This window comes from Pezoporus occidentalis, unplaced genomic scaffold (genome assembly GCF_034315485.1).
Source record: "Pezoporus occidentalis ecotype Australia unplaced genomic scaffold, CSIRO_AGI_Poc_V1 ctg57, whole genome shotgun sequence".
Classification (NCBI taxonomy): domain Eukaryota; kingdom Metazoa; phylum Chordata; class Aves; order Psittaciformes; family Psittacidae; genus Pezoporus; species Pezoporus occidentalis.
In genome coordinates, this window is record NW_026915910.1 from 5,434,010 (window position 1) to 5,494,957 (window position 60,948).

The 60,948-nt window shown below is 50.8% G+C and overlaps 4 protein-coding genes across 4 annotated transcripts; 2 read left to right on the top strand and 2 right to left on the bottom strand.

Moving 5' to 3' along the window:
* The first annotated feature begins 3,194 nt into the window (after positions 1 to 3,194).
* Positions 3,195 to 5,117, top strand: LOC134173986 (gallinacin-13-like). The gene is made up of 2 exons (XM_062638547.1): positions 3,195 to 3,529; positions 4,859 to 5,117. Exons 1-2 carry the CDS (start codon positions 3,469 to 3,471, stop codon positions 4,978 to 4,980), a joined length of 183 nt encoding a protein of 60 aa, XP_062494531.1. The 5' UTR covers positions 3,195 to 3,468; the 3' UTR covers positions 4,981 to 5,117.
* Positions 5,118 to 26,550: 21,433 nt separating this feature from the next.
* Positions 26,551 to 38,648, top strand: CTSB (cathepsin B). Its single transcript, XM_062638542.1, has 10 exons — positions 26,551 to 26,625; positions 32,195 to 32,346; positions 32,853 to 32,938; positions 33,317 to 33,431; positions 33,679 to 33,797; positions 34,586 to 34,671; positions 35,377 to 35,523; positions 36,214 to 36,330; positions 37,097 to 37,225; positions 37,317 to 38,648. The coding sequence occupies exons 2-10, from the start codon at positions 32,221 to 32,223 to the stop codon at positions 37,412 to 37,414; spliced, it is 1,023 nt and encodes a 340-aa protein (XP_062494526.1). The 5' UTR covers positions 26,551 to 26,625; positions 32,195 to 32,220; the 3' UTR covers positions 37,415 to 38,648.
* Positions 38,649 to 39,518: 870 nt separating this feature from the next.
* Positions 39,519 to 51,820, bottom strand: FDFT1 (farnesyl-diphosphate farnesyltransferase 1). Its single transcript, XM_062638540.1, has 8 exons — positions 51,664 to 51,820; positions 50,566 to 50,663; positions 45,941 to 46,124; positions 44,050 to 44,178; positions 43,421 to 43,612; positions 42,634 to 42,810; positions 42,234 to 42,386; positions 39,519 to 41,221 (listed from the first exon to the last, which is right to left on the bottom strand). The coding sequence occupies exons 1-8, from the start codon at positions 51,763 to 51,765 to the stop codon at positions 41,000 to 41,002; spliced, it is 1,257 nt and encodes a 418-aa protein (XP_062494524.1). The 5' UTR covers positions 51,766 to 51,820; the 3' UTR covers positions 39,519 to 40,999.
* A 1,644-nt stretch (positions 51,821 to 53,464) lies between these two features.
* On the bottom strand, positions 53,465 to 58,557 carry NEIL2 (nei like DNA glycosylase 2). The gene is made up of 4 exons (XM_062638550.1): positions 57,930 to 58,557; positions 56,544 to 56,875; positions 55,104 to 55,300; positions 53,465 to 54,630 (listed from the first exon to the last, which is right to left on the bottom strand). The coding sequence occupies exons 1-4, from the start codon at positions 58,065 to 58,067 to the stop codon at positions 54,314 to 54,316; spliced, it is 984 nt and encodes a 327-aa protein (XP_062494534.1). The 5' UTR covers positions 58,068 to 58,557; the 3' UTR covers positions 53,465 to 54,313.
* Between the last annotated feature and the right edge of the window lie 2,391 nt (positions 58,558 to 60,948).

Consider the following 60,948-nt stretch of genomic DNA (forward strand, 5'->3'; position numbering starts at 1 on the left):
GGGGTTCATATCCAGCCCACTCATGTGGCTTCTTTAACCTCCTGTGGAGTGGAGGATACCATCACCCTACCACGCCAGCTCCAGGGGCACAATGGGAAGATAAAATGTGTCTGGATTCAGAGTAAGTCAAACTGTATGAGGCTCAAGGTCAGACATGAACAGATACCCATACAGGCTATCATCATAGAACAGTTAGGGTTGGAAAGGACCATAAGATCATCAAGTTCCAATCCCCTTGCCATGGGCAGGGACACCTCACACTAAACAAACATCAAACTAATCACACTAACATCAAACTAGTACTTTGCCAGACTGTTCCTTGGCACACTTTGGAGCTGGGCAAATGCCAGGGACCATCTCTAACAGATGTCCAGATGTGGCCATGCAGCTGGTGGCAAGATGCCTATTTAGGTGGCTGACGTGAGTACTATATCTCCATGAACTTCAGTGAGGCATCTTATGGGCCTGAAGACCTGTGCTCTCGGGGATAGGCATGACACCAGATGTGGTAGGCCTGAACACAGGGGTTTGGGCTTATCTCCAGTCATCTCCCCTGGATGCAGGGGGACCTGGGGAGCAGGCAGGAGGCACGGCAAAGCCTGCTGGGCAGAGGTTGAGACCAGAAGCATCTCTTGCAAAGCAGGACTGGCATTGGGTGGTTTAGGGGGACATGGTAGAAGTCTAGAGGATTGGGAAAATCTGACAAAATGTCCTAAGGGTTAATGGGGTCTGAGTACTCATGGCCTCGTCATGCACAGGAACCAGGTGGACACATATTTAAAACAAGCAAACAAATTGTTCCTTTATGCAACCAGCTGCAGACCTATGAAACTCCGTGCTGAAGGATATTGCCATGTAAGACTTCACTCTTCAGGCTAAAAAATAGCCTGAAAGCAGGAGGCAAACTGAGAAAATACCACAGTTGTGCTGTGCTTACTTTCATTTAGACCTCCCCATAAAATCATAGAATCAACTAGGCTGGAAAAGACCTTTAAGATCATCAAGCCCATGTGGCCACTGTTATAGGCGGGAGGTGGATGGTCCCTTTGAGTGGGTGAGGACAGCTGCATGGTGGTTTGTAACAAAAGCCCACCCAAGGCCATGAGGGGTTTCTGTGCCAGGGCTGAGCCCAGAGCTAAGCCCATGATCACTTCTTCATGAGCTGAACTGCAGGGCTGTATCAGTGCTTGCTTGGCTCAGGCACTGGTAAGAAGCCACTGGTGGGATGGGGAAGCAGAAGTGGCATTGCAAGCTGGCAAGGGTTCAGTCATCAAAGGACTTGCTCATGTTGGCATACACTTATCCCAGGCTGCATTTAAATATCGGGCTGCTCAGCTCATGGCACAAAAAGAGATGAAGTCAGTGGAGACATCCTTCCTGTCTGGGGCCATGGGGTGGGTGCAGATTGACTTGACTCCTCCCCTGCCTCAAAACCTCTAAGGTACACAGGCACTGGTTTCTGTGTATCACTGAGCACAGATCATCCTTTGTGCATGGTGGACTCCAAAAAGAAACCATCTGGTGGCAGGTTGGAAAGCAGGGAAGGGTGGGATGCTGCTGGACCAGCCCCAGTAGGCTGACCAGAGGCTGAGGCCAGCACAGCATAGGGACCACGCGGGAAGAAGCAAGCCCAGCTGCTGTTCAAGCAGTTGCCCGGGGGACAGATACTTCCTGCCCCTGATTTCTGGGGGAAATCTGGTTTATGTTGGTATTGTCTGGTTTTGGCTTTCTTTCCCAAGACATGTTCTGCAACTCGACCCACGCACTACAGCTGTAGAGCAGGGGCTTGTAGTGATGTAGAGGATGCATCCTGGCCACTTTTGTGCCTGTCCCTGTGGAGCACTCAAACAGCCCCAGACACAGCTCATCCTCAGAGATGGTGTTGCTCCCACTAAGGGAAAGCAGCTGAGCTAGTGATAAATCATGGCATTTTGCCATCCACTGTCAGGAACGCCACGGCCATGTGGTACTCTGGCTCTGTGCTAAGCCTCCTCTCTCTAGAGTGCACCAAGCCACCTGCACACACGTGTTGAGACACATACTCAGAGCAGGGTACTTATATGAGCATCCACACGCTCCTCCCTTCTTGGGCTGTAGCTCAAGGCCTGTAATCTTGTTTCTGCTAGAGAAACTCTACCCCAGCCCCACTGCACCATCTGTCACATTGGAGATGCCAATCCTTAGAGGAACATGGTGGGTTATGGTCTTCCACTCACTGCACCAAGCGGTACCACTAGATATGCAAAGCATCAACACTCATAGAGAGGATTTACACACATCCTTACAAACCATCTTCTTGTCCCAGGTTTTGTGTGGCCAGTCTGTATAACACCCTGTTTAAATGCTCAGTGTCCCATGATGCAAAGTCCAGCTGGTGAAGGGCCCCTTATCTGCTCTGTTTGATGAAGGTGATCCTTGTTCTGTTCAAGCAGTCTGAAGGCCATCACTTTCCCATTTTCCATCACTACCTGGCACCCAGCCTGCAAATAAAAAGCCATCAAGATGACTTACTAAAGGAAAATGGGAGACTTGGTGATGCCTTTTGCTTTTCCTCTATTTGTTGTTGGTTGGGGAGATTTCTGCTGGGTATGTACCTTGTGTTGTTTTCCAAAGCTGAAACTCTGGTCCCACCTCTATTGCATTCCAGGAACTAACCTGGAGAGTTAGTACAGACCAGAGACCCTGCCATCCTTCTTGGAAGAGTTGTAATATACAAGCTTTCCTAATGCTCCTGTTCCTGATAATTATGAGGAGGTATCCCAGATTTCCCATGTAATAAATACATAATAAGATGCTAAATTGCCATTTTTCTTGACACTTGTAAACAAAGCTTTGGCAAGCTTTGCCTTTGCAGCCCAGAAGTTGTGAAACACAGACAGACCTTTGATTTGTAAGGATCCCATGATTTTCAAGCCAATGTTGTGTGCTGGGGAGTGCTGATGAGGAGACTGCATTTTTTCACTCTTGGCTGTCAGTGCTATACACAGAGACTGGAAGCTGGAAATGAACAACTTTGATACTGCAAACACTTGGATGGGATTTTAACATCACATGCTCAAGCGTAAGAATACAAGAAGAGCCAGATTGGGTCAGCCCCAACATCCTGTCTCCAGCAGCAAGCAGTAGCAGACTCCCCAGTGCTCAGTGCAGTTTGTTGACAAAACCTTGTTGCTCTTTTTTTACTTTTTTTTTTTACTTTTTTTCCTTTATTTTTCTTTCTCTTTTCTTTTTTCTTTTTCTTTTTTTTTTCCTTCTGTAACAAGGTGTGTCTGAGAGTGGGAACATCCCAATGCAAATGTTTGCTGTCATGTTGAAACTCATCTGAGATTGACAAAGTCCCCTGGGCTTCAGGAGCGTTACACAACCCGTCCAGCACTATAAATCCAGGATCTCCCATTTCTCCCTCTTCTCCGCCTCTTTACAGCCCTTCACTCCTCCTCATGGTGGGACCTCCCCTGATGTCCAGCCATGCGGATCCTCCAGCTGCTCTTTGCAGTCGTTATCATTCTCCTCCTCCAGGATGCTCCGGGTAAGGACAAGATACAGGGGTTTCATCAGGACTGTGGGGAGAGAAAAGACAGGTTCCTACCCTAAGGTAGAGAAGGACAAAACAAGGCCCTCAAGGCAAACCAAGTCAAGGCTAACCTAACTTTTGCTCCCAGGGAACAAATACCTTCTGAAACAGTGTCCATGAAGCTTCTGGATGCAGGCATCCCAGGTTCATAGACTGTACATCCCCTCTTCTCCATCCCCTCAAAACCTACTCAGGAACGCTGAGTCTAAGCTCTGCTCCTGAACAGGATGCAAGCCTCAACCCTCCACAAGACAAGGAGAACCCCATTAAATCAAATTAATCTTTCAGGGGAAAACAGTAGGGGGAAAGACTGCTAGCTTCTTTCTGTGTCTGTCTGTTTTCTTCTGGGATTCTGTTCTCTTCCTTGGCTTGGCTTTGTCACTGCTTGCTTGTGTGTATATGTTAGAAATTCAGTTTTCATTCACCTGCAAGGTCACTACGATGTTACTAGGACTATGGTGGTATAAATTTCATAGAAAACAAGCCTCATAACAAAGAATAGGAGATTTACTTGCTCAGCTTGTTTATACTCTCATTTAGTTACTTAAATCCTAGAGATAAAGAGGGGAGAGAGAAAGGTTTGTCTGCTCCACCAGTGGTGGATACGCACCTGTGTATCACAGAGTCATAGCATGGTTTGGGTTGGAAGGGACCTTAAAGATCCCTGCCATGGGCAGGGACACCTTCCACTAGATCAGGTTGCTCCAAGACCCGTCCAGCCTGGCCTTGAACACTACCAGGGATGGGGCAGACACAGCTTCTCTGGGCAAGCTCTTCAATGTCTCACCACCCTCCAGAAACCCCAGACTTGGTTCCTGCTGTGTGTAAAGAGAAGCAGCACATACCTTTTAGATCAAAATAAGAAGATTTTTAAAAAACAAACAAAGAAAAATGCCCAAAACACCAAGAGAACAACAATCATACAAAACCTCCCAAACCAACAGATAAAACACCTGTTCCAAAAAGACATTTCTCTGACTTGTGATATTGCCCAAGGGATCCACTCCACCTAAGTCATCTAACTCAACTTAGCCAAGCTGAAACTTCACTTAACTCATGGAGCCTAACTTTGCCAACCCAAAGCAGCCATCCCACCTAGGCTAGGCTAGTTGTTAAAAGAGTCCCAGTGCTCGCTGGAGGCAGATGCTCCGCAGAGCACATCAAACCTTCATCACGAAGCCAGTTGAATGTCCCCATCTCATCACTCAGTCACCAGCACTAGCAGAGTTCCGAGTGGGTTTGCAGGTGCCCTAAATGGGTCTCCCATCACCTTTCCCCCTGCAGCAAGTGGCCTGTCGGACAGCCAGCAGTGCAGAAGCAACCACGGCCGCTGCCGGAGGCTTTGCTTCCACACAGAGCGCTGGGAAGGGACCTGCGGAAATGGCCACGTGCGTTGCTGCCGATGAGAACAACCATGCTGTGATGGACCCTGGCACACCAAGGTGATCCTGAAACCACAGCTGTACATAGGACCTGCTCCATGCCTACACCTGCAGCTCAGTTTGTTCATCACCAATAAAGCTGTTGGGTTTTGAAGTACTGCTTGCAGAGTGCAGCTGTGTTTCCCTCTGAGATGGATCATCCTGCCTGATCCTTGTGGTTTGATGATGCTCAAGATGCACTGGGGTGTCCAAAAGATCTGTACAAGGCTGGCAGATGTGGCACAAAACCAAGGAGATACCTGTGCCCTTCCAGAGAGCAGAAACAGAAGGGTCTGTTGAGCTTGTCCAGTGAAGCCCCTCTTCTAGCCCATATTTCTGTCTCCATCACAGCCTTTAACATCTATCTCTTGCTCTGTCTACGGAAGAGACTACAGCAGGATCCATCCTCTTCAAGGAGATGGATCCAAGAGAGAGGTATGATTTTCCCTCCCAGAAATGCTTCCTTCTCCCCAATAGCAACAACCATGTGAACCTGGGTGGATGGCTCAGGTTATCTTCCTGTGAGACGAGGTAAACGTGGTGGGTGGAGAAATCCCACTTCCATGGGCAAAGCAATTCACCTGGTGGTCACACAGTGGGTGCAGTGGGTTCTGCATCTGTCCTGCTGCTTCATGGAGTGATTCTTGTGTGAAATCTTACTTGCATAGTGAGAGGTTTAAATAAAAAGAGACACTGCCCATCAGGCTGGTGATAAAAGCAAAAGGAGCTTTCCTGGCTTCACTGCTATTTTCTGGTCAGGGATACCCCAGGGTGAGTGTCATTGTGAGCTTGGGGGAAGAAAAGGACTGAAGAAGCAGTCAGTCTGACTTTAGATGGCCCCTGATTGCTGACATGTACAAAAGCATTGTATCCTGAATGCTTTTTGGGGTGGAGGTAAAAGAGCTGGAAAAATGATGTTTGCTTAGGGGGAGAAAAGGGAAAAACCCTTGCTAGAGAGGAAATGATGAATGCATGTGAAGGAGAAGGAGGTACCAGAGCCAGCAACACACTGCCCTGGCTGGGGACCATCCCTCCAAACCCTGCTACCCCGGGCACCTGCAGCAAAGGGGAGGCTTGGGACACGTCATGGAAATGGAAATGGGAAGGGGGGGGGGTGAAGAGGAAGGGAAAGGGAAAAGGGAAGGAAAAAGGAAAAAGGAAAGGGAAAATGGAAAAAAGAAAAGGGAAAAGGGAAAGGCAAGGCAAGGAAAGGAAAGGAAGCTGCACACCTGACTTTAACCAAAAGCCACTCCTCTATCTACCCCAAAAGGACCAGTCTTGTCCTGGAGGGAACAGAGGGAAACCAGTAAAACCGGCATCTCAGTTGTGCCAGTTGACAGTCAGTGGAGATCTTTCCCATCTCTGTGATCTGAGCAGGGAGAGATTCCCCGGTTCCTCCTACCACCATAAACCAAACCAGTAAGGGGCTGGGCTCCCATGTGCTGGGGATACCCTATTCCATGCTCCCCTTGCTCTGCAGGCTGCAAACACAGCTATGTCTTCACACAATCCCTTCTCCTCGAGGCTTCTCCTCCCTGCTGAGTGACAGTCCGGCTCCTCCAGGGCCTCAGAAAGCTCAGCCAGAGGTTAGCAGCCACTCCGGCTCTCATGAGCCATCAGTCCCATCGAGCAGATACGGCTCCCCTTGATAACAAGACCTGCCAGAAGCAAGCCTCTAGTTTTTCCACCTTTTTGAAGTCCGGCCAGTGAAGTTTTGCAGAACTTTGTCTTTCTGCCAAAGTAACCAACTTCCAGCTCCAGCCTTCATCTTCCCTCCTTTTCCCTGACCTCCTTCCCCCCCTCCACCTTCCCTCTTCCTCCTTGCTCCTCCATGGGGCTCCATGATAGAGAAGCTTGGGGGGGGGGACACACAGGGATGAGGGAGTGATGTCATGTGTTTTTGGCCCTGCAGAGGAGGAGGCAAGGGTTAGATACGTCTGCCCCTGCCCAGCCTGGCGCCGGGAGCAACTGGGAGCCTTCCTTTCGCAGCCGCCTCTGTGCCTTATCAGGAGCAGGATGACATCTCAGGGACGGGTGCCGGGTTGCAAGGGGAAGGAGGTGGGGAGCCCCTGAATGGTGCCTTGTGAGGAGCATGCACTGCTGGGTGTGCACATGGCTATGTGTGCTCACTGGCAGGAGCTGCAGGGGGAAATAGCTCCCAGCAGGATGGAGCCGGCTATCAGCCGCCACGCAGAAGAAAGTGGCTCTGTGTGGAAGCCCAGTCAAGCAAGGGCAATGCTCTTGCCCAGCTCCACTCCATTAGGAGAGTTTAACCTCTCACATCCCAGGCAGGCAACATGGAAAACCCTGCAAAGGGTTAAAAGATCCCCTTTGCCATCAAAGTCAATGGCCAGGGCAGAGGGAGGAAGGTGAATCCATCTGCCCCATACCGACATCTTGGGGCCAGGAGTGATCTCCAGCAGGGCTGGGTACAAATGTGCCATCGAAATCATTTTGAGATGGAGCATCAGGGCCTCCTCTAAATGTTTTTGGCCATTTTTTCCCAGCTTGGAATGGAAAAACATCATTCTCCATAAACCAGCAATAGCCTCTAACGCCCTAATGTCAGCCCCTCTTTTCTTCTCTCCCCAGAAACACGGTTTGATCAGAAGAGCATAAAATATTTTTAGTTAACCCCAAAATAAACTGTTCTTCCTATCTTCTACATCACAGCCTTCAGGAGGGAAAAGCTTTGTGGGACATGGGAACTGCAGCCCAAGAAGAGAGATGGCTCCCTGTAGCAGTGGTGCTTTAATGTATTTTATATTATTTATTCATATTACAAAGAATATTTTTTCCCCACTCTGATGGATCATCTTCCTTACACCCCACTTTGGAGAGCAGTGCTCTAGAGGAAAATGGAGATTTTGGGGAGAGGAACTACAGCCTCCAAGGCATGGGGCAGAAATGTAAACAATGACTGGCTCTCTTTCCAGCCAGAAAGTTTGTAAAACTACTAATGTTTTGCTTGGAATAAACAAGATTTTCTGCAAAAATCATTCTCACTTGTGATTACAGTGAGAAAAAAGATACTGAAACACTAGGAGTGCTATAAAATCAGGGTCACCTTCAGTGTCTCTCTCACACCTAAGCCCTGTTTCAGAAGAGCCAAGCCCTTGCATTGGGTAAGCGATTTGAACATCTACAGAGCAAAAGCCCCCATCTCCTTGGCCTCCACAGTGACCTTGAGAGCCAGAGGAACAGGTCCTGTGCAGCAAGAACTCACATCTTACAAGGGTTTTCTTATCTCTGTGGATGGGGAAGGGAGCCCAGGGTGACCCGCCACCATGGAGACACTTCTGTCAGTCCAATGAACCTCTGCCAGTGAAACCTTGGCACCTTTTCTACATTAATAAATCGATGTCCTGTTCGTACATCCCTATAAGGGGACTAGGAAGACATGCAGCCCCTGGGACTGCCCTGTGCTGACCTTGTCTGTTCACATCAGAGGGGATGGCAGTCAGTCAGCCCTAACATCTATGTAATAAAGTACATCTTTTTTTAGGCATTAATAAGTGACTTCACCCTTCTGGTAAGGTGCTCTGGGCTCTTTCATCAGCCCCATGTGGAAGAACAGCAGTGCTGGACCAATGCAGCCCCCATCTCCCCAAGGAGGGAGCATTGGCTGGTGGGGATGTTCCAAAACAAACATCATGATGGGCACTGGTGGGCTGTTCCCCAGGACACCAGTAAAGCCACCTGCAGCCAAGAGCTTGCGGCTTTTGATTTAGAGACACCCCAGGGATGAGAGGCAATGGTGAAAAGCAGGGGAAAGGCTTTTCACCCAGATGAGGGAGGGTGAATGAGCCCTGTCCCCTCTCCATCCTCCTCCCCAGGGCCACCTCCTGTAGGACCTTTCCTCTAAGAGCAGGTCTCTGTGGCTGGGATGGAGACGAAAGCTGTCAGGAGGCTTTATTGTCCAGATCTTCGTGCCGCTATCAGTGACTCCCACACACTGGAAGTGAGATATGTGTGACAACATGTTTTCCATCAGCAAGCTTATCATGGCTGAGAAGAGGGGAAGGGGCTGGGGAGGATGATGTAGAGGATGGGGGAAGGAGGAGAGGTGTATGAGCAAAAACACCCGTCCACTCCATCCTACACCCGCCCCATGTTCCCCAAATCTATGAAAGAAGAGGGGAAAATGGGGTTTTGGAGGAACGTGTGGGCAAAGTAATGGTATCAGACCTACAGCCTCCTGGCCCAGTAGAGACAAGCCTAAATTCCTTGGGTAAGAGCCGAAAACACTCAGCCTGAAAACACATCTCTTAATTCATATGGGCGTACATACAAATGGAGAGACCTTCTGCACGGATGTTGGCTGGGCTCGCAAGACCCCAAGGGGTATGACCCCTCCTTGGCGTCAGGCTGATCCTTCCCAGCACTGGGGGAAGCTCCAGCCAGCAGTAAAGACACTAATACAGCAAAACCCTCAGCTGTATCAGACACAGACAGAGCAACTGGGACCCCATCACTGTGGCTGCAGTTGGGAGCCATGCATCCCATCTCGCTGGGGTTTTGCAGTGGTCGCTTTAATCAGTTTGCAGCACATGCAATGGCAACACATTTCAGGGAGGTCTGTAGGACAAGGAGCAGAGGATACAGGTGTGATTTCAAGGGAATTCCCTCTGGAAACCTCTAGATTTATTCCAGGGTGGGCAAGTTCAAGTATATCCCAAGTTTGACATTAGTCCCTTTCCTTCCAAGTGCTGGGTTTCTGCTTGGCCCATAGCAGCCCTGTGAAGCAGCCACCTCAAATAAACCATGGTTCCCAGGATGAAAATAAAATAGGTTAAATAGCTTCCCTCACCAAGCTGCTGCTTGCAAGGAAAGCCCAAGACAGCACTGCCCTGGTTTTGCTTCAGGGTGAGAAGCTTGGCAATGCTATCTTGGGATCATGAAGAGGTAACTGACCAAAGGAAACACCTCTGAAAGCAGAGGTGAAGATGAGGTCCCCCTTGCTTGGCATGTAAATGGGTTTATCTCCCCAAAGAGAACAGTTATGGATTTACCCATTAAGCACATTATGGACTCTTTAGGCTGGTGCTTCCAAGGATGGGGCCAGGAGACAACACAATCTTATAACGTATGGCCAGAGGCAAGGGGAGGCCTATCTGAGCACCAGACAATCTGACACTGAGCACATGGGAGAGAAAACACATGGGAGCACATGAGAGGGGGAAAATGTGCATGATGTGTCTGCTCAGTGATGTGATTGCTTCTGGTAGCTGGTGTGTGGAGGTGGTGGCTGTGATTAATGGGAGGCTTCACCATCAGCATGGTCACTCCCATGCTGCCTGCTCCCCCAGGGAGCTGCTATCTGCAGCAAGATGATGGTCTTCAAGCACAGTTCGTTAGCAGAGTCCCCTGGGGGTGGCTGACTGGGGTGGGTTAAGCACAGGCTGAAAAGGGTCTCACATTCTGTGAGCTGACATGGTGGGGATGAACCAAGGTCCTGCTCAGTGTAGGCAGAAGCAATTTTGGCTGGAGCTAATCCAGTTATCAGCACCCACAGCAGCCCCGTCACTCACCAGAGTGGTGAAACCAAAGTGGTTTCACATGATGAAAGCCTTCAGAGTTCTTTCAGAAGCAGGCAGAGTCATTCATTCCACAGCCACTGCCAGCCCCCAAGCCACCAACTGGACTGTCCTTAGATAGACCTGAGTGATGAAGGATGTGTGGAGACCCCTGTGACCTGAGCATGAGACAGAGACAAGCAGATTTCTCATAGATGAGTCTACAGCAGTAACACTCTGATGAGGGCAGCGGCCATCCTTAGACTAATCAATGAGCTCTGTGAAGGGAAGCGGTGTTATAAGGCCAACAAATATCCTCCAGTAGAGTGGGCAAGGAGAAGGGGCCTTGTGTTCTTTTGTAGAAATTCTCTCTTATCTGTACATATGCAGAATGAATCCATGTCAACGTTCTGCTGCTCTTGAGAACAGAAGACCAGACTGCCACCATCCAGGCAATTGAGAGAGTGAAGAGTTTCCCCTAGATTCCTGAGAGGTCTTCCAGACCTGACCCATCCATCAGACAGGCAGACCGGCAAAGCTCAGAGACACCTCCAGTTGTTTCCTTGCCCATCTCTTTGCTGTTCTCTGTCTTCACAGTGTGTAGGTCACCAAAGTGGGGAGAACCTGCTCTGGAGGGGTGGTACCTGCACCAGGGAAGGAAGGTGCTGGAGGCAAGGGCCCCATTGCTGGAGTCATGGGCTAGATAACACAGGTGAAGCATGGACCAGGTTGCATGGACCAAGACACAACAGCACAAGGAACTAGGAAGCAGATGGGAATATACTGGGCAAGTGTCAGAGGACAAACCACCACACGCAGTCAGGAACAGAAAGATGCCAGCTCTCGTGTATAGCAATACCATTTCCTGGAAAAGATCCTGTTTTTCACCCTGCCATGTTCATGTGTCTATGTGAGCTGTCCCCAGGGGTCATATTACCTGAGCTGGCAGCTCTGCCCCTTCTGCCTGGGACTGTCCCTTGAGCTCAAGAGGTATCTGTGGACACGCAGAAGGCACTTAAAGTGATGGAGGGAGGACTTGGCAGACCTTTCCTTACTCTTTTCCTCTCCTTTCCTTTCCCCACAGGATAGATATGCTTATTTTGAGAGATACGGGGAAGGTCCTCCGTGGGGGAAAACCTCATGTAATAGATGGCAAAGCCAAGACATCCATGCACCACAAAGCCTTTTGGGAACCCATCCTAGTGGGCCTGTCCTGGGTTCAGCATTAGCAGTCATGTTTCTCCTTCTTGGTAGCTGGTGCAGTGCAGTGTTTTGACTTTCGGCCTGGGAACAGAGCTGATAACAAGGATGTTTTGGTTTGGCCAAGGACTTTGTGAGCCTCATGCTCTGCCAGGGAGGAGGGAAGCTGGGAGGAAGCAGAGACAGGACACCTGACCCAAACTGACCAAAGAGGTATTCCATACCACAGCACATCATGCCTGGGGAGGGTAACTGGGAGTTAGCCGGAAGGGCTGGGAGACTGCAGGGTTGGAGGAGGTATGGGTCGGTGCTTGGTCAGGCCTGGGGGGCGAGTTATCGGTCGGCTGGTGGTGAGATGATGTATTCTCTTCCCTTGTTATTTCCTTTATCATTATTATCATTGGTGGTAGCAGTAGTGATTTGTGTTATACCTTAGTTACTAAACTGTTCTTACCTCAACCCGTGGGAGTTGCATTCTTTTTGATTCTCCTCTCCGTCCCTCTGGGAGTAGGGGGAGGGAAAGAAGGGGGGGAGTGAGTGAACAAGTTACCTGACTGGGTTTAAACCATGACAGGGCCCATCTTGGCTTGGATCAGGCAAGCACCCAGCAAGAGGTTATAAGGCTGCAGACCTAATTCCATGACAGGGGCTTGGAACTAGACGAGCTTTACGGTCCCTTCCAACCCAAACCATTCTGTGATTCTGATAGTCCATGATTTAGCCCCACTATAAATAGACAGGCATAGCAAAGCAAAATGTCTGCTTTCAAGGAGGTCTGGATGAGTGCATGCCCTGCACCAGAAACATGTCTTGTGCCGGATGCTGATCACAGACAGCGACAGAACTGCTGAATCAAAACCTTCAGTGTTTCTTTTCTGGGCTGAGCCTGCCCGAGCCAGCGGCCCAGCACACAAGAGGTCAGTGAAGGTTTGCTGTGGGAAACAACCCCTACTGGCGCTTGTTCAGCTTAAGGATAGAGTTCTTCCTACAGCATGTGACCAGAAACATGGAGAACTGGTCCTGAACAAGAGCCTCTGAGCAGCTTTGCAAGCACTCCTGCCTCAGTTTACCCATCTGTAACATGGGGGCAAAGATAACTCTTCTCTCCCAAAGGTGAATACTGGAGAGCAGCTCATGAAAATAAGAAGTAACTGAGGCTGGATGGGACCTGTTCCAGCCGGGAAACCTAGATCAGCTGCTTTTGGGAAGGCTGAAGGAGGAGTCTCAGGGTGTCAAAACCCATTTATTAGATGTTTAAGAAATATCTTAGAATCATATCTTTATAATATCTTACAATAGTAAAGGCTATCTTGGGACAAGGGGCATTAGAGACATCCATCCTGAAGGAAATGAAATCTCCCACACAAATATCCTGTGACTTTGTGTGGGTTTTTTTTTTAAACTTGTGCAAAAGCATCCAGAAAAAAAAACAAAATAAAACCAAAACCCCCTCTATATACTGTAAAATAAAAGTCTAAAGAAGTGATTTCCAGCTCTTAACATGAGCTTCTTGGGGATGTTGTGGGGGTGAACCTGTTTCCCTCCCCACCCTCCATCCCTGCAGAAGATGTATTAATGGAAGGTCAAGGAGCACCCAGGACCAAGGCAGCTCAGATCCATCCACAGGGATGGATCAGCCTGGGATCAGCCTCCCTCTGCCCATCCCCAGGATATCCAGCCATGCCTGAAGAGACCGTGGGAGTTTGGCTGCTGCTTCCCGGCCCTTATCAGCACTCATGTGCACCCTGTCACCAAGCCCACTCAGCTCAGCCTCCGTGCACCCACCCTGGGGCCATTCTTGTCTCCGGGACCCCCACTATCTCCAGCCCCAGCTGAGATGCTGGCAGGGGATCACAGCTGTATGACAGCAGAGGAGCTGCCCTGGTCCCCACCCTCTCCTATCACCCTGCATCCCTGTGGCTCACGCTTGGCTGTTTCTTGCAGCAGAGAGAACTGACCCAGGCAGGGACCCCGTGACAAGTTTCCATTCAGAATAAAGTCCTCCCCGCCCCTTCAGGGAGGACAACCCTGACACCACCACCTCATGTGGACCCTGTTCTTCCTCTTCTAGGCAGGGGAGAGGGATGTGGTGACAGGACCGAGCTCTCAGAGACTGCTGATGGCAGAGCTGATGGATCACCAAGTGCTCTCCCAAACCCAATGCTGCTCATCACAGTGCTGCTGCTGGAGTTCAGTTGTGTTTTACATATGTACGGAAGAACCAAAGCTACTGCAAGAAGACCATGTCTTGCAGGCTGGCTTCTGCACTCACTTGTTTCCTTCTCTCTTACAGTGATGCTGGACTGTCTCTAGAGGTTTGTGGCCAAGCTCTTCCTTTGTCACCTGTTCTCAAGGCTGCCCAAGCCATGCCTGGAAATGCCTTGGAAGTTTGGCTACTATTACATAGCTCTTACTACCAGAGAGATGAAGAGCCCAGGGGAAACATGAAGAGAGGAATGGAAGATGACCTTGTGACACAGATGGAGGGATTCAGCTCACAGATACTTTCCTTTTGGCCCATGTACCACTTCCCATGTGCTGGAGGTTCTTGCCATGATGGACACTGGCCACATCAACCTGTGTGCTCATGGTTGTTGCTGTCAGGCCAGGATTTTGGTTTCCATCACCAGCACCATCAGTGATGGATCCTGGATCCAGGTTACTGAGATGATCATGTTTGGGCCCACATTTGCTGCCTGGCAGCACAGGCAGGTGTGCTGCATCCCATCTCATAATGGGGAACAAGGTCACCGTGTAGGTCTCTTTAACCTCTGATGTATCTGAAAGATGGACTTCTTTCTGGGGTTATCATCTACTAGACTCTTACTGTTGGCAGGTTAACTTGGCAGGACATGAATGATCCCTCCTATTAAGGAGGGAATTAAATAAGTGTCCTTGCCTACACTTTTAAATTGCTAGGACCTTGTTTTTAACACTGTCTAGTGAGCACTAAGCTAAACAAGCCCTGGCACAGCTTGGCCATCAGTACATTCCCAACAAGCTGTCCTGCAGTGAAGAGGTCTCCCACATGGCATGCTCCCAGGAGCCTGTGGGTAGAGAAATGATTCTGAAGGGCCACTGGGTTAGGTGTCCCTCCATCGCACCCATCTGTGCTCTGGGGAGAGTTACACCAAAATAGTCAAGGATGATGGTAAGCATCTGGACTGGGGATTTACCCATGCAGGCACAGGACAGAGGCTGCATCTTCAATAAACTATGCAAAAGGACAAGATTTCCATGTGTGAAATGGAAAATATGTAAAAGTGAGACCTGCTCAGAGGTGATACCAAGAGCATACATCTGAGAGATCAGCAGGAAGGTGGTGGTGTCTGCAGAAATCACAGCACCAGAGAACCATAGAATACCAGATTAGAAGGGACCTCAAGGGCCGTCTGGTCCAATCTTTCTTGGCAAAGCATGACCTAGGCTAAAAGTCCCCATCAGGAAATCAGTCAGGAAACACAGTTGTTATGTTCTACCACAGTAAGATTAAACATCAGACACCCTGAGACAGGACAGACCTAGGACATGGACACAAAACCTGTCTCTGATATGGTTCATCTCAGCAGGATAGCAAGGTATTGGGTTCACATCAAGTACTGCCCCCAGGACACTCCCTCTCTAGGGCTGTCTGTGCACAAGGCAGTGACTGGCTCTCACCACGATGGGAAGCGTGTCACTGACAGATTAATTAGCAGGGCTTCACAAGAGCCTAATTAGCAACTTCCCACAGGGCTGTGCTTGGAGTTTCCCAGTCAGGTACAACCCCATAGGTATGTGACAACGCCTTGCACACACACCTGATGGAGAATCCCCAGCTCCCACCTTGCTGTGAGGCTGAGACCTGTTTCCTAACACAACAAGAAGGGTTTTTCTGGGCTGCCTTTGTCTTGGCAGCTTCCTTTGCTGTAGGAGAAGCCATGATCTTCATTTCCCTCCTACCCTCCATTACTCCTCTATATTTCTCTTCCAGGGTCTTTTCCTTATCTGCCACCACCTTCCTGTTTTTCTTCCTCGCCAAGCACCCTCCAGCCTCCCTGGCTCCTGGGCCATCGGCTCCTGTCGAAATGCTTCCTCCTCCTCTGGCTGATGTCCTATCCTGGTGATAGCCCCAAGCATCCCAGGGGACAGCGGGCATCCCGTCCAGCCCCAGGGGAGGGAGGTGGTGCTGACCCCACACTAAAGGAAACGGTCCTGGGAGGAAACAAGGGCACCGGGCTCCCAAAATATCTCCACAAAGAGTTAACCCAGGGGTGCAGAGATAAGCAGAAAAAGCCTTGGGGGGGGGAGGGGGAAGAGGAGGTCAGGGCTGTTCATCGAAAATGTTTGCGCATCTTCTGGCATAAACATCAGTCTGGGCTTTCCCAGCATCCTTTTTGGAGTGGTGGCAACTGTTTATTCAGCCTCTGCTCACCTTGGGACGTGCAGCTCAGCACCGCAACGGCAAGGAAGATGTTCAAAGCTACGGGGACACAATGGGGGAGCAACTGCTGACACAGCAGCTCCCAGGAGGGAGCCCCCACTTGTTTGGTGTTTGTTGCCTTGGGTGAGGGCCAGTTCAGGGTTAGGACCAACAGTACCTGATGCTGGAAAGACCTGGGGCTATCCTTTGCCCCTCAAGCAAGACATACAGGCACTTGGTGCATGCTTGGGGCCTTGGTGACACAGCCCATCCTGTGGGACAGCTGTTGGCCTCGTAAGGACTACCACAGATGATGTCCAGCTTAGACAGAGGTCCATCACAGATGATGACCACTGCCCCACTTCAGTGAGCCAGTCTCAGGAGCCCACGGCTCTTGCAAACACCAGCCCATAGTATTTGTTGGCTACAAGTATTCAGAGAGGCTGCAGGCACTTGAAGCATGCAGTAAGACCCCATGGTGTTTTGTCAGACCTCAAGTGCTGAGGTCCATCCCCTGCTAGGTGACTGGGTACCTCAGCATGGTGGAGGCTGTAGCCAGCATCATCACCACCTCTTTCCCCATCCCAGAGGCTCTCCATCCCAGGAAGCTCCTGCAGTCAAGTGATGCAGGAACAGGAGCAAGGACGTGGGGGACAGCTTCTTGGCCCCCACTGCATAGACATAGCTGGAGATACCAACAGGACTGTGAAGAAGGGCTGTTGTTGGGACATCTGCCTCCCTTACCCAGGGGAAGGGGAACCTCATAGCTAAAAAAGGTTTGTTTCAACCTAACTGACCTTCTGCCTCATCAGCTGGGGAAAGACACCAGCTGCCAACTTCCTCTTCAAAACTCAAGACTTCTCTGAAGTCCCAGAATAGCATAATTTTACACTTAAGTCTCAGTTTAAGTACACACATGTGACTCTGTTGTAATAAGAACGAAGCACGCTTGCTGTCTCAGAGCCAGCTCCATCCGCTGTTCCCAAGCCAAACCTGCTGCCTTCTTCCTGCTATATTTATCAGAATGATTGAGATGGTTGGAAAGTGCTTGGGGAGGCAGCAAGGGTGGAGGGACTTTGGAAATCAGCCATGGGAGAAAACCTGCAGCCGCCTCCATTCCAATGTGGCTGTTGAGAGATGCTCTCACATGTCCCTCCGGGTAATTCCAGTGTAAAGCTGGGAGCCTGTTCATCATGTGTTGGATTATTCATGCTCTACAGATGATTTTAAAGCCTTTAGCATCCTTGTGCATGGCCAGCTGAGCTCATCGTCCCTGTGCTGGAGACCCACTTGCCTTACAAACCTCCACAATCCTCATCTCCCTCCAGGATGAGCTGGTGCCACTTCTACCCAGGTGATGCTCCAAAGCAATTTGTTATCCCCATGCCCCTCAGTGCTGTTCCTTTGAACCCACATGGATAGTTAGCCTTAAATGGGAATTCTTACTGATGCAAGTGAGATCAGCGCATGTAAGCACCTAAAAAAAAAGATTTTAACACCTCCAAGCTATCCTTTGGCAGTGATACCAGAGAAGAATGACATGCAAAACCTCTCCAAAACCCCCACAGTGAGAAAGGACAACATGTAGCTGCCTTCACCTCCCTTTTTGCATCCTTTGGTGGGATCTGTTCCCAGCTGGAAGCCCGTGCCAGCCAGGAGCTGCTCAAATCTGTGCAGCTGCAGATGTTGAGCAAGCTTTGCAGGCGGTTTCTGCTGCACACCACAGCACATGGACTCCTGTTGGGCAACCGGGCTTGCAGCAACAGAGGTTGTCCTCTCTGCATGGAGATTTTGCGGTGCTCAGCTTCCTGTTCTTTCCTGTAGTACACACCCCTTGCATTTTGGTCTCTGATGTGGCTTTTCTTTCTGTGCTGTGATGAAGCAGGGCTCTGCAGTTGCTTTATTTAGCTGACAGCAAGCACTTTAAACACTCCCACCAGTCAATATTTGCTAAGTGCTGTGCAAGGAGGCCGTTTCCAGCCTAAGCAGCTGACAATGGTGTCATCGGGCTAGGACTTGATTCAATCTCTCCTGAAGTCACAGATAAGGATGCTGCAGCTCCAGTATCTTATCACGTCTTGATTCTCCTCACCTTTGAAGTGGATCTGCCTTCGGGGGGGGGGGGGGGGGGGCAGAAAGAGGAGGGGATCACCCGAGCCTGCTCCCTATGGACAAAGGGCATTGACCACATCTGGAGAGGGTTAGGGCTGACGGTGAGGTGAAGCCTCCCTGATCATCAATCCCCACTCCCTTGGACAGATGATGCGGTGAGGGATTTTCCCTATAGGAGCTTAGAATGAGATGGGATAACCCATCTCCCTAGAGGTATTCAGGATGGCAATTCCCAAACAGACGTGGGATGAGGTGATGGAAATCTTCCTCCAGGAACGAGACCTCTTCAAAGTGATGGAGCCAGGGCCAGCTTACACGATGCCTAGAACAGCAAGCTGCAGGAGCTGCTTGACTGCCTGTTTCCTAGCCAAGGAAATATGCTCCACACATCCCTTTGCAAAGCCTTCCCGGACCACGAGATGGCATCAAAAAACAGAGCAGCCCCAACCAGACCGGTTTCCTTTCCTTTCATCCCGCTAACCCAGATGTCCTGAGCTGGGATCCTGTGGGGATGGATGGTGCAGTTGAGACTCCTTACAGGGACGTCCCTTCTGTCCGTGGGAAACTCACCATTATCTTCCTCGTCCTGCACATTTTCCCTAAATATATTGAAATAAAATGTGCTTCCAGTTTCCCCCATGTCCTCAATAGCTCCATCTCAATAGGATGGCTTTTAGGTACCCGTCTCACCAGATCCATAGTCCCCTGCTACTGACCCTCAGAAAACCTTCCCAGCACTTTGCCCTTCCTGACCCAGGTCCTTAAGAATGACCCTGATTTCCAGTCCCACCAGTCCTCCTATTTCTATTTCTCCCCTGAGGCTCATGTATAAACAAAGCAAAGAACAGGGAAAAACAAGGTTACCAGGAGAAAATGGGTCCCAGATGGCCACTGGCCAAAGACCCTCTCACGTCACTGCATACCTGGCACAGTGCCTGAGGAGATAAACTTTCTCTGCAGCACCAAAACCACCCATTTCCAAAGGATCCTGGGAGGTTTCCTTCCTGCTAGGAGTCAGCAAGCCTTCTAGCTCTGCAGGCAGGCAAAGGGTGCAGGCAGTGTGGCCAGGTGGTTGCAGCAGGAATCTCCATGGGACAGGGCTGCTGCTTTCTCCATCTGGGCTCACCATGAGACAGAGCCTTTATGGCTCAGTTTCCCTTCTGAAAAGTGGACACTGATAATGGCTATGAAGAGAAACTGGTATATCCCTGAACCTGAATTGTGCATGTACAAGATGCAGCATCCATCCCTATATCATCATAAGGAGGACATGGAGCTGTTGGAGTGAGTCCAGGGGAGGCCACAATGATGCTCCAAGGGTTGGAGCACCTCTGCTATGAAGGCAGGCTGAAAGAGCTGGGCTGGTTCAGACTGGAGAAGAGAAGGCTCCTTAAGGGGAGACCTTAGAGCAGCTTCCAGTGCCTAAAGGGGCTGACAAGAAACCTGGAGAGGGGCTTTTGGCAAGGGCCTGTAGGGACAGGACAAGGGGGAATGGCTTTAACCTGACAGAGGGGAGATTAGAATGAGATCTTAGGCAGAAGTTCTTCCCTGTGAGGGTGGTGAGGCCCTGGCACAGGGTGCCCAGAGAAGCTGTGGCTGCCTCATCCCTGGCAGTGTTCAAGGCCAGGTTGAATGGGGCTCAGAGCAACCTGGTCTAGTGGAAGGTGTCCCTGCCTGTGGTTTGGGATAGGGGGTTGGAACTGGATGAGGTTTAAGGTCCCTTCTATCAAACCCAACTACAACACAGAACAAGTATTTTGGTCTAAGGAACCCCCCACAATGTGTATTTCATGCCATGAAGGGGAGAGATCAAGAGATGGAGATAAATTCAGTGACACAGATCAGAGTCAGATCAGACAATGATAAGCACAGCCCTGTTCTTTGGTCAGATGCTTGGGAAAAGTATCTTTCCAGCCCTGTACCAGGAAGGAAAGCTCAGGTGAGTGTAGCCCCATCAGCCAAGAGCCTAGGTGGCCACCTTGCTTGCATTCTTGTCTGGGCCCCATCAACTGCAGAGCTTGCAGAGAAAGGCAAAACCATTAAATACTCGCCCAAAAAATCTGTGCCTGGAGCTCTCCCTGTGAAGTCAGGCTGTCTTGACTGCTCTCGATGGAAGGCAATGACATGCTGGTCCTGCAGAAACACAAAGGACAGGGGTGCTTTATCCATCCCTCTGTCTAGCACCCACAGAAAAATGCTCTGGATGAGAATTCTCATGGTGTGTGTGTCACTGCCCCTGTTTCTCTTTCACTTCCTCTTTCCAGTAGGTTTCCCCCTCCGAGGCCAGCTGGAGGTTTCTTTTTGAAGCAGAAGAGCTGTTGCCATCCTTGGCTTTTCTTATGCAAACCTGTCATCTGAGCGGAGGGTGACTGCATTGGGGCACAGAGGGGAAGTCAGCTCCTGCTTCCCATCTCAAACCAGGACACATAGACAGAGATTGAGGGCAAGAGTTTTAAAAGCATGTGTTCAGCAAGTGATGGAAGTAGAAGATGAGGGTCAGGTGCCTGGGGAGAGCAGCTGAGATCTGAGCACGTGCCATCACTCTTGAATTTCCTGGAGGCTGCGGTATGGTAGGGGCAAGACTGAAGTCAGGCGTGTACCACAAAGGGAAATGAGACCACAGCATCTGCCCCAAAGTGTCTGAACCTCCCTGACATCTTGCATGGAAAGCACATAGGGAAGGTGCCCTGGAGGTAAGGTGCTTCCCGAGAGGAGCACCTTGGTCTACCTGGGACAACAGCAGCTGCCCCAACCAGGCCAAAATTGATGGGAAGATTCTCCCGCTCTGCTCCACTCTGGTGAGACCCCCCTTGCAGTCCTGCATCCAGCTCTGGGACCCAACATAAGAAGGACGTGGAGCTGTGGGAGTGAGTCCAGAGGAGGCCTTGAAGATGCTCAGAGGGCTGGAGCAGCTCTGCTATGGAGACAGGCTGAGAGAGCTGGGCTTGTTCAGCCTGGACAAGAGAAAGCAGAAAGCTCCAGGGAGACCTTAGAGCAGTTTCCAGTGCCTAAAGGGGCTACAGGAAAGCTGGAGAGGGGCTTTTGACAAGGGCCTGTGGGGACAGGATAAGGGGGAACAGGTTTAAACTGACAGAGGGGAGATTGAGATGAGATCTAACCTGTGGGGGACTAGCACAGCTTGCCCAGAGAAGCTGTGCCTGCTCCATCTTCCCCTATGGCAGGGGATTGGAACCAGATGGTCTTTATGGTCCCTTGCAACCTAAACCATTCTATGACTCTATTAAGAATTCTGCCAAAGTCATGGATGAAAAAACAGTTCTGGACCACTACACACAAATGTGATCCACATAGGTGTGCACACCTATGGCTCCAGCAGTACTGCAGCCAGAAATTGCTGGGAAAGCTGGGAAGAAAGGTCTGGCCACACTGAACAGCTGAGCAGCAATGTTAGCACCTACATCTCAAACCAGATGCAGGACGAGTTTTACTCTCAGCATCTCTTTCATGTCAGACATGCAGAAAGACTCTTCCACCTTTGTATGAGAGCAGTTTGGCACCTCCTTGGGCTCAGCATAAGCTTAGCACAGCTGGTCATGTTTGAAGCCAAAGGAGGGGAGGCACCCCAGGAAGACAAGATGGATGAAGGGAACAAAGGAGAGCTTTTTACTAGCAAATACAGAAAATGTTAATTAAAGTTTAATTTACAGAAGTATTTTGCGTTTCAACAGGGCCAAGGATCTATCTTGTCACTGTGCAAAGGGAGACAAGCTTTGCAGGAGCCAGTTATAGCCCTGCCTTCCCACACCCAGCCAGGAGCAGCAGGCTCTGCCATTACCACCCCTGTGCTCACCCAGGTCTGGATTTGATTTGTCCAACAACGGTGGGAAGAAGCTTTTTGCTTGTGTCACCCGTTCCTGAGCCACCTCCCAGCCAAGGCAATCAATTCCTCGTGAGCAAGCTCAGCTGAGTCACTGCGTGCCCTGGGGTTGCACAACCGGAGTTCCCTGTTTGTGGAGCCTTGCAGGAGCCAGAGTTCCCTGTTCGCAGGGATTTGCAGGGAGATGCAAGGGAGGAGGATGCTGCAGGATCTAAAAGGGACCTTCATCCTCTTAAGGAGCATCAGCAGCATAAGGCAAAAGGAGTGCACAAGGGTTGCAGGACACCAAGAGTCCCCCAGTTTCCACCTGCCTTGCTGCATGGATGGAAATCCAAGCTCCGTGATGGATTTAGCTCTTCTGCTGCCTCCTGCTCAGCTGTTTTTGGGTTAGATACAGACCAGACCTGCAAAGGTGGACAGAGCAGAGCTGCAAAGCCAGGCTCTGCCCTCAGAACAACCCTTCCCACCTCTTCTCTGTGGCTGGGGGGCTATCCCTGTGGCATTGTGGTGCTTTACTCATCTCCCACTCACAACAGCAGCATGCAGCCCCCTTGCCTGGCCAGCAGACAGGAGACAATCTCTTGCTCAATGCAGGCAGCAAAGCTCATTTCCTGTCTGGGCAGAAGAATCTGGTCAACAACCCCCACTGACACTGGACAAGCCCAAATCCCCTAGAATTAGCCAACAGCCAGTCCAAGGCATGTTTCAGTGGGTTCTTAAAGCCATGTGCTCCAGCAGTAGCTCTGGCAGATGTTGAAAGCTAGAGAGCAAGGATTTAAACTCAGTATATCCCAGCTCCCATGGAGAAACAAGAATTACATCGGTGTCCAAACCTTCCAGAAAGGATTTATTAGGCAGGGTTATGGCTTTATAAAATCCTACTTACCAGGTGCCCAGGGCAGGTTATTTATCTTGGCAGCTCATCCAGCTGTAATAACCGTTATTATCCCCACCAAAACCTAACTAATGAGTCGTGGCAGACGTGCTGCTGCTGTGAGTGCAAGTCAGGGGCAAAATCTACAGAAGCAATAAGACACTGTTAGGGATGCAGGTACAACTCACATTCAAATCAATGAGGTACCTCCAATGCACCTATTAAAATCACTGAGACACTGGTTTTCTGTTTTTCAGATTAAAAACACATATATGTTGTCTAAAATGACAAGAGAGACCAATCTAGGCCAGCTAATTCTCAATTTAAAGCGATAAATGCTGATACACACCCTTAAAAGTAATGTCTGTTGGGCCAAAAATGCAGGTTTGTTTCATTGATTCTATTAATTCCATTTATTTCATTTATTCCCCAAATGCCTCATGTTGGGTCACCTGCAACATTTTGCAGATGAGGTGGTTCAATGCACCATCACAAGACAGGTGGGAAGAGGAAAAACTGGCACTGAGAATGGCAGAGTTGACTTCTGAGATGAATTGTGATGCTCAAAGAGGGAGGTGAGTCCAGAATAGAAGATCTCCAACAGCAAATATTGTAGAGCTGTTTTGGTATCAAAGTTTTTAGTGTTTAAAAGTGGCTGATAAGGGTGTATTAGGAAAAATCGTTGACAGATATGCTTAGAAGAAGGTCTGGCATCCCAACTGGACAGTGGCAAGCTTTGGATTTAGGAAGAAGCATGCTTCTCTCCTATCCTAAGCCAAGCCAAACTATTTGCTTTATTAAGTAAATCTGTATTTCAGACCCATGTCATAAGCAATAATGATTTTAAACCATGCAGCTAGAAAAAAAAAAATATACCTGCATTATTTAGGGCTCTTTTGGGGGGGGGGGAATGAATAGTATAGAAACCTTTTTTCTTCAAGGTTGAGGTGTTGGTCCTCCAGCAGCTTCATTAGGAACTATTTGCTGCTTAATGTTGGAGCAGGGACACCATAAGTTAGTCAGCAGTGATTTAGCAAGCGATAAGAGAAGGTTGCCCAAGACCTCCTGTCTGTTTTCCTTATCTCATTCCTGTAGCAGTAGATTTTGCTCTGAAGGCTGAAGCTAACCATAGCCTGAGCAAACATCATTTATTTCTCTGACACACTAAAAAAATCTCATAAAAGCAAATAAGGGGGGTTGCTTCATGGCCTGGTTTGGACACACAAGGGATTTACAAGCTCCCTGGAGACCATCTCTAATGGGGAAATTCTCCTGGTTGCATTCAGCTTCATATATAAAACCAACTAATCTCAACAACTGGCATGTTTTCAGCCCAAACCAAGTGAAAAAGGGATGGCAACTTTGACACTTCTCCAAAGAGGGCAGAAAGACCAGTAGTCTGTGCAAAGCTTTAGCTCGTACTTCCAGTCCTTGAAAAAGCTGCTAAGTATCCATGGAAAAATGGGCAGCTGCTCCCACCCTGGACAATGGCACAGCCTGAAGGATGGGCTCCATGATGTCCCATGACAAGACAAACTAAAAGGTGTTTATAGGATTACACAAGTTTTAAATTGCTAATGTGCAACTTCTAGGCAAAAAACTGTCTGGAAATATGGAGGTATTGGGAATAAAGAGATAACTGCTGCAAGTTACCGGGAAAAATAAGCAGTAGTGATGTCCTGACTCCAGCTCCTTGGGATCACATGCCATGTCAGCCCCCAGAACTGCTGAGCCCAACTGTACAAAGGGCAGGACACAAATCAGGTTCATTTCCATGTGTTCTATGTCAACAAAACCTCAGAGGGAGCACGGAAAACTGCAGAATCAGAGCACTGAGCAGAGTGAAGGAGTCCTGTGTGAGTCAGAGGGAGGTTAGGCAGGTTACAAGTGATTTATTCACTTTATTATTATTATTTTAATAGCCAAAGCATAAATAAAAACATAGTGAAGTGCTTTGCTCTCTGCTGGTTAAAAATTATATGTAAAAGCAATCAGTGGTCCAAAGGCCTTTCCACACAGTGCATCGAAGCATAAATAAGCACGGAAACATCTCCAATTCTGCTGCATAAACACTGGGGCATACAGTCAAGTGTATTATTTTACTGGGGTTTTTTTCATCACTTTTCATCACTTCACTAGGAAGCCTTCTAAACAAAAAAAAAAAAAACAGTATTTAAAATGTGAATGTGACCAAAGAAATGATTGGCTATAAATGGCAGCGTGGGAAAAAAATATATATATATTCTCTCATTTTCTAGAGAAAATATATAACAAAGGTTCAAAAAAGTTGAATGCAAATACTAAAACTTATGTAAAAATATATACACAATGCTCATGAAGACCCAACAGAGAGAGGGATCTGACCAGATGCCAAGGGATGCATTTGTTACCTTGCAGAAATGCTCTCAGATGGCCAAAGAGTTTGGAGCAGCCTTGCCCAGTCACTGCAGGCAAAGCTGGTAAGAAATGAGCATTAATCATCTGCTTCTGTTCCATCCTGTTTGGCATCTGCTTGTGTCCTGCCATGAAGCCTAAGCTCCTGTAAAGCTTCTAAAGCTTCCTGAAAGTCTAGAGAAGCCAGTCAGTAGCATTGCATCAGTCTGGTCCCTTCTGCCCCATCTCTGCAGCACCACGGACCATCCCTGCCACCCTCTGCTCCTAAGGGGGCCTCAGGGTTCACCTTTTCTTTATTCAAAATAATTCCCAGGCGATTCCCATTGCCAAGCTTTGATTTTCTACACCAGCTGCTGGGTGTCAGTAGACTTTTGGTTGCTGATTAGTTATTATTTTGTTCTAGGCTAAATGTGCTGTCCATTTCTGAGGGTGATGGGGAATACATTATATATGTGTGTGTGTATGTATGTATGCATGCAAGCATGCATGCATGTATGTATGCGTATGTGTGTATTTTATCCCCACCTTTTTCCAGAGAGGGGTGAGAAAATAAGTAAAAAAATATATATTGTCTTTCTCAATGAAGAAAAGCTTTAGCATCACGCTGGTTTAGAGCAGGGCTTGAAACTAGCTCTGAAATTGACTTTTCTGCGCTGTTCATACTTCTGAATATCAGTCAAAATTAGGGGAAAAAAATAAGTCAGCACAGTAACAGTACAGTAACACAGAAAAAAACTGCTGGACTTCCAGGGAAAAAATTAAAAGGATGCTGGCAGGCTGGAGATAGGATGGGCAGGGAACAGAGCAGCTTCCAGTGCTTAAAGGGCTGACAAAGTGGCTTTCGACAAGGGCCTGTAGAGACAGGACAAGAGGGAATGGCTTTAAAGTGACAGAGGGGAGACTGAGATGAGATCTTAGGAAGTTCTTCCCTGTGAGTGTGGTGAGGCACTGGCACAGGTTGCCCAGAGAAGCTGTGGCTGCCCCACCTCTGGCAGTGTTCAAAGCTAGGGTGGAGGGGGCTTGGAGCAACCTGGTCTAGTGGAAGGTGTCCCTGCCTGTGGTAGCTGACTGGAACTGGATGAGCTTTAAGGTCCCTTCCAACCCAAACCACTCTATGGCTCTACACAAACTAAGCATGGTACGCCTCAATCTCAGCGCGCCACCCGCAAGCGGGGCGGGCCCTGGGCCGGATGCCGTCACGCCGGGGGCGGGCCGGGCAGGGGTGACTCAGCCGCTGTAAGCTGCCCCTTCCGCGGCCGCCGGGAGTGAGGGGTCGGTCGGGAGCTGCGGAGCGGTGAGTGCGAAGGGGGGCGGGTCGCGACGGACGTAAGGGACGCGGTGCGGTGAGGGCACAGCAGCGGGGCAGAGGCAGGGCAGGTGATGGGATGGGATGGTATGGTGATGGGTGCTGCGTGGCACGGCTGGGGCAGGGGGACACGGGTGGGTGCGTTGGGATGGGGCACCCCTTGCGCTGCCGCCGCGGGGAGCTGCGGGGGACCCAGCCCTGGGCCCGCCGGGTGCTGCGGAACACTCATTGAGCAGCAGCGGTGTCTCGCAGCTGCGTTTGGGGGTATTCTGGGCGGTGGTGGATGCAGGAAGGATGCTCTGCGGCTCGGAGGTGAGGTTTGTTGCAGGGAAAGTGCTATTAACCCGCAGTGCGTCTCAAAGGCAGCTATACCCTCCCTACCTCCCACGGAAGGAGAGAGGAAGCCGTGTTTATATAATGCAGATGGGAAGGAAAACAAACCAGCTCTGCTTGTCTGCTGAAGGAGGTCGGTTTGGCATCAGCTGCAGTGCTTGTGGGAAGATCCCGTGATGCGCGGCCGAGCTGGGGTCTGGCATCAGGACCATGGCTTGGAGATGGCGCCGGGTAAAAGCTGCCTTGATCTGCCTGGCACGCAGCCTGGCTGCCATCCATATATAGCTGTCACCCATATACCGCACCAGCGGGGCTGCGCTGCGGGCGTGATGCAGCAAAGATCGCTTCCCTTCACCCGTTTACCTAGAGGTTGCAAAGTTGAAGGTTACAGAAGAGGGCAAGGAATTTCAGTAGAGCAGGGTGTCTGCTGGGGGCTTGTGCAAGACTCTGGTTTGTGGAGTGGTCTGTGAGAAGAGGGAAAAAAATCAGTGCAGCTCCACCGGAGAGGAATCTTGCACTGTGTGTGAATGGAAGCTGTAGAGGCAAGCACTGCAGGTTGTCTCAAGATGTATTTATTTTGCCAGATATCAGACTTCTGGTAAAGATTTAGCTTTCCTAGGAAGGAATGGGTGTGGAGAAGAGAGGATTGGGTGTGGGGAAGAGTGCCTCATGCTTTTTTATTTAATTATTTTTAAGAAAAATATTCAAGCTTCGATAATTCAGTAATAACTGTAATGTAGTCACCAGGCCATGAGTTTGGTGCTCCCAGACTGAGCAAGCTAAGCTGGACTGCACTGCTTATATGCTTGCTTTATTGTGGCTTAGAGTCATGCACAATCGTTGGCAGCTAGAACAAAGGACAAAGCTCAGCCTGGCTGAGGAGGACACATGACTTGGGTTTTGCTGAGCACCTTCACCTTGGAGGGGTGGGGGTGTTGTAACTGTGATCATGGGACAGCTCTTATCTTCCCCTGACCCTTACAAAAGGGTATGTGGATGCCTCTGTCTTTGCCTGGAGGGGTTTAGCCCAGACAGTGGAGGAGCTGAGAAGTGCTTCAGGGCTGTTATCTCTTGGCCTGACCTGCCTGAACAGAATCAGGTGAGCTGGGCTTTCAATAGCCTGGTTTGGGTTTTTTGGGTGGTTGTTTATTTCTTGACTATGCTCAGTTAAATGGGACTTGGGGGTTTGGAGTTCTGGGTGATATCCTGCAACCTTTGTGGTGGGACCCTGCAGCAATGAACTGCAGAGGGGTTTCGTATAGCAGGCACTGCTCATCTCCCCTGGCTGCTAGGCGGAGGCTGTGGTACCCTACTGATAACATGGTCCATACAGCTGGATCTCTGTCCCTGGGAAAGCAGGTGGGAGCAGGCTCCAGCTCTGAGATCTGCTGCTCAGGATGGATGGAGAGGACACGTGGGTGATGTCAGCTCCTTCCCTGTGCCCTGTCTATTCGCAGTTGCAGGTAGCATAGCAGGGCTGTGATGCAGCACCAGCTGCAGCATCTCGCTTCTCAGGCTCCTCTCCCTCACACACTGCAGCCACCCCGACCAGCTTATGCTGGAAAGCCTTCAGCCTCTGTGCTTCCTCCTCAGTGGCTCGCACAGGGGTGTCTCAAGGGCTGCTCTCAGGTGGCCCAAATCTCCCCTTTTTAAGCCGTGTCTGAAGTGCAGGGGCCCTGATCAGGGTGTGGTGTGCTGGTGGGCAGGGCTTCCAGCAGTTATTTCCTGCTCATCCTTCAAGAAACTGAAGGCAATTTGAGTCCCAAATCCCAGGTATTTTGGGTCCCAAAGCAGAGGCTTTGTTCTCAGCTCCAAGGTCTGCAGCCCCAGAGGAGATGGGGGAGCCTGGGAGGCTGTTGGCAAGCCTCAAACATCCTCCTCCCACCTGGAGAGTTTGGGGCGAACCTACTGTGTCTTAAGACATCCAACAGCCAAGCTTTGCTTCTGTTTTCAAGCTGTGGTGGAATGTGACCTGTGGAGACAGCTTGAACAGGGTTATCCTTACGCTGCAAGGCACCTGCAAGAGACTGGGGGGTGCAAAGGGAAGGAGGTTGCTGGAGAAGCTCCCCTGGCCTGTTCAGTGCTCAGGCTGAAGAGCAAATTTCTTTTTGCGAGCCTGGTTTTGGCGCTGCTCTCGTGTTGATATCTGAAACATCTGTGGGGCCCTATGGGGAGGGAGGTGTGTGTGGAGGAGATAGCGGCGGCAGGGGAAGTGCACAGGCAGTAACGCTGCCGCGGGAAGTGTGTCACCGCTGGTATCTGCGGGAAGGGGTGGTTGGTGGGGCGGGCAGCAGCTCTGCTTGCTGTGCTGCTGCCGGGGCTGGTGACTTGCCGCTGGAGGAAGCTCGTCCTGCGGGTCCCGTGCCTGTGTGCTCCGTATTTATAGCTCTGCTGTACACAGGGCGCTTCTAAAGTAGGGGGGTGGGGAGAGAGAATCACGAGATCGAGGATTTCCCCTTCCTTCTCCAAGCAGAGCTTGGGATATTCCGTGCCATCCAGCTGTGTCAGCTCCCTCTGAGGCCTCACAGCCATAGGAGACTTCATGGATTCATGGAATGGTTTGGGTTGGAAGGGACCTTAAAGCTCATCCAGTTCCAACCCCTGCCACAGGCAGGGACACCTTCCACCAGACCAGGTTGCTCCAAGCCCCTGTGTCCACCCTGGCCTTGAACACTGCCAGGGATGGGGCAGCCACAGCTTCTCTGGGCACCCTGTGCCAGGGCCTCAGCACCTGTGCAGGGCCTCACCACCCTCACAGAGAAGAACTTCTGCCTAAGATCTCATCTCAATCTCCCCTCTGTCAGGTTAAAGCCATTCCCCCTTGTCCTGTCCCTACAGGCCCTTGTCAAAAGCCCCTCTCCAGGTTTCTTGTCAGCCCCTTTATGCACTGGAAGCTGCTCTAAGGTCTCCCCTTAAGGAGCCTTCTCTTCTCCAGGCTCAGCTCTCTCATGGCCCATAGGGAGGCTTCATGCCAGCAGGAGGTTTGGCAAGAGCCTTGTTTGCTGAAACAACCGAGTGGCTCCCAGCTATTCAGGTTGCACTGGGCTGTGTGACCGTGCTGCTGCTGGGTGCGCTGGCCACCGGCCATGCCGTGGGGCGGCTGCAGTGCAGCAGAGCCTGGAAGGCGATAGCTGTCCAAGGAGAAGCTGCTCTGGTATCACTTTCAGTCCAGTTTCGGGTGTCTGGAGCTCCAAGTCTGTGGCTGTGTGGCCCAGTAACCTGAGGATGTGAGATATCCCTTGTGCACCCATCAGGAGCTGTATTGATGTGGGAGGCTTTGCAGGGCGGGTTTGAGCATGCCAGGAAATTTACAAGCACCCTATTGAAAACACAAGTGTATTAGGTGGCTTCTGGCTTCGAAAACACTTCCCTTCTGTGCTACAGACAGTATAGAGTTGACTGCAGGAAGTGCAGTGGGTTTTGGGTTTGATTTGTTTTGGGTTTGTGCTGGGTTTTTGTTTTGTTTCCAAGGATTTTCCATTAGAAAAGGTGCTTCAGATGAGGCTGCTCACCTGTGGGCTTCCCATGGCCATGTTGAAGGGCACAAGGCAAACCCCACAGTAGCCTTAGGAATGAATATATATTTGTTTCTCTGACTGTAACCTCTTTCCTCCTGCATAAGCATGGTGAGGACACCAGCGAGACCCTTGTGTGTGAGAAACCTCTTAGCAAGGAAATAGAAACCCCTTCCAAGAGGTGAGATTGAGGGGCAGGAGAACCCATGTGCTGCTGAAACTCAGCTAGCATTTGGGCTGAGCATCCTGCTGGAAGCACAGAGTGGGGATAAAACCCAACAAATGGTGGAAGGAGGAGGGAGGGGGAGAGAAAGCAAGCCCCTTTATACAGTTAGCTGCAGTTGCCTGGGCTTGTCGCTGGCAGAAAGTAGGGCACTCCTGCTGGGTTCTCTTCTCTGGGAAGGCTAAACTTGGCTGTGAGTAGGTGGTGGCAGCCTGCATAGAAAATACTTGTGCATTTCCCCATCCCTGCCGGCTCTGTGGCCGCAGGGCTGGAGTGCTACTGCCAAGAGCTGCATGTCCAGCTGCTCTGGTGTATTTGCCCAGGAGGGCTTAAACCCAGGCCTGTAAAGGTGATCACATGTTGAGCTCCCTGAGATGAGTAGGAATTAAAGCTTAAATATCCCTGCTGCTCAGGCTACTGTGGAGGGTCAGAGGTGTTGTGTTGGAGCTCATTGGGGTGGATGTGGGGTTGGTGGAAGGGGAGCTGCGAGGTTCTGGAGCAGGGTGCCCTGGTGTGTTTGCAGGGATTCAGCAGCTCATGGCCAGAGTGTGTGCCCAAGTCAGGTGTGGGGATGTGGAATGAGTGGTGGTTGCTGGTGTTGGGGCTGTAAGGGAGAAGCTGCTGCGTGAACCCTGCTTACTTCAGCTGAATAACTGATTATCTCTCAATAGGGGGTTAAATTGGAGTTGCACAATTTAATGTGAGTTAGGTTAAAGGAGGCAGGAGAGCAGAGAATCCACCAGACCCTGGAGCATCTTTGTACTGGGTGGTCCCTGTGGTTCGGAGTGGGAGATTGTGTTCCACTGCTGCTGTGCTCCTGGATTTCCCCTGCATCTCTGTTCCCCAAATCAGAGACTTTCCTGGTGCCTTTTGCCAAGGGAAGCAGCTTCACAGCCTCCCTTACAAAAAAACCCAGTGGGAGGGGAGCACAGGCAGCTCTGTTGCTTGCGGACATGGGCAGGTGGTCACTACCCCAGGGCTGTAACCCCCATCAGGGTCCCCAGGGCAATGGGCTGGCCAGTGTGAGGCCATAGAGTCCAAAAATGTGATTTGGAGTGATATCCTCAAAGGAAAGAAGGGCAGGTACTAGGGCAGGGGCTAGCAAATCCCTGAGGCTGCAGTTTGTGGGGGTGGGGTATCACTTATTCCTTCTAGTCCTTATTCTCCATTTTTGTGGAAGTAAACACAGCCTGTAATACCCTCCAAATCCCTTGGGTCTGCTTCAAAAGATATTTTCCTGCTGCTCCTAATCCTGCAGTGGTCAACAAACAGGGTTGCCTTGCCTGATTTCTTATGAGCTGCAGAAGGGGGGTGATTACTCTGCTCCTGCGTCTCTCCTGACCTTTGGGGTAAACCGGGATCAGGAGGGACTTTATGCAGCCACGTGTTTTATCCTGCCACGTGGTGCTGCGATGGTGCTTCTGCCAAGCCTTGGGTCCAAGCCCACCTTAGGAAGGTTTCCAGTGATGTCCAAATCTGGCTGCAGGTGGAGTGTCTCAGTCTATAGCCAAGATGTGGCTGTCCGTGTCCATCCTGTGTGTCCTGGTGGCCTTCACCAATGCTCGCAGTATTCCTCACTACCTGCCTCTCTCCAGTGACTTGGTCAACCACATAAACAAGCTCAACACCACCTGGAAGGTGAGTACTGGCTTGGTGAGTACTTTTGGATGCATTGCTCAGCAGTCCCTTTGTGGGACCCGACAGCTGAGCTTTGGGAGTCTCATCGTGGTGGTTGCTTCATAGCAGCCTTGGTCCCAGTTGCCTTCTCTAGTGAGTTGATGCTGTCAGGGATTCCCATGGTGACAGTAACTGTGGGTCTTCTCCTCTGTGGAGCAGAGCACTGATGGATCTGTAGAGTAGGAGCAATGATAAGAGGAGGAAGGCTGGAAACAAGCAGCAAGTACTGGTGACCTGGCCAAACCCAGGTTGCAGTGGCTGAAGGCCAGGGCTGGACCTTAGCTTGCTGGTCATGATGCACTGATCAGGGAAGGGGCTGTGTTCTGTCTGTAGATAGCCTGGCTCTTAGCTTCTGGGTTGTTCAGCAAGTGTCAGACTGATTGGGTCTGAGGGAGACCCTGAGCACCAGGCTGGTCCCAGCATTGGTGGCTGTGAGGAGTTGTGTCCCATTTCTCTGTCTCTTCCAGGCAGGGCACAACTTCCACAACACTGACATGAGCTATGTGAAGAAGCTTTGTGGCACCTTCCTGGGTGGGCCCAAGCTCCCTGAGAGGTGAGTACTGGGAGAGGAAGATGAGCACCCTGTAAAAGCTGGTGTGGATGCTCCTGGTGCATCTGGGATGCGCAAGGGTCTCCTGGGTGCAGCTTAGTGGGCATCATGCATGGAATTAAACACAGCAGCATGTGGAAGGGGATGGGAACATCCATCCTCTGTTCTGTTAGATACTTGACCAATCATACTCCTTGAAACTTAAAATACTGGAGGAGATGCTGACCTGGTCTGAGGACTTCAGAAGTATCTATGCTCCTTCACTAAGCAAACAAGAGCCCTTGTCCTCCAGGTCACCTTCGAGGAGGCTGGGGAGTCCTGTGCAACCGGTCCTGTTCCACTGGTGTTCCTGTAACAGCGCTTGTCTCTTCTCACTTCCAGGGTGGATTTTGCTGCAGACATGGAGCTGCCTGATACCTTTGACTCACGGACACAGTGGCCTAACTGCCCTACCATCAGTGAGATAAGAGACCAGGGGTCTTGTGGCTCTTGCTGGGTAAGTGCATGGGCAGTTTGAAGTCACATTGGTATAGAGTTTGCTGGACAAAAAGGATGCCATTCAGTTTGCTACCAAACTGCATAAATGGGGAGACGCTGGGGGCATCCTGCAGTATTTGGGCTTCTCGATGGGCTTATGCTAGCCAGGCTTGTGCTTGCTGCACTCATTCCCAGAAGGCTGCCTGGTTTCATTCCCACGGCCAGCTCTAATGGTCTTCCCTTGGGTTTCTGGGGGCTGCCTGCAGGCTTTTGGCGCTGTAGAAGCGATTTCAGACAGGATCTGTGTTCACACGAACGCCAAGGTGAGCGTGGAGGTCTCGGCGGAGGACTTGCTGTCGTGCTGCGGCTTCGAGTGTGGCATGGGGTGAGCTGCTCTTGGTTCTTGTGCACTGAAAGGGTGGGTGGAAGGAGCAGGGGCACAACCTGGAGATGCTGATCATTTCAGCCCTGTCTTCCTGACAGGCTGGATGGGGCTTGGAGCAACCTGGTCTAGTGAAAGCTGTCCGTACCTGTGGCAGGGGTTTGGAACTGGATGAACTTTAGGGTCCCTTCCAACCCAAACTATCCTGTGATTCCTGGTCTCCCGATGAGCAGGCAGCCTCACTAATAGTTTATGCTGTAGATACTGGAGTTAGGTCAGAACATAAAGGTGATTGCATGGACTGAAAGTCCCTCTGGGGCATATCCTACCCCCAGCAGCAGTGGATAATGATGGCTGGTGGTGGGAGGGCAAGCACATAACAGTACTTTGCTATACAGAGTTGTCAGCTGCCTAATCCAAATGAAGGATCTTTCAATAGCCCCAAGTCTTGGTGTTCAGGCACAAGCCTTTTGCAGTTGTAGAGAGCAGAGTGGGGAGTTGGGTCTCCAAACTGTGTAGCCTCTGCTTGCTCCTGGCAGCAATGGCTGATCCAAGGATGTGCTAAGGGGGCACACTGCTTTGGGGTTTGGAGGCATGGGTGCTCTTAGCTGCTCCTTGTCCTAATGCTTTGGTGTGTTGAAGCCTGGAAACTCTGGGGAAGGCAGGGACTGAACGTGCTGAAAGCTTCCCTTCAGCCGCCTCAATTTTCCACCTCAAAATCAGTGGCTCAATTTACCCCAAAGGGGATGGCTCTGAGCAGGCTGGAGCTGGAACTACTGCTCTTTCTCCAGGTGCAATGGTGGTTACCCTGCTGGCGCATGGAGGTACTGGACAGAAAGGGGCCTGGTGTCTGGAGGTCTCTACAATTCTCATGTGGGTAAGTCCTGGCAGATACCCTTGTGACAGCAAAGAGAAGCACCTCTGCTTGGTGTTCTGTTACAGGTTCATGTCCTTCACAGTGCCTCTCTTCTGGTCTCTGTTGTTGTGGATGCTCCCTTCTTCAGGTCTGGGCTCAAATACCTCCGTTATCCCAGATGGCTGCTCCTTTCTCCATCTATGGCTCCTTCTGGTCACCCCTGGGACAAGGGTTTATGAGCAGCACCTAGTGGCAGGAGGGGCATCCAGGAAAGGAGCACAGTAGCCAGGCTTAACAACCCTGCAAGGCTTCTGCTGCCACTCCGACAGTGTTCAAGGCCAGGTTGGATGGGGCTTGGAGCAATCTGCTCTTGTGAAAGGTGTTTCTGCTTATGGCAGGGGGTTGGAAGTGTATCTTAAGGTCCTTTCCAACCCAAATCAGTCTATGATTCTATAGCCATAAGTTGGTTCATGTTTCCATCTTTTCCATCACATTGTCAAAGGGGGAGGTGCTGGGAAGCAGGTCCAGAGGGAAACCCATTGCTGAAGCAGGGGTTGCCCGTCTGGCAGTGGCAGACCTACTCTTGCTCACACCCCAATGATATCTGTGGGATTTCTGAGTCAGAAAGGTCCTATCTTTTCATGGGTAATCTGGTGCCTTCTCCAGCATGGCTTTTGGACAGGGGTGCTCAGGGACAGCCAATTCATTGCTCTCTCTCCTCCACAGGCTGCCGTCCCTACTCCATCCCACCCTGTGAGCACCATGTCAATGGCTCCCGGCCACCCTGTACCGGGGAGGGAGGAGAAACCCCAAGGTGCAGCCGGCACTGCGAGCCTGGATACTCGCCCTCGTACAAGGAGGACAAGCACTACGGTAAGGGGGGTGGCCTCCATCACTGCTCGATGCATAGCAGCTCCAGAGCTGTTCTCAATGGGGCTGGCAGGGTTGGACCTCTTCCTAAGCTGGTTTATGGTGGTTATTCTCTGTGCCCTCAGTGATGGGCAGTCCTGCAGCAAACATAAGCCTGGCAGATGCACAGTTTGTATTTGCTGAGGCGCAACTGAGACAGGGGAACTGATTTGTGTCCTTGTGGTGCACATGCCTGGGTTGAAGATCATGGTGGGACTCTGGTATCAAAGCCACCTCCTTCTTACTCCGTGGTGGTAGCAGCAAACCCTATACATGTAATCTGGTTATGTAACCCTATACATAATCTGGTTGCTTCTTTGGGATTTGTCTTGCTTTGAGTAATTTGGGTTGTTTTGGAAATGGGGAAGTACAAGGAGAAAACTTCCCACTGAAGCTGTCTGAAACAGGTCTTCAGGTCAAGAACAGGACTCAGGTTAAATCATTCCCTCTGGAAGAGGGATGGTTGGAGTGCACTGTTCCTGCGTTAGCCACTCCGTGGCTGTGTTAGTGCCTCTGGAGCAGTTGGGTTTGAATTCAGCCTTTAAGTGGAGAAGAGCTCTTGCAGGGCCATGCTGAGCAGTCTCTGTTCAGCCATGCCAAGATCTCTGCAGCCTGACAATGCCATACTAATGGTGGGACTTTCTTCCTCCATAGGCATCACCTCCTATGGTGTCCCTCGCAGTGAGAAGGAAATAATGGCTGAAATCTACAAGAATGGCCCAGTGGAAGGAGCCTTTATTGTCTATGAAGACTTCCTGATGTACAAGTCTGGTGAGCATCAGCACTGGGGCTGTAGGGAGCCCTCTTCCCTACTACATCTATAGGGTCCATCCCTCTACTCACTTCTGAGAGGAGATATCAAGCTTATAGTAGAGTATCTGGTGTTACAGGAATGTGGAAACAAGATACCATCTCCCTTATCCATTGGTTTATAGCAAGGGGAATAACTGGCTCAGGGAGGAAGCCCCAGTGGGGACCCCCCAGAATTGCACTAGGGTTTGGAACAACAGGGTTTTAGAGTAAAATCCTGACAGATGGCTCTCTTGATGTGGACTCCAGTTCCCTGTTATGAACTGCTTGGGATGTGCTGCCTTTGGGCCCCTTGCCCCTTGGCTCTGGGTGTCCTGTGCTGAGCTGATGCTGACCATCAGTCCTTCCTTCAGACTCTACACTAAGCTCCAGGTTTGCTTTAACTTGGCAGAGGAGAAATTGAGATCTTAGGCAGAAGTTATTCCCTGTGAGGGTGCTGAGGCCCTGGCACAGGTTGCCCAGAGAAGCTGTGGCTGCCCCATCCTGGGTAGTGTTCAAGGCCAGGTTGAATGGGACTTGGAGCCATCTGATCTAATGGGATGCATGCCTGGCTGTGGATGGTCTCTAAGGTCCCTTCCAGCCCAAACCATTCTGTGATGCCATGGTTTAACCAATCCCACTTTCTTGGCCGGTCTGTGGGGTTTGCTGTCCAACATCTGACAAACTGTGGGCGCTCTGAGGTGCAGCAGCACAGTGCCCATTGAGGTGTTGGTGTGTTTCCTTGCAGGGGTCTACCAGCACGTGTCTGGTGAGCAGGTTGGAGGCCACGCCATCCGGCTCCTGGGCTGGGGTGTGGATAACGGCACTCCTTACTGGCTGGCTGCTAACTCCTGGAACACCGACTGGGGCGATAACGGTGAGGCACCCTGGATGCTGCCCGGGGGAACCCCTTCCCTGTTCTTTGTGGTCCAATGGAGATGTTGACTTGGGCTGTTGGTTGCTTTCAGGCTTCTTCAAGATCCTCCGAGGAGAGGACCACTGCGGCATCGAGTCCGAGATTGTGGCCGGCGTTCCCAGGACAGAGCAGTACTGGAAGAGGATGTAACCTGATCAAACAACCCTGGGTCCCTGATGCTTTTAACTGATAGTGGTTTGGGTGCAGAGCCCCCCCTTCTAAGAGACTATAGTTGAGGTTACTTTATTAAAGCTTTTTATCTTTTTTTTTTAACTGTATGGTGGAGCTGGAGGTGGAACTGCTCTCCACCACCCCTCTGCTCCTGCTGGGCTGCAGCTATGGGACATTCCCTGCTCAAAGGACTGCTGAAGGGCTTGTTGGCCTCTTGTGCCATGATATTTGGTTAGCCTGGACCCCTTCCAGCCATATCTGTAGCTGGGAAGGTAGGAAGCAGTAGCTTTGTGCTGGGACTAGGGACTTGGTGGGGTGGTGGAAATGGACCCTGCTGGGAAGCCACAGCCAGGGGTAATTTGTACCCCCCTGGCTGAGTTGTTCTGACTGTTGGTGCCCAAAATAAGCAGGGTATGTTAGCGTGTGCCTTGAACTGGTGAAACTTAGAGCTATTAATGATGATGTACTGATGAACTTGATATGGGGCTGGCTCTGGACGGAGCTGTGTTAAGGCCCCTTCCTGCCTGCAATAAGTCCTTTGTGCATTGCTTGCTCCATCCACTCGGCTGCTTTTTAAACCACTTGTTCCTCAGCTGTTTTATCTGCTTTTTCTGCTGTAGTCTGGGGTTATTGGTCCTAAGGAAGGGCCTGGCTGGAGCTCCATGAGCCTTTGACCTAATGTCCTGCAAGCATCTAGGAGCACGATGGAAGGAGCAAACCACTTCCTTGCAGCTTGATGTGAACAGCAGGGTCATGCCTCGGTAAGGTGCTGCATCCAACCCTGATGTGTTGCTTTGGGATGGCCTGTGATGAATGCTGAGCAGGGATGAGAGATGTTCCTCAGGTTTGCTGCAGGGAGCTCAGGCAGATGCTTGGAGGATTCTTGCTAACTTGCACACAGTGGAAGCTTTTTTTCTTTCCTTTTTGAGCCACAGGCATTAAGGAAGAAGAAAAAAATCCTTATTTTTATTACTGGGGGAGGTGTAATAGCTGTGTAGGAAGAATCGTGATTTGCTGACACTAATACAGTGAAAGAGAATTTCTTTTCATTTTAAAGCACAAAGTATATTGCTGAGGCTACATGTCTGGAACACATGAAGCAGGCTCTCCCTTGCACTGTAAAATAGCCCCTTGCCTCTGCTGACTCACCAGTGAGACAGAGCTGTGGTGTATGTGATTGGAACAACTGTGCCAATAAATGATTTCTCCAGTGTCTTGTCTCATGGCTCTTGGTTGCTTCTGCTTGACCTTAAACCACTTCAGACTATACTCCTGTGCACTGTAGAAGCGATGTTGTTTTCATTCAAGTGAGGTCAGTGTCAGCCCTGTCTTCTGGCCATGCTGGTGACAGTACAGCTGCAGCTACTGCCTGGGGCTTGTGCTGACTCCTGAGCAACCCTTGGGTATCATCTACTCTTGGTGGTGGGCAAAGTGCTTCTGCCCCCAGCATCTGCACACTGGTACAGGGGCTGTGAGGACACACCAAGGCACTGCGGAGCATGCCTGCAGCCCAGGCTGTGCCACTCCTGCTGCGGGCAGTGCAAGGTCAGTAAAAGTCACTTTACTGACCTTTAGCTGTCTTCCACTCTGGTTAAAATTACTCCTTTGGGTCTGGCAAATAGAGCTTTACTGTGATGCCCTAAGTAGCAAAATCTTAGAGCAGCTTCCAGTGCATAAAGGGGCCAACAAGAAATCTGGAGAGAAATTTTTGACAAGGGCCTGTAGGAACAGCACAATGGGGAATGGCTTTAACCTGACAGAGGGGAGACTGAGATGAGATCTCAGGCAGAAGTTCTTCCCTGTGAGGATGGTGAGGCCCTGGCACAGGGCAACCAGGGAAGCTGTGGCTGCTCCAGCCCTGTCAGTGTTCAAGGCCAGGGTGGACACAGGGGCTTGGAGCAACCTGCTCTAGTGGAAGGTGTCCCTGCCCGTGGCAGGGGTTGGAACTGGATGAGCTTTAAGGTCCCTTCCAACCCATCCTGTGATTCTCTGATTTGCATTTCATCCTAGCAGAGGGTTTGGAACTTGTGACATGGTGGGGAAGTACCAGTGTGAAATGACAGCTAAAAAAAGGACCAAACTGTTCTTTTTCCCAAAGAAAACTTTTAATTCCAACAGGACTGGAAGCTGCACAAAGAGAGCTACCGCAAGTTTCTTTTCAACAACAGCTTAAAACTATGTACATCAGTATTTGCAGAGTAGGGGTTCTCCTTCTGAGTAACAGTCTGGCCCCAGGGGCTTGGCCTTGCACAGGCACCAAACTGCTCTGTGTAAAGAGCTCTGTCCTGCACCAGGACGGGCTGTCCTTCCCTTCACAAAAGCAAAGCAGCATTTAACAAGGGGTGGGTAGGGACCCTGATAACAAAAATCCACCCCCGGAAAACACTTGCTATTAAAGTGCTGTTTCCTCTCAAAGGACATCCGGCCTGATGTGTTTCAGAACACAGCTTGCACATCAGTCTAACCCAAAGCATCACTCGAAGCCAGAGCCAAGCAGGCCAGGGAAACCCACCATGGCCATCTCAGTGGCTCAGGCCTTCCGAGCCCACAGCAGGGAGTGCCGCTGCCTTTCAGGCTGGCCAGTGCACTAAGGCCCCCAAAACACAGCCCAGGAGGGGCAGCACAGTGCAAACCCTCACCCTCCTGCCTTGCACAGGCACCCAGCACTGCTGCGATGATGATGCTGCTCCCATCCCTTGGGCTGCAGAAGTGCTGCAGAGCCCAGAGCCTGCAGTGGAGCCAGGCATGGGGTTGTTAGCTTAGGACCAAGCAGGCAGCTCCCTTCTCATTTTAACCACCTCCCCATGCTCAGACATGAAGCTTTGCAAGTGCAGGGTGCCATCTGCTAGAGGGCAGGGAAGCTGCAACATGTGGCTTCCAGCTGGAAGCACATTAAAGTGGACAGAGCGCCCCTCCTCCTACATATTTAACATTAAAAGGGCTTGTTTCAAGTCTAGCAGCCTCCTTCAGTACAAGAACAGAAATGTAAAGATTGCCTGTTTCCAGGCTGCAGGATGTCAACCAGCCTGGGCTGAGGGCCAGAAGGTGGCCATAGCTTTTTCCCTGGGTAAGGAAGCTCTCCTGGCTGAAGCAGCGCCCTTCCAGTGTGGAGCAGGCACCAGGGGCAACAGGGAAGAGGCTGCTTAAGAAAGGGAGGCAAAATCCAAGTGGTTTTCCTCAGCTCTGAGCTGGTAAGGCATCTCACATCTCAAGCAAAAGGGAAGAGGCAAATGGATTTTCTACTTAAAACCATCCTAACCAGAAAGAAAAAGATTCAAGGAAACCATCCAACAGGAAAGAAGGGAAAAAAAATCTTCAACCCCAAACAGCAGGACTCCGATTAGTGCTTGTAACCATCCAAGCAGACAGCAAGGGCGGTGAGGAGCAGAGCCTGGCAACGCTGCACCACTGCCCTGGGCCACAGCTCACCGCTGTCCTGTCCTTATCACCATACAGGCCCCATGGCACCCCGATGCCTGGCCATCCCCACCAGCAGGGGATGAGGAGCCTCCTACCTCTGCTGCCCATGTCCGACCATCTCTTCCCCCCGCCCGCCTCTGCCCATCAGTTCTCTCCCGCCTGGACATAGTCCTCGGTGGCCTTGGAGATGGTGCTGAGGTACTGCCAGCTCAGTGCAGCCAGGAGCATGGCGCACGACAGGTAGATGGGGGAATAGTGGTGGCGTGAGGCCATGGGGCCGTTGGGTAAGCTCATGGTGCGGATGGAGGCAATGATCTGCTGAGTCTTGTTGGATGATGGGTCTGTGCTTGGGATCTTCTGGTAGATCTGAGGAGGAGGGAGGAAGGAAGAGTTATGGCTCCCACCCGAGGTTCAAAAGGCAAACGGGACCACTGGGTGGAAGGGCAAATGTTAAGGGCTACCATGTACTCAAGAACAACCTCAGTAGTGGATTGTCATGGAGCAAGGACCAGCTGCAAGGGATGCCTGGAGAGGGCCAAGATCCATTTCCCTTGAGAAGTGCACTAAGCCAAGCAGCCTCTTGAGGGCACCCCATGACGGGAGATGAACCACATCAGACATAATCTCTCCATCACGAGCAGTGTTGTTGGAACCAGGGGTTCTTGCCCCGCAATCCTCACTGCAGTGAAATACTTGTCTGCATAGGGCATAGGGAGGTGTGAATGAGCAGAGACCCTCTTTTTGGCTAAGGTGCCGAGGTGTCCCTTGCCATGAGGGTGGCCAGCCCACAAAGGGATCTCTAGTAACCCGTTTTGGGGTCTCCCTGGTGCAGAAGCAATGTCTTTTTATTTAACACCCCTTGCTGGATTTGTTTTTGAGTTGCTGTGAAAACAACCACCAGTTGTGAACTTTTAACCTCCACAGTACCCTCAAGCTGGGAGTCCCACTGCTTTAAGCAACTGTAAAGAGCTGTCCTTATTTACTGTTGGCTGTGGAGCACAACCACCACATCATCCTGTCAGCTGCAAGTACAGACACCAAGAAAACAAGAGGGTTCACTTGTTTTCAAGCAGCCCATATGGATGTGATGCAACCTGTTCAGAAGTGTGTTGCGGGAAAGGTCTCTATGCCTATTCAGCCCAGGTGCTGTCAGAGCTGACTACTCTGGTTCTCTGTCAGGAAGGCAGGACTTCAATCTCTGCCTCTCAGACCAAGCACCCAGTTTGGTCCAGGCCAAAACCACTTCAAGGTCACCATTCCCTGCCACCACTGAACTACGAGATGTAAAGAGAGGATTAACAGATTCATGTGTCTTCCCAGTTTCACACCAGAAATGAAGATGGGAACAGCCAGCAATTTCTCAAACTGCTCAACCTACCTCTTCCACGTACTGGTACATGATGGCTTTGACAGCTTGTATGTTTGTGGCATCCATCATGAGAGTGACGGCTTGTCCCTTTCGTATCTTCACTACACCCCTGAACACTTGCTTGTTGTTGTAGCAGGCAGCCAATGTGGCAATAGCCATCACCTGAGGAGAAACACAAAGAGCCCTTACCACATTGTGAGGAGCTTGCTGAAATTGATGCTAAGACACCCTGGAGAGGAGCCACAATCTCACCAACAGCAGAAAGAGTAGGTACCAGGAAGGAAGGAAGAGAGAGAAGAGACAGAGAATAAAGCAGGCTAATACCAACATGATACATAACATCCTTCACCTCCAACTTCTTATCAGCTGGGCTGCAGATGATGAAGAACCACTTGAAGACATAACTCACCTGGGGGATAGCGCAGAAGTTGAAGACAGTTTGGTTTTTCAGGCGGGATAAGTATGTGAGGACATCAGGGACGTGGTGGAGGGCGTTGGTGATGAGCTCATTCAGACACTGGACTGCCATATCGATGTTCTCTGGTTTGGCAAGATCCGAGAGCTTCTTTGCATATCTGCTCCAAACCTAAACACAGAGATAAGGATTCACAAGTTGGAGGGTACATCATGCTGTAAGAGTGACATCAATAATACTCCGAGGTCTGGGAGACCAACACGAACCACCACAGACTCACAAAAGCCTTGAAGGGCTTACTAAGCTCAAGAAAAGAAGGAAGATTGTGAAATTACAAGAACTGTTATTATCAAGATGTACAATCAATAGGAGCAATCTTATGCAGCAGCTTTACTGTCAGATCTAATAAGATTAAAGCAGACCATCAAGTCTCTCCTGTTAACTTTGACTTAAACAGACTTGAGAGACAATACAATTTTAGCTGTCCACCTTCCACTGTGCACCCTATAATGGTTTCCTAAGATGGGTGTCCTGAGAAACATGGATGGTTGGCTCCATCCATCAGAGTTCTCCAACAGAAGTGTGAAAGACTGACAAGGGACACCAACTTCAGAGGAAAAAAACAAACAGATTTGGGTATTTCAAAGTCAATTCCAGTAGGAATTCTTCCAACGAGAGGATGCAACTCACAGTATCAGAGTAGCAACAGCACCTTCAGTCTCAGTGCATTTCCCAAAGAGGCACAGCAGGAACCTCACCCTAAGACAGTGCTCTCCCTCACCTCTCTGGGCCAGAACTCCCTTCCCTCCATCTGGTCTTCCAGATAGTCCCGGATGATGTTGGTTTTCTGCAGGAAGAGGCCCATGGAGTTCGCCAGCTCTGTGTCCTGTCCAACAATAGCATCTTCTAGCTCTGATGCAGAGAAGAGACGGGAAAGGCCGATTCCCACCAGCCCAGCAACGTAGTGACAATACTGAGAGGCACCAAGAGGGGAAGGGGCAGGAACAAAACAAGGTAAAAGCAGTTACAAGCTATTTACCACAGTGAGCTTTACAAAACTGATGCTCAGAAGTAATTGAGAGTACATGTTCTGCAAGTTCTCACAGCCCTTCCTGGGACATCTCAGCTTTCCCATACCCAGCAAACACTTCACCATGTCCCACCAAGCTGCTACTCTGCTGCCACCCGCCAAATGAACCACCCACAGGGGAACAAGCTGATGCAGTGGGTCACCCCAAACACATGCTGACAGGTAACACCACCAAGCCACGCCATGCTCCCATTACCCACACGACCAGCAGTCTCTCAAAGCCCTCCCAAGCCCAGTCTTCCTCATCCAGCTGAACCCTCTTCCCACAGTGACAAAGTGGATCTTACATTCAGTCCACTCCTCTGTCCAAGCTGACTTACCTTATCCCACTCATGCTGAGAGTCCACCTTCTTCTCCAAGAACTCTGCCATCCCAACACCCATTTTGTGACAAATATCTGAGATCACATCCCGGTAGACCTTTGACAGGTTCCTGAACTCCATGGAGATCTGCAGCACAAACCACCACGAGGAAGAAAACAAAAAACCAGCAGGGTTCAACATTTATTAAGGAATAAGAAAAAGGCTGTTTACGAGGCTCTTATCCCACCCTGGCTGGAGATACAGGACAACTCCCACAGCCAAAAGTCGTTTCAAGGCCCTTAAAGCACAGGCTCCGTCTGTTCTCAGTATGGTCTCTGGCAGTAGATCAGACACAGCAGTATCTTTGGGAAGGCTCAGTGGCCTTGACTGGTATCACCCAGGAGTTGCAGCACAGAAGTAGCTACGCTTGGTGCACAGTTGGGGGCTCTTTTGTAGTTTGTGAGAGCATTCCATCACAGCAACCACGGGAAAGACAGGGGAGGTTTCTGGTACTCTGTTCTCCTGAACAGCCCTGGCTTCACAGTGTGCATTTTGCACAACTCCAAAGGCACCAAACAACTTAAAGAGTGTGAAATCCTCCTTCTGCATATTCACTAACATGACTCAGTGAATCAATTGCTTTCACACTGAAAACAAAAAAGTGCATCCTCCCCTTCCCAAAACTGAGGAGCATTGCGTTTTGTAGTGCGAAGCTTTATTCTATTACTGTGCTAAGCTAAGGGTTTTTTATTGCTAATTTATTATTTAATACTGTATTACTTATTTATAGTGGGTAACTGCAGCCAGCCCAGTAGGTGTGACAGCATAGTGACAGCAGTCTGACTGACTACAGCTCAGACCCCAGCATGGATCCAGGCTCCCTTCCCAACTCTATCCACAGCTGCTGGCATGTCCTTGCCCTGTAAAATAGTCTGTCTATAAAATAAGCATATTGACTCTGCTTCTGTCTCAGTTGCTTCAATTTACTACACGGAGAAGCACACCCTGCAAGTACACCTCTATGAAACATTACTAGAACCAAATCATACCTGATCATGAACTCACATTGCCCAAGTGAACAACACATACACACCAAGACACAACAACAAAGTGCAATACACTCTGTTTATTTTTCCAGTGCCTGAAGGGGCCGACAAGAAAGCTGGAGGGGCACATTTTACAAGGCCCTGTAGGGACAGGACAATGGGGAATGGCTTTAACCTGACAGAGGGGAGACTGAGATGAGCTCTTAAGCAGTTCTTCCTTGTGAGGGTGGTGAGGCCCTGCACAGGTTGCCCATAGAAGCTGTGGCTGCCCCATCCTTGGCAGTGTGCAAGGACAGGTTGGATGGGTCTTGGAGCAACCTGGTCTAGTGGAAGGTGTCCCTGCCCATGGCAGGGGGTTTGAACTGGATGAGGTTTAAGGTCCCTTCCAAACCAAACCATTCCATTATTCTATGATTATATACATGGGAAAGGTCTGCAAGGAGAATACTGTAGCTTTAGGGCAGATCTTGCAGGACCACCACAAATGCTGCCCATCCATAAGCCAAATCCCAGAGAAGATTCCCTCCTCTCCTAGGAGTATAGGACACCCAACCCAGGTAATGCAGAGTGCCCAGTCCAAAACGCTCTCTGCAAGGTGATGGTCATTTGATCTTCCAACAGGGGAGGCAAAAAGCCACTTTCTAAAGCTGGCACTTCTCCACAGCCAGACTCTCACTGAGAGAGTTGCACAGTATTTGGGTTTCTTACTCCAGCTCTGCATCCAGCCCCATGTGCAAATGATGAACTACAGGCTCACCAGGGGCTGCACAACCTCAGCAGGCATAGGCAGACTTAGTGTAGAGGGACAACCATGCACAGAAAGGTGACACAAGGCAGCTGAAGCAAGGAGGTGGATGCCTTACCGTTGGGAAGTCTTCAAGCACCTGCCGGTCCTTCTCCTTGCTCTCCATGTATTTCCACTCTGGTTGGTAGAGATAGGAGTGAAACTCGTGCAGCATTGGGACCTTCACATCTAAGCTGATGGTCATGTCATCCTCTATAGTGTCCAGGGCACGGAGAACTAGGTAGAATATACAGACGGCATGTCTGGGGGGAGGAGAAAAAACAATCCCTTACTTGGGATTGCCTATTAGGCAGGACAAATAGCTGAGATTAATCACAGCCTTCAGCAGGCACTGAAAGCTCAATATGATACATGCTGGAACTGCTAGGTTGTCGATGCCTCTGGAACATGGAAGCACTTCCAGCAAAATCCACTCTAACATTTCAGGTGATACAGTACTGCTTTGGTCAAGGGATGCCCACATATAATCCCTCCTGCTTCAAATCATGGGTTTCGGTTGAAAGGGACCTTTAAAGGTCACTTAACTCAACCTCCCTGCAATGGGCAGGGGTATCTCCAACTATATCCCAGATGTCAGCTTCCCCAGCCCTCATATGGGGACAGTCACTGTCCCCTGCAGTGTAGGAAAGTAAAACAGATGCATTAGAAACATGCTGCTCACATCCCAGGGTCAGAGGAGCAGGTCAGGGATGGAAAGCACCACCAGCAGCACCTCCCACCTACCTTGCTCATCATCTCTTGAACCTGTGCTCTGAGCAACAGTGGTGCCTCCACACAAACTCCCCATAGGCTGACTGCTGTGAAAGCTGCATTAGGAAAACCTTTCCTTCCTGCAGGAAACTATGGCATGGCTTTTGGCTTTCTAAGATGCGTACACCGGGGAAGGGACAGGCAGGGCACAGTCAGATCCAGCCCCACAAGCAAGAGCCAACCCTGCGAGCAAGGCCAGCATTCATTAGAACCCAGAGGACAGAGCCTGAAGTCAGCGTACTGGGAAAGCAAATGCAAAATAAGGAAGGGAAAAAGCTGGTGTAATTTTCCTATCACCTCCTCTTCTCTGCACCCAGCACCCTTTTACCCTGCTTGGGGTGCCTTACCAGAACATTAGGAAACAGGAACATTGGGACTGAAATAGAGCCAAAACCACCCTGTATTTTATATCTCCACATGCAAGACACCGGAACCAGCCCACATACCCTAGCACCCCAGCAGGAAGCTACTGGAAAGCCGTTTCCCCTCTCCATCCCATTGCCTCTGCCTTCCCTATTCCTGCCTTCCCCATCCAAGCTCCACACTTCTGCTGATGAAGCAAAGACAAAAGCCCTAATGGCAAGAAATATTGGCTCCAACCTACAACTTACATAAAATAATCCCCTAGCTCTAAATGACCACAATGATACATCAAGGAGATGATGTGTTTATTAATTGCTTAACAAACTGAAACCAGCTTGGACTGCTTAAATGCTAATGACCAGGCAAAATCATTGCTCTCCTTGAATGACACCACGCAAGCAGTGATTAACCAGCCAGGGAAAACTGACTGGCTTTTGGAGCCAATGCTGTTAAATTTGGCAATTTTTCCTTAATTGAAGAGTATTTAATACCTCCATCAAAATACACACCCCAGGGCTCAGGAGCAGCTCTCTTGTGCTCTGCTGCTCCTTTGCACAACTGAGTTTTTCCATTTCAACCAAGCTGCAAAGGTTCATGGGACATGAGGCAAGGGCCCAGGACTCCTACCCCCTTTCAGCAGCAACCAAGAAAGGCAGAGCAGAACCTCAACAGCCATCCTACAAGTACTTCTCACGCTGACACCATGCCAAGGGAAGCAATAACTCCAGAACAGTTGAAACACTCATTTAACCCCACTTCTGCATCCAAACCTTAACTCCATCCCTAGCTTCCATCATATACTGAATTTAGCTCCGTGGTGATTTGGGCAAATGAAAGGAAGAAATTGTTTATGATGAAGGTAGTAAGACACTGGAACAGGAGCACAGAGGTGGTAGATGCTCCATCCCTGGAAACACTCATGGCCTGGGAGCAACCTGATCTTGTTGAAGATGTCCTTGCTTATTGCAGTGTGGTTGGACTAGATGATCTTTAAAGGTCCCTTCCAACCCAAACTATTCTATGATTGCATGAAATATAAGATCATAAAAACAACTATGCACTAAGCATTGTCTGCCTGCAGCTCTCCATTTCTCTGCAGGGTTCCCAAGCACCATGATCCCAGTTGGGCTCCAACTTCAGATCCATGGAGATGACAGGAAGCTAACCAAAGCCACACACTCTTCACCAGGAAACCTGTGTGACACTGCTAGAAGAAAACACTGGCATTACCTCCCCTCTGCAGAACTGAAGTGCCCACTTCCCAACAGCAAGCCTGGTTTCATCTCGGGGCTCAAGCTCTTAGGTGCAGCTCCCCCTTCCCAGGTGAGGAGGCCTCCTTTCCCTTTGTCACTGCATTCACTCTCCACCAGCACAAAGCTGGTCCTTTCCACAAAGCAGCTGAACCTGCAGAGACTGATGCTGAAGGGTCCCAGGGACAGGCACCAGGACAAGGCAGGAGCATCCCTCTGCTCCACCAGCAGGAGAGGAGCTGTGGTGTTGTCTCATAACTCCTTGCCCGCACCAGAAGTTACGACATTGGCTCAGCTGCTGATGGAAGCTGCAGTTTTGAGCCTCCCACCTTCCAAGAAAACGCCCTAAGCATGGAGCAACAGGGCCTTGGCCAACAAAACACACAGTTTATGGGGCCAAGAAAGAAAAACAAGAAGGAATCAGACATTTAACTCAACTACCAACACCCTGGCCAGGGAAGCATGGCTTCAAGCACTCATCTGTAAGTTCTCTGTTTTCCAGCAGCCCTTGGGGGATGCACAGAAGCTCTCCTGGGAGCAGTGATTGGAACTCGGGAGCAGGAGCCTGCCAACAAGGTGATTTCACTCCAAAGAAGTCACAAACAAAGCTGGGGCAGGGGAGGAGACCAGGCTGTGGCACAGGACACTGTGCTCAGGAGCAGACCCTGAGCAGTGCTGTGTTTGTCAGCACAATGTAGTTGTTTCAATGCTTGAACCCTATACCCTCAGCTCATTCAGCCAGCAAGAGCAGAGGCTGGTATTCAGTAGTTTATAACCACAGAGGTTCAGTTTACCCCCTAGTGGGGTTAACATCAGTGAAAGCACAATGATCACCTCACACTTTGAGGTGATCCAGAAAATTAATTCCTTCAGTAAGTTGCTCATCTGCCTGTTTCTATATTCTCCCTATTTTGCATTTCCCTCTTTCGTCCTTAACTTTTCAGCGGAGCCACTGTGTTTCAAAAACGAGTTTCTTCCGAAGGGCTACAGAGCCAGCTGTAATTCGGCAGCAATCCCTGCAGAGCCCTAGGTTGGCAATGGCATTTCTAGGATGCCAGGCATAAGTTTCTGTGCCTGAGGGATGGCACCTTCCTGATCCCAGAAAGCTGCAAAGCAAGAATTAAAGAATAGAAAAGAGAGATGAGAAAGACAACCAAAGGAATATGAAGGCAAGCACACCACTTAACTGACATTGCCAACAGGATTCGGGATGTTTTATTGAGTAGCCTTTTATTTTTTCTGCCAATTTCTACATTAGCTAATGTACAAGCATGGAAAAAAAAGCTTAATTCTTGGCCTTAGTTGTACCTTTCCACACATCCCCTGCCAAACCACTGCATTTCTTTGCCTTTCCTGTAAAACAAGCTGCAAACACCAATTCATAAACACTGGACAACAGCTATGGGGAACCATCCCAAAAGCCAAACCAGAGCTCAGGAACCCAACAGCTAACCCAGTGTACAGTGCCTACAACCGCTCAGCAGAGCCACAACCACATCATTAGATGTACCCAGTACAGAAACTGCCCATTTTGATGACTAACCCAGTTTGGGATTAACTGAAAAGAGACCTATATACTGAAGTCAGTAGTCACCGTACAAATACAAGGAATTATGGACAGCATATATATATATAGCCACGAGGCCCCAGGCCAGCTGAGCTTTGCATCCTCCGCTACTATTACTGTCTGAAACTTCCCTGCACGCAACAGCAATATCTGTACAGCAAAAAAAGAAGCGTGCAGCAAGCCCACCCGATGACTGAACAGGTTTTGAGGCAGCTGCTTCCAAAAGCATCTTTCAGGCAGGATCCAGACCCTTGGTCAGCCCCGGAATGTTTCTCACCTCCTCCCAAAGCCCAGGCTTGGCACTGCCAGGACACATTCCCAGGGTATCACTAACAACACAGGGCCAGCCGCTGTTTAACCATCTGCTGGCCGAGGAGCTGCAGTGCCAGCCCCCAGGAACGTGGCTGGGGGGGGGGATGTGTGATAGGCAGCTTGGACGTGAGAAACCCCACGTACCGCTGCACGGGGTGGGGCTGCCCTGAGCATCTCCAACCAGCGCTGCTCAGCACAGCACCCCTGAGGCACAGGGGGGAAGAGGGAGGGCTGTGCAGTGGCTCACATAAAGAACATAGTATGTGGGGGCACTGCATGGGGAACCCCGGCATTAGAGGGGGGACACTGCACCCACCACCTCTTAGGGAACCCCGCTGTTGGGCAGACATCGCACCCACCCCTCCCGGGGAGCCCTGCATCCTCGGGGGGTGCATTACCCCCACCACCACCCCCAGCCTCCCGCCCGGGACCCCCGCTCACCGCAACTCTCCGTCTAGAGCCTGGATGACGGCGGCGAAGCTGCGGCTGGTCTGGTTGAGGTACCGATAGCAGGTGCGGAGCCCACATTCCAGCGAGTCCTGCAGGCAGAGCGCGGTGCCGGGGGCCGGCTGAAGGCGGGGGGCAGCCGGCGGAGGGGCCAGGGGCGCCGCAGGGACCCCGCGCTGCTGAGTGCGCCGCCCGCGGCCCCGCAGCCGCCCCACAGCCCGAGGGGGACCCCGCGGTGGGGACGGGGAAAGGGCCAGAGCCCGCTTCAAGAGGGACACCGCTTTGGTGCTGGCCGCCATCGGGGCGGGCAGCGGTGGCAGGGGGCTGCAGCCCGCTCCGCCCCCCAGGACCGCCCGCTACCCACCCCTTAACCCGCTCCGTGCCCGCCCCGTCTGAGGAACGCTGATACATGGAGAGCATCAGGACCGCGCGGCGGCCGGAGCCGGAGCGATGCACGCAGGGTACCGGCCCCCAGCAATGCATGGAAAGCCTGAAGCAGGTGCAGCAGCGGGCTCATGTGATGCCCGGAGCCATGCAACGCACGGGATGAACGAAGCCGGTGCGGAGCACCCGGGACGCGCAGTGCCCGGAGCCGGTGGGATGCACGGGAAGCATCGAGATCGTGGCACCGGGTTTGTGCGGTGCCCAGAGCCGGTGCAGTGCTTGCCGAGAGCAGGAACAGGGTAAAGTCCCGGTCCCGTGCAATGCACCAGGCCCGTGCGTCGCTTGCAACCGGTGCGATGCACAGTAATGCAACACCCGCTGCTGGGAAACTAGGAGCCGGTGCGATACCCGGACCCCGAGCAATGAATAAGGCCCGAGCCGCTGCAACACCCGGGATGCTCCGATACCGCGCCGGGCACACGGAGCCGATGCTGCCCACGGTTGACACCTGGCCGGTGCTGCCTACGGCAACGCCGCGGCCGCGCAGGGAGATGATAACCCCCACCTCATCCTTCCCCTCCTCCTCTTCTCCCCGTCCCGGCCCCGCAGCACCGCATCCCCCGCCTCCCCCCGGGCACCGTGCACCGCCCGATCGACGCTGATAACGACGAGCATCCCCCGCCTGTCACCACACCCCGTCCCGCTCACCGGGTCGACCCTGGGCATGACGGCGCGGTAGCCGCCCATCTTGAACCGCAGCAGGTTGTAGATGTCCTCGGGGTGGCCCAGCCATTTCTTCAGCAGCTCCATGGGGGCACCACCGCGGAGAGCGCTCCCGCCACCACCGCCCCCCCTCTATCCACAAACCGGCGCTTAACCGGAGCTGGGCGAGGCCGCCTCTGCCCCGCCTCTCCGCCAATCAGCGCTCTCGTCTCATCGCTCGGTGGGCCGGCTGGACGCCTATTGGCAGAGGGGCGCTCGCACCAGGGGAGCTCCAGCCAATAGAATGGCGGCGAGGCTGGTGTGACGGCCACCGGCCAGCGCTGATTGGGTGGCGGCGCGCGTCGCCACACGCGCGGCGCTGGCGGAGCGGGAAGGTGGCGGGGGAAGCGGGCGGGCCAAGGAGCGCGGGCCGCGGCGGAGCCTCCTTGTTCCATCCCCGCTGCAGGCCTGAAGGTGCTCGCTTGCTTAAGGCACCGCCTGTCTCCTTCCCTAGCGGCGGAGCCTCCTTGTTCCATCCCCGCTGCAGGCCTGAAGGTGCTCGCTTCCTTAAGGCACCGCCTGTCCCCTTCCCTAGCGGCAGTTCTCTGGAGCCACCCTCCTCTCGGCAGGATCGCCCCAGCCTGCTGTGAGCTGGCATGAGACCGCTGCCGGCTCTGTGCGTTTGGCTCACCACGAGTCAGAACGGTTTGGGTTGGGAGGGACCTTAAAGCCCACCCAGTTCCAACCCCTGCCATGGGCAGGGACACCTGCTATAGCAGGTTGCTCAAAGCCCCATCCAACCTGGCCTCCAGCACCCTCCAGACACCTAGGAGCTGCTATCTCATCCTCAACAATGGGAGCTCTATCTGCTGGAGGTTCTTTTGTGTGTGTTGTTTTCTGGTTTAGAAGGGTACTGACATTACCGTGTCTCAGTTCCATGCTTGCACTGACACCCTGCAGGACATGCTCAACAGTGACATTAACCATCTCCCTTGGCACCATAACCCCATTAACTGGATTATCAATCCCATAACCTGCAACCACTCAAAGGCAGCACAGTTCACATGGGAGAGGCTGTGCAACCCTTGAAAACAGCCTACCGCTGAGGTGTTCAACTCCAGCACACCCTGTTGATGTGCAAGCCACCTTTAGATCATGTGCCCTTAAATACTATATTTGCTTCTGGGCCCTCAGTACGAGAAAGACACTGAGGTGCTGGAGCAGGTCCGGAGAACGGCAGTGAAGTTGTTGGAGCACAAGTCTGATGAGAAACGGCTGAAGGAACTGGGGGTATTCAGTCTGGAGAAGAGAAGGCTCAAGGGGGACCTTACCGCTCTCAACTGCCTGAAAGGAGGTTGTAGTGAGGTGGGAGAAGAGACTAACCCCCAAGTAACAAGTGACAGGACAAGAGGTAACAGCTTCAAGCTGCACCAAGGAAGGTTTTGATTGGATAGTAGCAACAATTTCTTCTCCAAAACAGTAGTCAGGCTTTGGAACAGGCTGCCCAGGGCAGTGGTAGAGTCATAGTCCCTGGAAGTGTTCACAAACCGTGTAGATGAGGTCCTCAGTGGCATGGTTTAGTGGTGGACTTGGCAGTGCTGGGGTAAGGGTTGAACTTGTTGATCTTCAAGGTCTTTTCCAACCCAGCTGATTCTATGATTCTTTGAGAACAGTTCTGATGTTGACCCACCCTTAAGCAGCTGGGGAAAACTGCTGGTTCCATCCTCTACAGGGCAGCACCAAATGCTGGAATTCCCCTGTACATCTCAGCTTTCAGGCAAGAAACTACCAAGACAAGACACTGAACTTCAGATGAACATTACTGGTTCTAACTTCAGCTTTTATTCTTCAAGTCAGCAATCTATTGTCAAAATAAACCCAAATACTGGGAGAGTAAACAGCAACAGCTCCTGCCTACTACACAGACAGACACACAGCCAAACAAAGGAGGGATTCATACCATCCCTATTTCCAAACCTTTCTGCTTTCAAGTTATTTTGGAGGTAATGAGGTTTATGCAATCCCTGTCACAAGCACAGCATTTTTAATGATTTATTTTTAAGTGAATTGGCAGTTTGCCACAGAACTAAAATCTGCAGGGGCAGAGATGAGCTCCACCAAGCACTGCTGAGGTTTATTTTTTCCCATGGGATGGAGGCAGCTGTTCATGCAAGAGCTGAGAGAGGGAACAGCCACATCTAATTACACCTAATCATAGCCCAGCACACAGGTACAGAGGCAGGATTACCCAGTAGTGAGTCAATCAAGCTGTTCAGGCAGAAGGATATGCTCCTTTCTGCCAACTCCACCATAAGCCATTGCACCCATAGCAGGACCAAGGGGTAGGAGCTTTTCAGACCCCAGGAATCACCTGCCTGACCTCCTATGCTTTCCATTCGCTGTAGTCCAAACAGGGTGACCAAAATATTTCTGTTTACACTGTTGTGTCACTGTAACAAAAACCCAACAGACACGTGTAACTGCTTTCCTTTTTGCATCCAGAGGCACAGAGTGACTCCTGTAACCTCCACTGAGCACTCAGTTCTGCCAGCTCTCTGTCCTTGAAGAGCAAACTCAACAGCCTCAAAGAAACCATGAAGACCTTCTCACAATAACCAAGACACACCCTCCAGGAAAGGAGGAACACAAGGGCAGGTCACTCAGTGCCTGGGGAAGGATCCCCATTGCCTGATAGAACTTTAGGCTGGCATTGAGGACACCACCATGTAAGTCTTTTCCAGCCACCGGACGGTCCAAGAGTTTCCTTCATCACTGCATGCCCAAGAGGACAGTGCTCCTTCTGATATATCTGAAGGTGCAGCTTTCTCCCATGCAGCTTGTCCTGCAGCCAGTCAGAGCTGAACTGAATGGCACAGTCAAGCAGACGTTCCAGATCCAAGAGCTCCAAGAAAGTGCCTTGTGTTAATGGATGGATCTTGGCCAGGTACAAGACCTCATTCTTCATGATGTTCCCTGGAAAGAGTCAGAAATTAGGACACAATAAGGATATTTCTTACCAAGAAGATGCAGACCTATAGCTCCAACCTGTGACTTCTACCTCAAGGATCACAGCTAGCAACACCATTCCCATTATCAGAGGTGGCATATGAAGAGTAGGGTTACAGGTGGGATCAGACTGGAGGATGTTCTCTTCCTATAACCCTGGAAGCAGACCTTTTCTTCAATAAGTACAAGCCAATCCAATCACCCAAACCAAGACATTTCACAGGGCACTGCACCACTGGACTCACAGTGCACCCACATAGTTGAAGGCTGTGGTTACAGGCTGCAAGCCTTGTCCTCATCAAGAAGACCACATACCCTCAGCTGGATGAGTCAGAAACCATAGACTAAGGAGAAGGAGGCTCACACATGCAGCTCTGTATCTACAGACATCCCACCCACCTTCCTCCATCTCTTGGAGGCCACTATGCCCTGGAACTCACCCAGCCCTGAAAAATATCTTTGGTCTAAGAGCGTGTAGCAGATGGGATTGGGCGAGCGTAGGGCATCCAGTGCCTGGCCACGGTGGAACTCCCCAGACAGGATGTCAGAAGCAGGATCAGTCCTTGGAGAGGAGCACCAGTGCATTCGGCAGTTGTAGAAAACAAGGAAGCCTCCACTTTCAAAGTACAGAACCAGCCTGGGAATAGCAGAGAAGTTCAAGTCTCTCATCAGAAACATCCTTGAACCATTTGTTATAGTCTGTTCTGGCTGAAGAAACTTTCTGGCACACAAAAAGACAGCAATGGAATGAAAAGCTACCAGAGGATGAGAAAAGAGCCTGTACATGATGTAAGCTTAGGGAGAAGCACACAGCGAGGCATCAGCACTCACATACCTACGCATCCTCATGAAAGACAGGGAGGCATTGTGTACCAGTCCCCCATGCAGGAAGACTGCCACAGTTTAAGAAGGAATCAAAGCTGTACCCTAGTCCAGCTATTCCTTCCCTACAGCTTATCACCACACTTGCTTGGGCACACAGGGTCACAGCAAGCATTCTAACACTCTAGGCCATCATCTTAATACAAGGTAGCCTCTTTAATGATTTCAGCCAGGAAACTTGCTTGTGAACCCACACAACTTGCAACACAGTTGTTCATTCTGCTGCCCTGTGGTCCCTAGCCAAGAGACAGCAGGAGACAGGAAGATACATCAGCACCTCAGCTCTCCCCAGCAGACAAGTCAGATGACCAAGGGCTCCAGCAGTAGGGTCCACAAATCAGGGCATCTGATGCTGAAACTACTTGTATAGAAATAAAGTAATCCTTCAAAAGACTGCAGGATAGGAGGGCATGGAGTGCGTCCCTAACAAGGACACCACAGACAGAGGCCAGACCTACCTTGTGCATTACTAACCACTTGAGGTAAACAGTTCACAAGAGCAGTCCACAGCATCTTCCTGTACTTATCCCTTGTCCAGGACACTTCCACTGGGACTTAGGACAGACTGTAGCCCATGTTTTCAAGACAGTGCTGCCTCTGACAGCACTGCTCCAGCCTGTGGCTCCAGCCACCCTAGATGTAGGATATTTACCCAATGCTTTTTTTTTAAACATGTAATTGTGAGAAATTGGCATTTTCAGGGCATGATTCAGTCCAGCGCCCTAAAAGTTCTCTCTCTGCATAAAAACCTTTACAGAGCTGGTACTATGATCCCCAGGCTGACAGGCAGCATGCACACCACAAGTGCACTGTGGATTCCCTGGTTGAACACACCACACAACCACCCATTCCATCTCTCCTACCTACTTATCTTAAGACTTATCAGTGTAAAGACAGGGCTGAGAGCATCCACACACACATCTAGTTCGAGGCAGAGAGTGCCTCTCCAGAATGAGACACAGAGAGAAAGCAGAATTAGTAAGGGCTCCATTAAATACCTGGGTGCAGGGTCCTTCCAGTCCCCCCTCTTATTGGCTTTGTTTGCCCTTGAGAACTCGTTTGCCCGAATGCTGCCAAACAAGCCAAAGTGGAAGCGCAGCCAGTTGCCTGGACCCTCTACTGCTTCTGGGGCTTCAGGTCCTGAGTGCTGGGGTTCCTGCAGCTCCTCCTCCTGAGGATGTGTCCGTGGAACACAATCCTGTCCCTGCCCTCCCTGAGCAGAAGGACTTGCCCCGGTAGCAGCCTCACCCTGCAGCACTGTCTCTTCTGCAGCTGGTCCTAAGGACTCTCCAGCTGCCACAAATGCCAGGTACAAGTTCTTCCCGTGAACCTGAGGAAAAAGATGTGATGTACTGAGGAACCCCTGTTTCCATACAAGTGACTATTTTCTACAACCTCTTTGAAACAGAAGGCACATCACCCCATCCTGAACATGGGATTCATTAGCATTTGAGCACTGAAGTCATTCTCTCAGCACCCCTTCTTTGTCTACATGAAGCACATGGTATTTCAATGCCACTGCAGCATGAAGCCCTCCCAGAGGCCCCTGTCAGGCCAAAGAAACACCCTATGACAGACACTGGTGACAAAGATCAAAGATTAAAGTCTGTCACCACTGCTTCTCATTTGCCTCCCCACTTTGTTCTGGCCTCAAGTGTCTCAGGACAGGGTGAACTAACTCAAAGGTAGCTCTGAAGCCACAGCCTAGCCACAAATGACTATTAAATGGCTTGCATCTGTGCCCCTGGCTGAGACTATCATGTAATCAGAGGTGAAGCTGCAGTAGCACCTGGTCAGTCAAGTCCAAGTCATTGCCTGAGGGAAGTCAGCAAAGTGAAGCCCTCAGCAGGACTGACCCAGCGTGACTATCTCACAAGCTCCCACAGTGTAGACATTTCAACCCAACCCGGTAAAAACCCTGCCCTCTGGTGTAAGGTGAGCAACTGTGCAAGTTCACAGCTGAGGGGAACAAGGCTGCTGCTTCTGACAGCCACATACTGAAGAGACCAGCTTTCATCTACAAATAGCTCTAAACAAAACCAACTCTGCATCCCTTGAAAGGCACAGAGCCAGTGCATTAGCATAATCGACTCAAAACTGCAACTAATTCTGGGCATTCTCATGTCCAGCCACATCACTGCAACAGCCTCTCCTCATAGTTAACCTTGATCCTAAACTTTGCACCACAGAGCAGTACTCCAGAATGAGTGTTCACATCTCTCTCATCACATGCACCTATTCTAGCTATAAACAAAGCAATGGCCCACCTCAAACACCAGCCTGGTGTTGTTCTCAGGTTATGTACCTTCTGTGACTCATGCAGAACAATGGTGTTTGCCTCAGACTTGTCATGGACCAGTGCATCCATCTTTAGTACAGCTCACCTGGGACTCCTGGAGCCTCAGCGCATTCAGGTCATTCACATTGATCTTCCTGCTGCTTCCCCCCACCTTGACCACCACTTGTCCCACAAAAGGGGAAGTCAGCAGCTGGAACTTCCTCACGGATGGGCCCTCTGGCATCTTGAGCAGCTGAGGGAATAGCAGGTCTTTTTCACACTTGGTGCCCTAGACTTGAAGGAAAGTTGCACCTCACAAATACACAAAACCACTCAGAGGCTGAGCTTGCCACAGTTTCCTCACCCCCATCTTCCTTCTCTAGACACTGTGCCAAAGTCCATGAAGAGAAACAGGTTCATTTCAGGCCCAGGGATGTTGGGGAATTTCCACCCCAGGGATATTCTTAAATCAATCAAATAAGGCCCTGAGCAACCTGCTCTAATGGCACTTTTTGCTCCATAAGCAGGAATATGGCCTGGGGTTCTCCAGAAGTTCTTTCCTACCACAGGTTCCCCTGGAGTCAGAGAACCTTAAATTAGACTGTTTAGCATCTCTCTCCTCACCAGAAATGAGAGCTCACCTAACTCTAATAGTTAAAGCTGTGATGTTCCAGTACAAAGGGGGGACACAACCTTGCCTAGATATTAATGAACCAGAACAGGCCAGCGCACTGTTCTTTCCATGCCACCATGGCAAGTGCTGCTCCCTGATCAGCACTGGAGTTAGTTCACCCCCTTCGCCTGCTTTACCAGCTGCTCGCCCCGCTGACTGCGACAGCATGGGGGGGCTAAGGAGAATTTATATGCTCTACTAGCAGTATCTGGGATCAGAAGATGCTGTATGAGAGAGAGATGAAGCAGCACCATCCTACAGCATCCTGTAAGTCCCTCCAGGAAGTCACACCAATATATAAGGAGTTATTTCTGGCATGAAATCCCAGCCACATTTGCTTGCAGTGAGGACTTCTGTCAGGACTAGGTGTACAAGAAAGCAGGTTCTAGGACAAAGAAAGAACAGTTTGGCTTTCATCCCACAGTGCCAATTTCCTCTGCAGACTAATTCCAGGGACCAGCGCTGACCAGAGGCTCAGCTTCTAACCTAGCTACAAGGCTCTGTGTTACCAGGCACAGCTCTTAGTCTGATGTGAAAATCAACAGTAATCTTGTGCACGGTCCCTCATCAGTGGGGGCATTCCCATGTTATGCTAGCATCTCAGCTTCTCCAGTGCCTGGGCTAACTCAGATACAGACCCACGCTTGCATCAGCTCAGAGTGACTGCGAACCAAAGCCTTCAGTGCCACACACTCCTGCCACAGCAAGAAGCTCTTAGCCCAGAAGGAGCATTTAAGTCAGCTACCTCAACAGGGTTATGAACTGCAGTGTGGTGTGGACATACCCTCAACAGGAACAGGCAAGGCAGTGTGGCTGTATAAGCCTTCATGTGCACAATATGTAGCCCTTCTGGGTGAAACTGTAGCAGGTCTATGAATAATTACCCCACACCTTAGGGGATACAGGAATAAAGCTCAGTCTTTCACTCCAGCAGGGAAGAGGAGGATAACAAGCCCTGTGCGGGGCACGACACCCATCTTCCCAAAAACATGGCCACTGCATCCCAGAGCAAACTGCCTTAGCTGTCACACTACAGGCCTGGGACAAGGAAAAATCCTCCCTATGTACAGGCTTATTTCCAGCCCTTGTGCGCAGACAGAAACCAAGCACCAACACATGACAAGGGTAAGGCTGTCCAGTTCACCACCTGCACCCAGGGACTGCAGCCCCAGCATGGCTCCAAGCCCCCATACGAAGCTCCAGCAGTGATTTCAAGGCACAGCCTTCACCTTCCACGTACAGAGGATGCCTGGGATGCAGTGCTTCCCATACTTAGCCAAGCACCAACGTGCAGCTCTCCAAAACAACCACATCTAAAGTTTCCACCCTCGTGTCTCCGCAGTGCAGTGGGGGTGCCCCTAATGCCCACATTCCCGCATCCAGCCCTCAAACCAGCTCCCCTCCCAGGCCCACCCTGTGTATGCATCTGGAGAAGCAGAGCACGCAGCCCTCCTGCTCCTGCATGCTCTCGCCCTTCCTCTGCCCCTAGCCACGTTCCACAGCAGCTCCATCCTCTCCCAATCCACTTACCCAGCCTCCCCACGACCTTCCGCAGCCAGAGCCTTTCCACCCAGCTGCTACTATAGAGAAGGAAGACCCTCCTCCCAAAGAGCAGAGAGTTCCCCCATTGGATGGTGGGGCAGGAATGGGCAGGGTTTAAGGTCTCAAGCGCTGGTCACACTCCCGCTGTCAGCCGCGCTGGTGTCTAGGAGCTGGCTGGGTGGGAGGCAGGCAGGCAGGCTTGGTGCTCGTAGGAGGGCTGTGCTCAGCCACCTCCATCCTCTCCAGAAGCACGGCCCTTGCTGGAACGTGTTTTTGGTGTGAGGGTGGTGTTTCTGCGTGCAGCTGGCAGCTTTTAGGCTGTGCAGCAGCCTGCTATGCAAAGCTGTGTTAGTGAGCAGGCTAGAATGAGAAGTCAGTATTAAAGTGCCTTTGGGGGATTTTCTCCTCTCTGCTGTGCTAGGAGGATTACCTGCGGTACAGAAAACATATTTTGTGGTTTTCCCTATTTGTGTTAAAATCATAGAATGGTTTGGGTTGGAAGGAGCTTTAAAGTATGCATAGTTCCAACTCCCTTGTTTGCTAGACAGGGTTGCTCAAAGCCCCATCGTACCCAGCCTTGAACTGCCCTGTTGCTGGGTCTGTCACTTTTGGTGTTTGTCATCTTTCTGACTTGAATTACTCTCTAATTCTATCATTTTGAGCTCACTGGAGCAGGACATTGTACCATCACTTCTCCAAGTGTATTTCATGTGGGCTCATTTACCCCCAGCCCTCTCCAAGAAGCCCATGAGGATAGTCAGAGTCAAGCAGCAGCCTTCTGCTTTTATTGTCATTCTTTTATTTTCATTAGTTCTAAAGGTGTAGAAGTTACATGGATTGGTAGCCATACTACTTCATAATATATATTTTTTTACATCTTTAAATAATTACAGCTTGTTCAGTTGGTTGG

Coding starts and splice junctions, on each gene's coding strand:
- CTSB (XM_062638542.1), top strand. CDS start 32,221: ATGTGGCTGTCCGTGTCCATCCTGTGTGTCCTGGTGGCCTTCACCAAT. Junction 33,798..34,585: donor GGCTTCGAGTGTGGCATGGG/GTGAGCTGCTCT, acceptor CTCTTTCTCCAG/GTGCAATGGTGGTTACCCTG. Junction 37,226..37,316: donor CACCGACTGGGGCGATAACG/GTGAGGCACCCT, acceptor GGTTGCTTTCAG/GCTTCTTCAAGATCCTCCGA.
- FDFT1 (XM_062638540.1), bottom strand. CDS start 51,765: ATGGAGCTGCTGAAGAAATGGCTGGGCCACCCCGAGGACATCTACAAC. Junction 46,125..50,565: donor GCTCTAGACGGAGAGTTGCG/GTGAGCGGGGGT, acceptor TCCTCCCCCCAG/ACATGCCGTCTGTATATTCT. Junction 43,613..44,049: donor CTCAGCATGAGTGGGATAAG/GTAAGTCAGCTT, acceptor GGTGCCTCTCAG/TATTGTCACTACGTTGCTGG.
- LOC134173986 (XM_062638547.1), top strand. CDS start 3,469: ATGCGGATCCTCCAGCTGCTCTTTGCAGTCGTTATCATTCTCCTCCTC. Junction 3,530..4,858: donor CCTCCTCCAGGATGCTCCGG/GTAAGGACAAGA, acceptor TTCCCCCTGCAG/CAAGTGGCCTGTCGGACAGC.
- NEIL2 (XM_062638550.1), bottom strand. CDS start 58,067: ATGCCAGAGGGCCCATCCGTGAGGAAGTTCCAGCTGCTGACTTCCCCT. Junction 56,876..57,929: donor TGAGGCTCCAGGAGTCCCAG/GTGAGCTGTACT, acceptor CTTTTTCCTCAG/GTTCACGGGAAGAACTTGTA. Junction 54,631..55,103: donor AAGATATTTTTCAGGGCTGG/GTGAGTTCCAGG, acceptor GACTCTTTCCAG/GGAACATCATGAAGAATGAG.